Source organism: Copadichromis virginalis, linkage group LG19 (assembly GCF_057382275.1).
Source record: "Copadichromis virginalis isolate Kocher_CV1m ecotype Utaka linkage group LG19, C_Virginalis_male_GT1.1, whole genome shotgun sequence".
Lineage (NCBI taxonomy): Eukaryota > Metazoa > Chordata > Actinopteri > Cichliformes > Cichlidae > Copadichromis > Copadichromis virginalis.
In genome coordinates this window covers 5,189,384-5,261,472 of record NC_140636.1, presented here as the reverse complement: position 1 = coordinate 5,261,472, position 72,089 = coordinate 5,189,384, and positions in this window count along the sequence as shown.

The window sequence follows — 72,089 nt, the reverse complement described above, 5'->3', positions numbered from 1 at the left end:
TAACTTTTGATAGAAGACTCGGATACACATGTTTATGGCTTTATCTTATAGAGCTCAAGGTTCCCGTGCTGGGAAAACAGGTTTTGCAGCTGTTTGAGCTAAGATTTCCAAGTTATTCACATAATGAAAATCTATACTTTGTTTCGGTGGAGTTCCCCATTCAAATGCATGTAACAGTGAGAAACGCACTGTCTTGGCGAAAGAAAGCGTTTTTGTACAACTTCATATAAATAGCTGTAACTTTTGATAGAAGACTCAGACAAACATGTTTATGGCTTTATCTTATAGAACTCAAGGTTCCCGTGCTGGGAAAACAGGTTTTGCAGCTGTTTGAGCTAAGATTTCCAAGTTATTCACATAATGAAAACCTATACTTTGTTTCGGTCGAGTTCCCCATTCAAATGCATGTAACAGTGAGAAACGCACTGTCTTGGCGAAAGAAAGCGTTTTTGTACAACTTCATTTAAATAGCTGTAACTTTTGATAGAAGACTCGGATACACATGTTTATGGCTTTATCTTATAGAACTCAAGGTCTCCGTGCTGGGCAAACAGGTTTTGCAGCTGTTTGAGCTAAGATTTCCAAGTTATTCACATAATGAAAACCTATACTTTGTTTCGGTCGAGTTCCCCATTCAAATGCATGTAACAATGAGAAACGCACTGTCTTGGCGAAAGAAAGCGTTTTTGTACAACTTCATATGAATAGCTGTAACTTTTGATAGAAGACTCGGATACACATGTTTATGGCTTTATCTTATAGAGCTCAAGGTTCCCGTGCTGGGAAAACAGGTTTTGCAGCTGTTTGAGCTAAGATTTCCAAGTTATTCACATAATGAAAATCTATACTTTGTTTCGGTCGAGTTCCCCATTCAAATGCATGTAACAGTGAGAAACGCACTGTCTTGGCGAAAGAAAGCGTTTTTGTACAACTTCATATAAATAGCTGTAACTTTTGATAGAAGACTCAGACAAACATGTTTATGGCTTTATCTTATAGAACTCAAGGTTCCCGTGCTGGGAAAACAGGTTTTGCAGCTGTTTGAGCTAAGATTTCCAAGTTATTCACATAATGAAAACCTATACTTTGTTTCGGTCGAGTTCCCCATTCAAATGCATGTAACAGTGAGAAACGCACTGTCTTGGCGAAAGAAAGCGTTTTTGTACAACTTCATATGAATAGCTGTAACTTTTGATAGAAGACTCGGATACACATGTTTATGGCTTTATCTTATAGAGCTCAAGGTTCCCGTGCTGGGAAAACAGGTTTTGCAGCTGTTTGAGCTAAGATTTCCAAGTTATTCACATAATGAAAACCTATACTTTGTTTCGGTCGAGTTCCCCATTCAAATGCATGTAACAGTGAGAAACGCACTGTCTTGGCGAAAGAAAGCGTTTTTGTACAACTTCATATAAATAGCTGTAACTTTTGATAGAAGACTCAGACAAACATGTTTATGGCTTTATCTTATAGAACTCAAGGTTCCCGTGCTGGGAAAACAGGTTTTGCAGCTGTTTGAGCTAAGATTTCCAAGTTATTCACATAATGAAAACCTATACTTTGTTTAGGTCGAGTTCCCCATTCAAATGCATGTAACAGTGAGAAACGCACTGTCTTGGCGAAAGAAAGCGTTTTTGTACAACTTCATATGAATAGCTGTAACTTTTGATAGAAGACTCGGATACACATGTTTATGGCTTTATCTTATAGAGCTCAAGGTCTCCGTGCTGGGCAAACAGGTTTTGCAGCTGTTTGAGCTAAGATTTCCAAGTTATTCACATAATGAAAACCTATACTTTGTTTCGGTCGAGTTCCCCATTCAAATGCATGTAACAGTGAGAAACGCACTGTCTTGGCGAAAGAAAGCGTTTTTGTACAACTTCATATAAATAGCTGTAACTTTTGATAGAAGACTCAGACAAACATGTTTATGGCTTTATCTTATAGAACTCAAGGTTCCCGTGCTGGGAAAACAGGTTTTGCAGCTGTTTGAGCTAAGATTTCCAAGTTATTCACATAATGAAAACCTATACTTTGTTTCGGTCGAGTTCCCCATTCAAATGCATGTAACAGTGAGAAACGCACTGTCTTGGCGAAAGAAAGCGTTTTTGTACAACTTCATTTAAATAGCTGTAACTTTTGATAGAAGACTCGGATACACATGTTTATGGCTTTATCTTATAGAACTCAAGGTCTCCGTGCTGGGCAAACAGGTTTTGCAGCTGTTTGAGCTAAGATTTCCAAGTTATTCACATAATGAAAACCTATACTTTGTTTCGGTCGAGTTCCCCATTCAAATGCATGTAACAGTGAGAAACGCACTGTCTTGGCGAAAGAAAGCGTTTTTGTACAACTTCATATGAATAGCTGTAACTTTTGATAGAAGACTCGGATACACATGTTTATGGCTTTATCTTATAGAGCTCAAGGTTCCCGTGCTGGGCAAACAGGTTTTGCAGCTGTTTGAGCTAAGATTTCCAAGTTATTCACATAATGAAAACCTATACTTTGTTTCGGTCGAGTTCCCCATTCAAATGCATGTAACAGTGAGAAACGCACTGTCTTGGCGAAAGAAAGCGTTTTTGTACAACTTCATATAAATAGCTGTAACTTTTGATAGAAGACTCAGACAAACATGTTTATGGCTTTATCTTATAGAACTCAAGGTTCCCGTGCTGGGAAAACAGGTTTTGCAGCTGTTTGAGCTAAGATTTCCAAGTTATTCACATAATGAAAACCTATACTTTGTTTCGGTCGAGTTCCCCATTCAAATGCATGTAACAGTGAGAAACGCACTGTCTTGGCGAAAGAAAACGTTTTTGTACAACTTCATATAAATAGCTGTAACTTTTGATAGAAGACTCAGACAAACATGTTTATGGCTTTATCTTATAGAACTCAAGGTTCCCGTGCTGGGAAAACAGGTTTTGCAGCTGTTTGAGCTAAGATTTCCAAGTTATTCACATAATGAAAACCTATACTTTGTTTCGGTGGAGTTCCCCATTCAAATGCATGTAACAGTGAGAAACGCACTGTCTTGGCGAAAGAAAGCGTTTTTGTACAACTTCATATAAATAGCTGTAACTTTTGATAGAAGACTCAGACAAACATGTTTATGGCTTTATCTTATAGAACTCAAGGTTCCCGTGCTGGGAAAACAGGTTTTGCAGCTGTTTGAGCTAAGATTTCCAAGTTATTCACATAATGAAAACCTATACTTTGTTTCGGTCGAGTTCCCCATTCAAATGCATGTAACAGTGAGAAACGCACTGTCTTGGCGAAAGAAAGCGTTTTTGTACAACTTCATTTAAATAGCTGTAACTTTTGATAGAAGACTCGGATACACATGTTTATGGCTTTATCTTATAGAACTCAAGGTCTCCGTGCTGGGCAAACAGGTTTTGCAGCTGTTTGAGCTAAGATTTCCAAGTTATTCACATAATGAAAACCTATACTTTGTTTCGGTCGAGTTCCCCATTCAAATGCATGTAACAGTGAGAAACGCACTGTCTTGGCGAAAGAAAGCTATTTTGTACAACTTCATATAAATAGCTGTAACTTTTGATAGAAGACTCGGATACACATGTTTATGGCTATATCTTATAGAACTCAAGGTCTCCGTGCTGGGAAAACAGGTTTTGCAGCTGTTTGAGCTAAGATTTCCAAGTTATTCACATAATGAAAACCTATACTTTGTTTCGGTCGAGTTCCCCATTCAAATGCATGTAACAGTGAGAAACGCACTGTCTTGGCGAAAGAAAGCGTTTTTGTACAACTTCATATAAATAGCTGTAACTTTTGATAGAAGACTCAGACAAACATGTTTATGGCTTTATCTTATAGAACTCAAGGTTCCCGTGCTGGGCAAACAGGTTTTGCAGCTGTTTGAGCTAAGATTTCCAAGTTATTCACATAATGAAAACCTATACTTTGTTTCGGTCGAGTTCCCCATTCAAATGCATGTAACAGTGAGAAACGCACTGTCTTGGCGAAAGAAAGCTATTTTGTACAACTTCATATAAATAGCTGTAACTTTTGATAGAAGACTCGGATACACATGTTTATGGCTATATCTTATAGAACTCAAGGTCTCCGTGCTGGGCAAACAGGTTTTGCAGCTGTTTGAGCTAAGATTTCCAAGTTATTCACATAATGAAAACCTATACTTTGTTTCGGTGGAGTTCCCCATTCAAATGAATGTAACAGTGAGAAACGCACTGTCTTGGCGAAAGAAAGCGTTTTTGTACAACTTCATTTAAATAGCTGTAACTTTTGATAGAAGACTCGGATACACATGTTTATGGCTTTATCTTATAGAACTCAAGGTTCCCGTGCTGGGAAAACAGGTTTTGCAGCTGTTTGAGCTAAGATTTCCAAGTTATTCACATAATGAAAACCTATACTTTGTTTCGGTGGAGTTCCCCATTCAAATGAATGTAACAGTGAGAAACGCACTGTCTTGGCGAAAGAAAGCGTTTTTGTACAACTTCATATGAATAGCTGTAACTTTTGATAGAAGACTCGGATACACATGTTTATGGCTTTATCTTATAGAGCTCAAGGTTCCCGTGCTGGGAAAACAGGTTTTGCAGCTGTTTGAGCTAAGATTTCCAAGTTATTCACATAATGAAAACCTATACTTTGTTTCGGTCGAGTTCCCCATTCAAATGCATGTAACAGTGAGAAACGCACTGTCTTGGCGAAAGAAAGCGTTTTTGTACAACTTCATTTAAATAGCTGTAACTTTTGATAGAAGACTCGGATACACATGTTTATGGCTTTATCTTATAGAACTCAAGGTCTCCGTGCTGGGCAAACAGGTTTTGCAGCTGTTTGAGCTAAGATTTCCAAGTTATTCACATAATGAAAACCTATACTTTGTTTCGGTCGAGTTCCCCATTCAAATGCATGTAACAGTGAGAAACGCACTGTCTTGGCGAAAGAAAGCGTTTTTGTACAACTTCATATAAATAGCTGTAACTTTTGATAGAAGACTCGGATACACATGTTTATGGCTTTATCTTATAGAACTCAAGGTTCCCGTGCTGGGAAAACAGGTTTTGCAGCTGTTTGAGCTAAGATTTCCAAGTTATTCACATAATGAAAACCTATACTTTGTTTCGGTGGAGTTCCCCATTCAAATGCATGTAACAGTGAGAAACGCACTGTCTTGGCGAAAGAAAGCGTTTTTGTACAACTTCATATAAATAGCTGTAACTTTTGATAGAAGACTCAGACAAACATGTTTATGGCTTTATCTTATAGAACTCAAGGTTCCCGTGCTGGGCAAACAGGTTTTGCAGCTGTTTGAGCTAAGATTTCCAAGTTATTCACATAATGAAAACCTATACTTTGTTTCGGTCGAGTTCCCCATTCAAATGCATGTAACAGTGAGAAACGCACTGTCTTGGCGAAAGAAAGCGTTTTTGTACAACTTCATTTAAATAGCTGTAACTTTTGATAGAAGACTCGGATACACATGTTTATGGCTTTATCTTATAGAACTCAAGGTCTCCGTGCTGGGCAAACAGGTTTTGCAGCTGTTTGAGCTAAGATTTCCAAGTTATTCACATAATGAAAACCTATACTTTGTTTCGGTCGAGTTCCCCATTCAAATGCATGTAACAGTGAGAAACGCACTGTCTTGGCGAAAGAAAGCTATTTTGTACAACTTCATATAAATAGCTGTAACTTTTGATAGAAGACTCGGATACACATGTTTATGGCTTTATCTTATAGAACTCAAGGTCTCCGTGCTGGGCAAACAGGTTTTGCAGCTGTTTGAGCTAAGATTTCCAAGTTATTCACATAATGAAAACCTATACTTTGTTTCGGTCGAGTTCCCCATTCAAATGCATGTAACAGTGAGAAATGCACTGTCTTGGTGAAAGAAAGCGTTTTTGTACAACTTCATATAAATAGCTGTAACTTTTGATAGAAGACTCGGATACACATGTTTATGGCTTTATCTTATAGAACTCAAGGTTCCCGTGCTGGGAAAACAGGTTTTGCAGCTGTTTGAGCTAAGATTTCCAAGTTATTCACATAATGAAAACCTATACTTTGTTTCGGTGGAGTTCCCCATTCAAATGAATGTAACAGTGAGAAACGCACTGTCTTGGCGAAAGAAAGCGTTTTTGTACAACTTCATATAAATAGCTGTAACTTTTGATAGAAGACTCGGATACACATGTTTATGGCTTTATCTTATAGAACTCAAGGTTCCCGTGCTGGGAAAACAGGTTTTGCAGCTGTTTGAGCTAAGATTTCCAAGTTATTCACATAATGAAAACCTATACTTTGTTTCGGTGGAGTTCCCCATTCAAATGAATGTAACAGTGAGAAACGCACTGTCTTGGCGAAAGAAAGCGTTTTTGTACAACTTCATATGAATAGCTGTAACTTTTGATAGAAGACTCGGATACACATGTTTATGGCTTTATCTTATAGAGCTCAAGGTTCCCGTGCTGGGAAAACAGGTTTTGCAGCTGTTTGAGCTAAGATTTCCAAGTTATTCACATAATGAAAACCTATACTTTGTTTCGGTGGAGTTCCCCATTCAAATGCATGTAACAGTGAGAAACGCACTGTCTTGGCGAAAGAAAGCGTTTTTGTACAACTTCATTTAAATAGCTGTAACTTTTGATAGAAGACTCGGATACACATGTTTATGGCTTTATCTTATAGAGCTCAAGGTCTCTGTGCTGGGCAAACAGGTTTTGCAGCTGTTTGAGCTAAGATTTCCAAGTTATTCACATAATGAAAACCTATACTTTGTTTCGGTCGAGTTCCCCATTCAAATGCATGTAACAGTGAGAAACGCACTGTCTTGGCGAAAGAAAGCGTTTTTGTACAACTTCATATAAATAGCTGTAACTTTTGATAGAAGACTCGGATACACATGTTTATGGCTTTATCTTATAGAACTCAAGGTCTCCGTGCTGGGAAAACAGGTTTTGCAGCTGTTTGAGCTAAGATTTCCAAGTTATTCACATAATGAAAACCTATACTTTGTTTCGGTGGAGTTCCCCATTCAAATGCATGTAACAGTGAGAAACGCACTGTCTTGGCGAAAGAAAGCGTTTTTGTACAACTTCATATGAATAGCTGTAACTTTTGATAGAAGACTCGGATACACATGTTTATGGCTTTATCTTATAGAGCTCAAGGTTCCCGTGCTGGGAAAACAGGTTTTGCAGCTGTTTGAGCTAAGATTTCCAAGTTATTCACATAATGAAAACCTATACTTTGTTTCGGTCGAGTTCCCCATTCAAATGCATGTAACAGTGAGAAACGCACTGTCTTGGCGAAAGAAAGCGTTTTTGTACAACTTCATTTAAATAGCTGTAACTTTTGATAGAAGACTCGGATACACATGTTTATGGCTTTATCTTATAGAACTCAAGGTCTCCGTGCTGGGAAAACAGGTTTTGCAGCTGTTTGAGCTAAGATTTCCAAGTTATTCACATAATGAAAACCTATACTTTGTTTCGGTCGAGTTCCCCATTCAAATGCATGTAACAGTGAGAAACGCACTGTCTTGGCGAAAGAAAGCTATTTTGTACAACTTCATATAACTAGCTGTAACTTTTGATAGAAGACTCGGATACACATGTTTATGGCTTTATCTTATAGAACTCAAGGTCTCCGTGCTGGGAAAACAGGTTTTGCAGCTGTTTGAGCTAAGATTTCCAAGTTATTCACATAATGAAAACCTATACTTTGTTTCGGTCGAGTTCCCCATTCAAATGCATGTAACAGTGAGAAACGCACTGTCTTGGCGAAAGAAAGCGTTTTTGTACAACTTCATATAAATAGCTGTAACTTTTGATAGAAGACTCGGATACACATGTTTATGGCTTTATCTTATAGAACTCAAGGTCTCCGTGCTGGGAAAACAGGTTTTGCAGCTGTTTGAGCTAAGATTTCCAAGTTATTCACATAATGAAAACCTATACTTTGTTTTGGTGGAGTTCCCCATTCAAATGAATGTAACAGTGAGAAACACACTGTCTTGGCGAAAGAAAGCGTTTTTGTACAACTTCATATAAATAGCTGTAACTTTTGATAGAAGACTCAGACAAACATGTTTATGGCTTTATCTTATAGAACTCAAGGTCTCCGTGCTGGGAAAACAGGTTTTGCAGCTGTTTGAGCTAAGATTTCCAAGTTATTCACATAATGAAAACCTATACTTTGTTTCGGTGGAGTTCCCCATTCAAATGCATGTAACAGTGAGAAACGCACTGTCTTGGCGAAAGAAAGCTATTTTGTACAACTTCATTTAAATAGCTGTAACTTTTGATAGAAGACTCGGATACACATGTTTATGGCTTTATCTTATAGAACTCAAGGTCTCCGTGCTGGGAAAACAGGTTTTGCAGCTGTTTGAGCTAAGATTTCCAAGTTATTCACATAATGAAAACCTATACTTTGTTTCGGTCGAGTTCCCCATTCAAATGCATGTAACAGTAAGAAACGCACTGTCTTGGCGAAAGAAAGCGTTTTTGTACAACTTCATATAAATAGCTGTAACTTTTGATAGAAGACTCGGATACACATGTTTATGGCTTTATCTTGTAGAACTCAGGTCTCCGTGCTGGGAAAACAGGTTTTGCAGCTGTTTGAGCTAAGATTTCCAAGTTATTCACATAATGAAAACCTATACTTTGTTTCGGTGGAGTTCCCCATTCAAATGCATGTAACAGTGAGAAACGCACTGTCTTGGCGAAAGAAAGCGTTTTTGTACAACTTCATATGAATAGCTGTAACTTTTGATAGAAGACTCGGATACACATGTTTATGGCTTTATCTTATAGAGCTCAAGGTTCCCGTGCTGGGAGAACAGGTTTTGTAGCTGTTTGAGCTAAGATTTCCAAGTTATTCACATAATGAAAACCTATACTTTGTTTCGGTCGAGTTCCCCATTCAAATGCATGTAACAGTGAGAAACGCACTGTCTTGGCGAAAGAAAGCTATTTTGTACAACTTCATATAAATAGCTGTAACTTTTGATAGAAGACTCAGACAAACATGTTTATGGCTTTATCTTATAGAACTCAAGGTTCCCGTGCTGGGAAAACAGGTTTTGCAGCTGTTTGAGCTAAGATTTCCAAGTTATTCACATAATGAAAACCTATACTTTGTTTCGGTCGAGTTCCCCATTCAAATGCATGTAACAGTGAGAAACGCACTGTCTTGGCGAAAGAAAGCGTTTTTGTACAACTTCATTTAAATAGCTGTAACTTTTGATAGAAGACTCGGATACACATGTTTATGGCTTAATCTTATAGAACTCAAGGTCTCCGTGCTGGGCAAACAGGTTTTGCAGCTGTTTGAGCTAAGATTTCCAAGTTATTCACATAATGAAAACCTATACTTTGTTTCGGTGGAGTTCCCCATTCAAATGAATGTAACAGTGAGAAACGCACTGTCTTGGCGAAAGAAAGCGTTTTTGTACAACTTCATATGAATAGCTGTAACTTTTGATAGAAGACTCGGATACACATGTTTATGGCTTTATCTTATAGAGCTCAAGGTTCCCGTGCTGGGAAAACAGGTTTTGCAGCTGTTTGAGCTAAGATTTCCAAGTTATTCACATAATGAAAACCTATACTTTGTTTCGGTCGAGTTCCCCATTCAAATGCATGTAACAGTGAGAAACGCACTGTCTTGGCGAAAGAAAGCGTTTTTGTACAACTTCATATAAATAGCTGTAACTTTTGATAGAAGACTCAGACAAACATGTTTATGGCTTTATCTTATAGAACTCAAGGTCTCCGTGCTGGGAAAACAGGTTTTGCAGCTGTTTGAGCTAAGATTTCCAAGTTATTCACATAATGAAAACCTATACTTTGTTTCAGTCGAGTTCCCCATTCAAATGCATGTAACAGTGAGAAACGCACTGTCTTGGCGAAAGAAAGCGTTTTTGTACAACTTCATATAAATAGCTGTAACTTTTGATAGAAGACTCGGATACACATGTTTATGGCTTTATCTTATAGAACTCAAGGTCTCCGTGCTGGGAAAACAGGTTTTGCAGCTGTTTGAGCTAAGATTTCCAAGTTATTCACATAATGAAAACCTATACTTTGTTTCGGTCGAGTTCCCCATTCAAATGCATGTAACAATGAGAAACGCACTGTCTTGGCGAAAGAAAGCGTTTTTGTACAACTTCATATAAATAGCTGTAACTTTTGATAGAAGACTCGGATACACATGTTTATGGCTTTATCTTATAGAACTCAAGGTTCCCGTGCTGGGAAAACAGGTTTTGCAGCTGTTTGAGCTAAGATTTCCAAGTTATTCACATAATGAAAACCTATACTTTGTTTCGGTGGAGTTCCCCATTCAAATGAATGTAACAGTGAGAAACGCACTGTCTTGGCGAAAGAAAGCGTTTTTGTACAACTTCATATAAATAGCTGTAACTTTTGATAGAAGACTCAGACAAACATGTTTATGGCTTTATCTTATAGAACTCAGGTCTCCGTGCTGGGAAAACAGGTTTTGCAGCTGTTTGAGCTAAGATTTCCAAGTTATTCACATAATGAAAACCTATACTTTGTTTCGGTGGAGTTCCCCATTCAAATGCATGTAACAGTGAGAAACGCACTGTCTTGGCGAAAGAAAGCGTTTTTGTACAACTTCATATGAATAGCTGTAACTTTTGATAGAAGACTCGGATACACATGTTTATGGCTTTATCTTATAGAGCTCAAGGTTCCCGTGCTGGGAAAACAGGTTTTGCAGCTGTTTGAGCTAAGATTTCCAAGTTATTCACATAATGAAAACCTATACTTTGTTTCGGTCGAGTTCCCCATTCAAATGCATGTAACAGTGAGAAACGCACTGTCTTGGCGAAAGAAAGCGTTTTTGTACAACTTCATTTAAATAGCTGTAACTTTTGATAGAAGACTCGGATACACATGTTTATGGCTTTATCTTATAGAACTCAAGGTCTCCGTGCTGGGCAAACAGGTTTTGCAGCTGTTTGAGCTAAGATTTCCAAGTTATTCACATAATGAAAACCTATACTTTGTTTCGGTCGAGTTCCCCATTCAAATGCATGTAACAGTGAGAAACGCACTGTCTTGGCGAAAGAAAGCTATTTTGTACAACTTCATATAAATAGCTGTAACTTTTGATAGAAGACTCGGATACACATGTTTATGGCTTTATCTTATAGAACTCAAGGTTCCCGTGCTGGGAAAACAGGTTTTGCAGCTGTTTGAGCTAAGATTTCCAAGTTATTCACATAGTGAAAACCTATACTTTGTTTCGGTCAAGTTCCCCATTCAAATGCATGTAACAGTGAGAAACGCACTGTCTTGGCGAAAGAAAGCGTTTTTGTACAACTTCATATAAATAGCTGTAACTTTTGATAGAAGACTCAGACAAACATGTTTATGGCTTTATCTTATAGAACTCAAGGTTCCCGTGCTGGGCAAACAGGTTTTGCAGCTGTTTGAGCTAAGATTTCCAAGTTATTCACATAATGAAAACCTATACTTTGTTTCGGTCGAGTTCCCCATTCAAATGCATGTAACAGTGAGAAACGCACTGTCTTGGCGAAAGAAAGCTATTTTGTACAACTTCATATAAATAGCTGTAACTTTTGATAGAAGACTCGGATACACATGTTTATGGCTTTATCTTATAGAACTCAAGGTCTCCGTGCTGGGAAAACAGCTTTTGCAGCTGTTTGAGCTAAGATTTCCAAGTTATTCACATAATGAAAACCTATACTTTGTTTCGGTCGAGTTCCCCATTCAAATGCATGTAACAGTGAGAAACGCACTGTCTTGGCGAAAGAAAGCGTTTTTGTACAACTTCATATAAATAGCTGTAACTTTTGATAGAAGACTCGGATACACATGTTTATGGCTTTATCTTATAGAACTCAAGGTTCCCGTGCTGGGCAAACAGGTTTTGCAGCTGTTTGAGCTAAGATTTCCAAGTTATTCACATAGTGAAAACCTATACTTTGTTTCGGTCAAGTTCCCCATTCAAATGCATGTAACAGTGAGAAACGCACTGTCTTGGCGAAAGAAAGCGTTTTTGTACAACTTCATATAAATAGCTGTAACTTTTGATAGAAGACTCAGACAAACATGTTTATGGCTTTATCTTATAGAACTCAAGGTTCCCGTGCTGGGCAAACAGGTTTTGCAGCTGTTTGAGCTAAGATTTCCAAGTTATTCACATAATGAAAACCTATACTTTGTTTCGGTCGAGTTCCCCATTCAAATGCATGTAACAGTGAGAAACGCACTGTCTTGGCGAAAGAAAGCGTTTTTGTACAACTTCATATAAATAGCTGTAACTTTTGATAGAAGACTCGGATACACATGTTTATGGCTTTATCTTATAGAACTCAAGGTTCCCTTGCTGGGCAAACAGGTTTTGCAGCTGTTTGAGCTAAGATTTCCAAGTTATTCACATAATGAAAACCTATACTTTGTTTCGGTCGAGTTCCCCATTCAAATGAATGTAACAGTGAGAAACGCACTGTCTTGGCGAAAGAAAGCGTTTTTGTACAACTTCATATGAATAGCTGTAACTTTTGATAGAAGACTCGGATACACATGTTTATGGCTTTATCTTATAGAACTCAAGGTTCCCGTGCTGGGAAAACAGGTTTTGCAGCTGTTTGAGCTAAGATTTCCAAGTTATTCACATAATGAAAACCTATACTTTGTTTCGGTGGAGTTCCCCATTCAAATGCATGTAACAATGAGAAACGCACTGTCTTGGCGAAAGAAAGCGTTTTTGTACAACTTCATATAAATAGCTGTAACTTTTGATAGAAGACTCAGACAAACATGTTTATGGCTTTATCTTATAGAACTCAAGGTCTCCGTGCTGGGAAAACAGGTTTTGCAGCTGTTTGAGCTAAGATTTCCAAGTTATTCACATAATGAAAACCTATACTTTGTTTCGGTCGAGTTCCCCATTCAAATGCATGTAACAGTGAGAAACGCACTGTCTTGGCGAAAGAAAGCGTTTTTGTACAACTTCATATGAATAGCTGTAACTTTTGATAGAAGACTCGGATACACATGTTTATGGCTTTATCTTATAGAGCTCAAGGTTCCCGTGCTGGGAAAACAGGTTTTGCAGCTGTTTGAGCTAAGATTTCCAAGTTATTCACATAATGAAAACCTATACTTTGTTTCGGTCGAGTTCCCCATTCAAATGCATGTAACAGTGAGAAACGCACTGTCTTGGCGAAAGAAAGCGTTTTTGTACAACTTCATATAAATAGCTGTAACTTTTGATAGAAGACTCAGACAAACATGTTTATGGCTTTATCTTATAGAACTCAAGGTCTCCGTGCTGGGAAAACAGGTTTTGCAGCTGTTTGAGCTAAGATTTCCAAGTTATTCACATAATGAAAACCTATACTTTGTTTCGGTCGAGTTCCCCATTCAAATGCATGTAACAGTGAGAAACGCACTGTCTTGGCGAAAGAAAGCGTTTTTGTACAACTTCATATGAATAGCTGTAACTTTTGATAGAAGACTCGGATACACATGTTTATGGCTTTATCTTATAGAGCTCAAGGTTCCCGTGCTGGGAAAACAGGTTTTGCAGCTGTTTGAGCTAAGATTTCCAAGTTATTCACATAATGAAAACCTATACTTTGTTTCGGTCGAGTTCCCCATTCAAATGCATGTAACAGTGAGAAACGCACTGTCTTGGCGAAAGAAAGCGTTTTTGTACAACTTCATATAAATAGCTGTAACTTTTGATAGAAGACTCAGACAAACATGTTTATGGCTTTATCTTATAGAACTCAAGGTCTCCGTGCTGGGAAAACAGGTTTTGCAGCTGTTTGAGCTAAGATTTCCAAGTTATTCACATAATGAAAACCTATACTTTGTTTCGGTCGAGTTCCCCATTCAAATGCATGTAACAGTGAGAAACGCACTGTCTTGGCGAAAGAAAGCGTTTTTGTACAACTTCATATGAATAGCTGTAACTTTTGATAGAAGACTCGGATACACATGTTTATGGCTTTATCTTATAGAGCTCAAGGTTCCCGTGCTGGGAAAACAGGTTTTGCAGCTGTTTGAGCTAAGATTTCCAAGTTATTCACATAATGAAAACCTATACTTTGTTTCGGTCGAGTTCCCCATTCAAATGAATGTAACAGTGAGAAACGCACTGTCTTGGCGAAAGAAAGCGTTTTTGTACAACTTCATATAAATAGCTGTAACTTTTGATAGAAGACTCAGACAAACATGTTTATGGCTTTATCTTATAGAACTCAAGGTCTCCGTGCTGGGAAAACAGGTTTTGCAGCTGTTTGAGCTAAGATTTCCAAGTTATTCACATAATGAAAACCTATACTTTGTTTCGGTCGAGTTCCCCATTCAAATGCATGTAACAGTGAGAAACGCACTGTCTTGGCGAAAGAAAGCGTTTTTGTACAACTTCATTTAAATAGCTGTAACTTTTGATAGAAGACTCGGATACACATGTTTATGGCTTTATCTTATAGAACTCAAGGTTCCCGTGCTGGGAAACCAGGTTTTGCAGCTGTTTGAGCTAAGATTTCCAAGTTATTCACATAATGAAAACCTATACTTTGTTTCGGTCGAGTTCCCCATTCAAATGCATGTAACAGTGAGAAACGCACTGTCTTGGCGAAAGAAAACGTTTTTGTACAACTTCATATAAATAGCTGTAACTTTTGATAGAAGACTCAGACAAACATGTTTATGGCTTTATCTTATAGAACTCAAGGTTCCCGTGCTGGGAAAACAGGTTTTGCAGCTGTTTGAGCTAAGATTTCCAAGTTATTCACATAATGAAAACCTATACTTTGTTTCGGTGGAGTTCCCCATTCAAATGCATGTAACAGTGAGAAACGCACTGTCTTGGCGAAAGAAAGCTATTTTGTACAACTTCATATAAATAGCTGTAACTTTTGATAGAAGACTCGGATACACATGTTTATGGCTTTATCTTATAGAACTCAAGGTTCCCGTGCTGGGAAAACGGGTTTTGCAGCTGTTTGAGCTAAGATTTCCAAGTTATTCACATAGTGAAAACCTATACTTTGTTTCGGTCAAGTTCCCCATTCAAATGCATGTAACAGTGAGAAACGCACTGTCTTGGCGAAAGAAAGCGTTTTTGTACAACTTCATATAAATAGCTGTAACTTTTGATAGAAGACTCGGATACCCATGTTTATGGCTTTATCTTATAGAACTCAAGGTCTCCGTGCTGGGCAAACAGGTTTTGCAGCTGTTTGAGCTAAGATTTCCAAGTTATTCACATAATGAAAACCTATACTTTGTTTCGGTGGAGTTCCCCATTCAAATGCATGTAACAGTGAGAAACGCACTGTCTTGGCGAAAGAAAGCTATTTTGTACAACTTCATATAAATAGCTGTAACTTTTGATAGAAGACTCGGATACACATGTTTATGGCTTTATCTTATAGAACTCAAGGTTCCCGTGCTGGGAAAACAGGTTTTGCAGCTGTTTGAGCTAAGATTTCCAAGTTATTCACATAGTGAAAACCTATACTTTGTTTCGGTCAAGTTCCCCATTCAAATGCATGTAACAGTGAGAAACGCACTGTCTTGGCGAAAGAAAGCGTTTTTGTACAACTTCATATAAATAGCTGTAACTTTTGATAGAAGACTCAGACAAACATGTTTATGGCTTTATCTTATAGAACTCAAGGTTCCCGTGCTGGGCAAACAGGTTTTGCAGCTGTTTGAGCTAAGATTTCCAAGTTATTCACATAATGAAAACCTATACTTTGTTTCGGTGGAGTTCCCCATTCAAATGCATGTAACAGTGAGAAACGCACTGTCTTGGCGAAAGAAAGCGTTTTTGTACAACTTCATATAAATAGCTGTAACTTTTAATAGAAGACTCAGACAAACATGTTTATGGCTTTATCTTATAGAACTCAAGGTTCCCGTGCTGGGCAAACAGGTTTTGCAGCTGTTTGAGCTAAGATTTCCAAGTTATTCACATAATGAAAACCTATACTTTGTTTCGGTGGAGTTCCCCATTCAAATGAATGTAACAGTGAGAAACGCACTGTCTTGGCGAAAGAAAGCGTTTTTGTACAACTTCATATGAATAGCTGTAACTTTTGATAGAAGACTCGGATACACATGTTTATGGCTTTATCTTATAGAACTCAAGGTTCCCGTGCTGGGAAAACAGGTTTTGCAGCTGTTTGAGCTAAGATTTCCAAGTTATTCACATAATGAAAACCTATACTTTGTTACGGTCGAGTTCCCCATTCAAATGCATGTAACAGTGAGAAACGCACTGTCTTGGCGAAAGAAAGCTATTTTGTACAACTTCATATAAATAGCTGTAACTTTTGATAGAAGACTCAGACAAACATGTTTATGGCTTTATCTTATAGAACTCAAGGTTCCCGTGCTGGGCAAACAGGTTTTGCAGCTGTTTGAGCTAAGATTTCCAAGTTATTCACATAATGAAAACCTATACTTTGTTTCGGTCAAGTTCCCCATTCAAATGCATGTAACAGTGAGAAACGCACTGTCTTGGCGAAAGAAAGCGTTTTTGTACAACTTCATTTAAATAGCTGTAACTTTTGATAGAAGACTCGGATACACATGTTTATGGCTTTATCTTATAGAACTCAAGGTCTCCGTGCTGGGAAAACAGCTTTTGCAGCTGTTTGAGCTAAGATTTCCAAGTTATTCACATAATGAAAACCTATACTTTGTTTTGGTCGAGTTCCCCATTCAAATGCATGTAACAGTGAGAAACGCACTGTCTTGGCGAAAGAAAGCTATTTTGTACAACTTCATATAAATAGCTGTAACTTTTGATAGAAGACTCGGATACACATGTTTATGGCTTTATCTTATAGAACTCAAGGTCTCCGTGCTGGGAAAACAGGTTTTGCAGCTGTTTGAGCTAAGATTTCCAAGTTATTCACATAATGAAAACCTATACTTTGTTTTGGTCGAGTTCCCCATTCAAATGCATGTAACAGTGAGAAACGCACTGTCTTGGCGAAAGAAAGCGTTTTTGTACAACTTCATATAAATAGCTGTAACTTTTGATAGAAGACTCAGACAAACATGTTTATGGCTTTATCTTATAGAACTCAAGGTTCCCGTGCTGGGCAAACAGGTTTTGCAGCTGTTTGAGCTAAGATTTCCAAGTTATTCACATAATGAAAACCTATACTTTGTTTCGGTCAAGTTCCCCATTCAAATGCATGTAACAGTGAGAAACGCACTGTCTTGGCGAAAGAAAGCGTTTTTGTACAACTTCATTTAAATAGCTGTAACTTTTGATAGAAGACTCGGATACACATGTTTATGGCTTTATCTTATAGAACTCAAGGTCTCCGTGCTGGGAAAACAGCTTTTGCAGCTGTTTGAGCTAAGATTTCCAAGTTATTCACATAATGAAAACCTATACTTTGTTTCGGTCGAGTTCCCCATTCAAATGCATGTAACAGTGAGAAACGCATTGTCTTGGCGAAAGAAAGCGTTTTTGTACAACTTCATATAAATAGCTGTAACTTTTGATAGAAGACTCGGATACACATGTTTATGGCTTTATCTTATAGAACTCAAGGTTCCCGTGCTGGGAAAACAGGTTTTGCAGCTGTTTGAGCTAAGATTTCCAAGTTATTCACATAATGAAAACCTATACTTTGTTTCGGTGTAGTTCCCCATTCAAATGCATGTAACAGTGAGAAACGCACTGTCTTGGCGAAAGAAAGCGTTTTTGTACAACTTCATATGAATAGCTGTAACTTTTGATAGAAGACTCGGATACACATGTTTATGGCTTTATCTTATAGAGCTCAAGGTTCCCGTGCTGGGAAAACAGGTTTTGCAGCTGTTTGAGCTAAGATTTCCAAGTTATTCACATAATGAAAACGTATACTTTGTTTCGGTCGAGTTCCCCATTCAAATGCATGTAACAGTGAGAAACGCACTGTCTTGGCGAAAGAAAGCGTTTTTGTACATCTTCATATAAATAGCTGTAACTTTTGATAGAAGACTCGGATACACATGTTTATGGCTTTATCTTATAGAACTCAAGGTTCCCGTGCTGGGAAAACAGGTTTTGCAGCTGTTTGAGCTAAGATTTCCAAGTTATTCACATAATGAAAACCTATACTTTGTTTCGGTGGAGTTCCCCATTCAAATGCATGTAACAGTGAGAAACGCACTGTCTTGGCGAAAGAAAGCGTTTTTGTACAACTTCATATGAATAGCTGTAACTTTTGATAGAAGACTCGGATACACATGTTTATGGCTTTATCTTATAGAGCTCAAGGTTCCCGTGCTGGGAAAACAGGTTTTGCAGCTGTTTGAGCTAAGATTTCCAAGTTATTCACATAATGAAAACCTATACTTTGTTTCGGTCGAGTTCCCCATTCAAATGCATGTAACAGTGAGAAACGCACTGTCTTGGCGAAAGAAAGCGTTTTTGTACAACTTCATATAAATAGCTGTAACTTTTGATAGAAGACTCAGACAAACATGTTTATGGCTTTATCTTATAGAACTCAAGGTTCCCGTGCTGGGAAAACAGGTTTTGCAGCTGTTTGAGCTAAGATTTCCAAGTTATTCACATGATGAAAACCTATACTTTGTTTCGGTCGAGTTCCCCATTCAAATGCATGTAACAGTGAGAAACGCACTGTCTTGGCGAAAGAAAGCTATTTTGTACAACTTCATTTAAATAGCTGTAACTTTTGATAGAAGACTCGGATACACATGTTTATGGCTTTATCTTATAGAACTCAAGGTTCCCGTGCTGGGAAACCAGGTTTTGCAGCTGTTTGAGCTAAGATTTCCAAGTTATTCACATAATGAAAACCTATACTTTGTTTCGGTCGAGTTCCCCATTCAAATGCATGTAACAGTGAGAAACGCACTGTCTTGGCGAAAGAAAACGTTTTTGTACAACTTCATATAAATAGCTGTAACTTTTGATAGAAGACTCAGACAAACATGTTTATGGCTTTATCTTATAGAACTCAAGGTTCCCGTGCTGGGAAAACAGGTTTTGCAGCTGTTTGAGCTAAGATTTCCAAGTTATTCACATAATGAAAACCTATACTTTGTTTCGGTCGAGTTCCCCATTCAAATGCATGTAACAGTGAGAAACGCACTGTCTTGGCGAAAGAAAGCGTTTTTGTACAACTTCATTTAAATAGCTGTAACTTTTGATAGAAGACTCGGATACACATGTTTATGGCTTTATCTTATAGAACTCAAGGTCTCCGTGCTGGGCAAACAGGTTTTGCAGCTGTTTGAGCTAAGATTTCCAAGTTATTCACATAATGAAAACCTATACTTTGTTTCGGTGGAGTTCCCCATTCAAATGCATGTAACAGTGAGAAACGCACTGTCTTGGCGAAAGAAAGCTATTTTGTACAACTTTATATAAATAGCTGTAACTTTTGATAGAAGACTCGGATACACATGTTTATGGCTTTATCTTATAGAACTCAAGGTTCCCGTGCTGGGAAAACAGGTTTTGCAGCTGTTTGAGCTAAGATTTCCAAGTTATTCACATAGTGAAAACCTATACTTTGTTTCGGTCAAGTTCCCCATTCAAATGCATGTAACAGTGAGAAACGCACTGTCTTGGCGAAAGAAAGCGTTTTTGTACAACTTCATATAAATAGCTGTAACTTTTGATAGAAGACTCAGACAAACATGTTTATGGCTTTATCTTATAGAACTCAAGGTTCCCGTGCTGGGCAAACAGGTTTTGCAGCTGTTTGAGCTAAGATTTCCAAGTTATTCACATAATGAAAACCTATACTTTGTTTCGGTGGAGTTCCCCATTCAAATGCATGTAACAGTGAGAAACGCACTGTCTTGGCGAAAGAAAGCGTTTTTGTACAACTTCATTTAAATAGCTGTAACTTTTGATAGAAGACTCGGATACACATGTTTATGGCTTTATCTTATAGAACTCAAGGTCTCCGTGCTGGGCAAACAGGTTTTGCAGCTGTTTGAGCTAAGATTTCCAAGTTATTCACATAATGAAAACCTATACTTTGTTTCGGTGGAGTTCCCCATTCAAATGCATGTAACAGTGAGAAACGCACTGTCTTGGCGAAAGAAAGCTATTTTGTACAACTTCATTTAAATAGCTGTAACTTTTGATAGAAGACTCGGATACACATGTTTATGGCTTTATCTTATAGAGCTCAAGGTTCCCGTGCTGGGAAAACAGGTTTTGCAGCTGTTTGAGCTAAGATTTCCAAGTTATTCACATAATGAAAACCTATACTTTGTTTCGGTCGAGTTCCCCATTCAAAATGCATGTAACAGTGAGAAACGCACTGTCTTGGCGAAAGAAAACGTTTTTGTACAACTTCATAGAAATAGCTGTAACTTTTGATAGAAGACTCAGACAAACATGTTTATGGCCTTATCTTATAGAACTCAAGGTCCCCGTGCTGGGAAAACAGGTTTTGCAGCTGTTTGAGCTAAGATTTCCAAGTTATTCACATAATGAAAACCTATACTTTGTTTCGGTCGAGTTCCCCATTCAAATGCATGTAACAGTGAGAAACGCACTGTCTTGGCGAAAGAAAGCTATTTTGTACAACTTCATATAAATAGCTGTAACTTTTGATAGAAGACTCAGACAAACATGTTTATGGCTTTATCTTATAGAACTCAAGGTTCCCGTGCTGGGAAAACAGGTTTTGCAGCTGTTTGAACTAAGATTTCCAAGTTATTCACATAATGAAAACCTATACTTTGTTTCGGTCGAGTTCCCCATTCAAATGCATGTAACAGTGAGAAACGCACTGTCTTGGCGAAAGAAAGCGTTTTTGTACAACTTCATATGAATAGCTGTAACTTTTGATAGAAGACTCGGATACACATGTTTATGGCTTTATCTTATAGAACTCAAGGTTCCCGTGCTGGGAAAACAGGTTTTGCAGCTGTTTGAGCTAAGATTTCCAAGTTATTCACATAATGAAAACCTATACTTTGTTTTGGTGGAGTTCCCCATTCAAATGCATGTAACAGTGAGAAACGCACTGTCTTGGCGAAAGAAAGCGTTTTTGTACAACTTCATATAAATAGCTGTAACTTTTGATAGAAGACTCAGACAAACATGTTTATGGCTTTATCTTATAGAACTCAAAGTCTCCGTGCTGGGAAAACAGGTTTTGCAGCTGTTTGAGCTAAGATTTCCAAGTTATTCACATAATGAAAACCTATACTTTGTTTCGGTCGAGTTCCCCATTCAAATGCATGTAACAGTGAGAAACGCACTGTCTTGGCGAAAGAAAGCGTTTTTGTACAACTTCATATGAATAGCTGTAACTTTTGATAGAAGACTCGGATACACATGTTTATGGCTTTATCTTATAGAACTCAAGGTTCCCGTGCTGGGAAAACAGGTTTTGCAGCTGTTTGAGCTAAGATTTCCAAGTTATTCACATAATGAAAACCTATACTTTGTTTCGGTCGAGTTCCCCATTCAAAATGCATGTAACAGTGAGAAACGCACTGTCTTGGCGAAAGAAAACGTTTTTGTACAACTTCATAGAAATAGCTGTAACTTTTGATAGAAGACTCAGACAAACATGTTTATGGCCTTATCTTATAGAACTCAAGGTCCCCGTGCTGGGAAAACAGGTTTTGCAGCTGTTTGAGCTAAGATTTCCAAGTTATTCACATAATGAAAACCTATACTTTGTTTCGGTCGAGTTCCCCATTCAAATGCATGTAACAGTGAGAAACGCACTGTCTTGGCGAAAGAAAGCTATTTTGTACAACTTCATATAAATAGCTGTAACTTTTGATAGAAGACTCAGACAAACATGTTTATGGCTTTATCTTATAGAACTCAAGGTTCCCGTGCTGGGAAAACAGGTTTTGCAGCTGTTTGAACTAAGATTTCCAAGTTATTCACATAATGAAAACCTATACTTTGTTTCGGTCGAGTTCCCCATTCAAATGCATGTAACAGTGAGAAACGCACTGTCTTGGCGAAAGAAAGCGTTTTTGTACAACTTCATATGAATAGCTGTAACTTTTGATAGAAGACTCGGATACACATGTTTATGGCTTTATCTTATAGAACTCAAGGTTCCCGTGCTGGGAAAACAGGTTTTGCAGCTGTTTGAGCTAAGATTTCCAAGTTATTCACATAATGAAAACCTATACTTTGTTTTGGTGGAGTTCCCCATTCAAATGCATGTAACAGTGAGAAACGCACTGTCTTGGCGAAAGAAAGCGTTTTTGTACAACTTCATATAAATAGCTGTAACTTTTGATAGAAGACTCAGACAAACATGTTTATGGCTTTATCTTATAGAACTCAAAGTCTCCGTGCTGGGAAAACAGGTTTTGCAGCTGTTTGAGCTAAGATTTCCAAGTTATTCACATAATGAAAACCTATACTTTGTTTCGGTCGAGTTCCCCATTCAAATGCATGTAACAGTGAGAAACGCACTGTCTTGGCGAAAGAAAGCGTTTTTGTACAACTTCATATGAATAGCTGTAACTTTTGATAGAAGACTCGGATACACATGTTTATGGCTTTATCTTATAGAACTCAAGGTTCCCGTGCTGGGAAAACAGGTTTTGCAGCTGTTTGAGCTAAGATTTCCAAGTTATTCACATAATGAAAACCTATACTTTGTTTCGGTCGAGTTCCCCATTCAAAATGCATGTAACAGTGAGAAACGCACTGTCTTGGCGAAAGAAAACGTTTTTGTACAACTTCATAGAAATAGCTGTAACTTTTGATAGAAGACTCAGACAAACATGTTTATGGCCTTATCTTATAGAACTCAAGGTCCCCGTGCTGGGAAAACAGGTTTTGCAGCTGTTTGAGCTAAGATTTCCAAGTTATTCACATAATGAAAACCTATACTTTGTTTCGGTCGAGTTCCCCATTCAAATGCATGTAACAGTGAGAAACGCACTGTCTTGGCGAAAGAAAGCTATTTTGTACAACTTCATATAAATAGCTGTAACTTTTGATAGAAGACTCAGACAAACATGTTTATGGCTTTATCTTATAGAACTCAAGGTTCCCGTGCTGGGAAAACAGGTTTTGCAGCTGTTTGAACTAAGATTTCCAAGTTATTCACATAATGAAAACCTATACTTTGTTTCGGTCGAGTTCCCCATTCAAATGCATGTAACAGTGAGAAACGCACTGTCTTGGCGAAAGAAAGCGTTTTTGTACAACTTCATATGAATAGCTGTAACTTTTGATAGAAGACTCGGATACACATGTTTATGGCTTTATCTTATAGAACTCAAGGTTCCCGTGCTGGGAAAACAGGTTTTGCAGCTGTTTGAGCTAAGATTTCCAAGTTATTCACATAATGAAAACCTATACTTTGTTTTGGTGGAGTTCCCCATTCAAATGCATGTAACAGTGAGAAACGCACTGTCTTGGCGAAAGAAAGCGTTTTTGTACAACTTCATATAAATAGCTGTAACTTTTGATAGAAGACTCAGACAAACATGTTTATGGCTTTATCTTATAGAACTCAAAGTCTCCGTGCTGGGAAAACAGGTTTTGCAGCTGTTTGAGCTAAGATTTCCAAGTTATTCACATAATGAAAACCTATACTTTGTTTCGGTCGAGTTCCCCATTCAAATGCATGTAACAGTGAGAAACGCACTGTCTTGGCGAAAGAAAGCGTTTTTGTACAACTTCATATGAATAGCTGTAACTTTTGATAGAAGACTCGGATACACATGTTTATGGCTTTATCTTATAGAGCTCAAGGTACCCGTGCTGGGAAAACAGGTTTTGCAGCTGTTTGAGCTAAGATTTCCAAGTTATTCACATAATGAAAACCTATACTTTGTTTCGGTGGAGTTCCCCATTCAAATGCATGTAACAGTGAGAAACGCACTGTCTTGGCGAAAGAAAGCTATTTTGTACAACTTCATATAAATAGCTGTAACTTTTGATAGAAGACTCAGACAAACATGTTTATGGCTTTATCTTATAGAACTCAAGGTTCCCTTGCTGGGAAAACAGGTTTTGCAGCTGTTTGAGCTAAGATTTCCAAGTTATTCACATAATGAAAACCTATACTTTGTTTCGGTCGAGTTCCCCATTCAAATGCATGTAACAGTGAGAAACGCACTGTCTTGGCGAAAGAAAGCTATTTTGTACAACTTCATATAAATAGCTGTAACTTTTGATAGAAGACTCGGATACACATGTTTATGGCTTTATCTTATAGAACTCAAGGTTCCCGTGCTGGGAAAACAGGTTTTGCAGCTGTTTGAGCTAAGATTTCCAAGTTATTCACATAATGAAAACCTATACTTTGTTTCGGTCGAGTTCCCCATTCAAATGCATGTAACAGTGAGAAACGCACTGTCTTGGCGAAAGAAAGCTATTTTGTACAACTTCATATGAATAGCTGTAACTTTTGATAGAAGACTCGGATACACATGTTTATGGCTTTATCTTATAGAGCTCAAGGTTCCCGTGCTGGGCAAACAGGTTTTGCAGCTGTTTGAGCTAAGATTTCCAAGTTATTCACATAATGAAAACCTATACTTTGTTTCGGTCGAGTTCCCCATTCAAATGCATGTAACAGTGAGAAACGCACTGTCTTGGCGAAAGAAAGCGTCTTTGTACAACTTCATATAAATAGCTGTAACTTTTGATAGAAGACTCGGATACACATGTTTATGGCTTTATCTTATAGAACTCAAGGTCTCCGTGCTGGGAAAACAGCTTTTGCAGCTGTTTGAGCTAAGATTTCCAAGTTATTCACATAATGAAAACCTATACTTTGTTTCGGTGGAGTTCCCCATTCAAATGCATGTAACAGTGAGAAACGCACTGTCTTGGCGAAAGAAAGCGTTTTTGTACAACTTCATATAAATAGCTGTAACTTTTGATAGAAGACTCGGATACACATGTTTATGGCTTTATCTTATAGAACTCAAGGTCTCCGTGCTGGGAAAACAGGTTTTGCAGCTGTTTGAGCTAAGATTTCCAAGTTATTCACATAATGAAAACCTATACTTTGTTTCGGTCGAGTTCCCCATTCAAATGCATGTAACAGTGAGAAACGCACTGTCTTGGCGAAAGAAAGCGTTTTTGTACAACTTCATATAAATAGCTGTAACTTTTGATAGAAGACTCGGATACACATGTTTATGGCTTTATCTTATAGAACTCAAGGTCTCCGTGCTGGGAAAACAGGTTTTGCAGCTGTTTGAGCTAAGATTTCCAAGTTATTCACATAATGAAAACCTATACTTTGTTTCGGTGGAGTTCCCCATTCAAATGCATGTAACAGTGAGAAACGCACTGTCTTGGCGAAAGAAAGCGTTTTTGTACAACTTCATATAAATAGCTGTAACTTTTGATAGAAGACTCGGATACACATGTTTATGGCTTTATCTTATAGAACTCAAGGTTCCCGTGCTGGGAAAACAGGTTTTGCAGCTGTTTGAGCTAAGATTTCCAAGTTATTCACATAATGAAAACCTATACTTTGTTTCGGTGGAGTTCCCCATTCAAATGAATGTAACAGTGAGAAACGCACTGTCTTGGCGAAAGAAAGCGTTTTTGTACAACTTCATATGAATAGCTGTAACTTTTGATAGAAGACTCGGATACACATGTTTATGGCTTTATCTTATAGAGCTCAAGGTTCCCGTGCTGGGAAAACAGGTTTTGCAGCTGTTTGAGCTAAGATTTCCAAGTTATTCACATAATGAAAACCTATACTTTGTTTCGGTGGAGTTCCCCATTCAAATGCATGTAACAGTGAGAAACGCACTGTCTTGGCGAAAGAAAGCTATTTTGTACAACTTCATTTAAATAGCTGTAACTTTTGATAGAAGACTCGGATACACATGTTTATGGCTTTATCTTATAGAGCTCAAGGTTCCCGTGCTGGGAAAACAGGTTTTGCAGCTGTTTGAGCTAAGATTTCCAAGTTATTCACATAATGAAAACCTATACTTTGTTTTGGTGGAGTTCCCCATTCAAATGCATGTAACAGTGAGAAACGCACTGTCTTGGCGAAAGAAAGCGTTTTTGTACAACTTCATTTAAATAGCTGTAACTTTTGATAGAAGACTCGGATACACATGTTTATGGCTTTATCTTATAGAACTCAAGGTCCCCGTGCTGGGAAAACAGGTTTTGCAGCTGTTTGAGCTAAGATTTCCAAGTTATTCACATAATGAAAACCTATACTTTGTTTTGGTCGAGTTCCCCATTCAAATGCATGTAACAGTGAGAAACGCACTGTCTTGGCGAAAGAAAGCTATTTTGTACAACTTCATATAAATAGCTGTAACTTTTGATAGAAGACTCGGATACACATGTTTATGGCTTTATCTTATAGAACTCAAGGTCTCCGTGCTGGGAAAACAGGTTTTGCAGCTGTTTGAGCTAAGATTTCCAAGTTATTCACATAATGAAAACCTATACTTTGTTTTGGTCGAGTTCCCCATTCAAATGCATGTAACAGTGAGAAACGCACTGTCTTGGCGAAAGAAAGCGTTTTTGTACAACTTCATATAAATAGCTGTAACTTTTGATAGAAGACTCGGATACACATGTTTATGGCTTTATCTTATAGAACTCAAGGTCTCCGTGCTGGGAAAACAGGTTTTGCAGCTGTTTGAGCTAAGATTTCCAAGTTATTCACATAATGAAAACCTATACTTTGTTTCGGTGGAGTTCCCCATTCAAATGCATGTAACAGTGAGAAACGCACTGTCTTGGCGAAAGAAAGCGTTTTTGTACAACTTCATATAAATAGCTGTAACTTTTGATAGAAGACTCGGATACACATGTTTATGGCTTTATCTTATAGAACTCAAGGTTCCCGTGCTGGGAAAACAGGTTTTGCAGCTGTTTGAGCTAAGATTTCCAAGTTATTCACATAATGAAAACCTATACTTTGTTTCGGTGGAGTTCCCCATTCAAATGAATGTAACAGTGAGAAACGCACTGTCTTGGCGAAAGAAAGCGTTTTTGTACAACTTCATATGAATAGCTGTAACTTTTGATAGAAGACTCGGATACACATGTTTATGGCTTTATCTTATAGAGCTCAAGGTTCCCGTGCTGGGAAAACAGGTTTTGCAGCTGTTTGAGCTAAGATTTCCAAGTTATTCACATAATGAAAACCTATACTTTGTTTCGGTGGAGTTCCCCATTCAAATGCATGTAACAGTGAGAAACGCACTGTCTTGGCGAAAGAAAGCTATTTTGTACAACTTCATTTAAATAGCTGTAACTTTTGATAGAAGACTCGGATACACATGTTTATGGCTTTATCTTATAGAGCTCAAGGTTCCCGTGCTGGGAAAACAGGTTTTGCAGCTGTTTGAGCTAAGATTTCCAAGTTATTCACATAATGAAAACCTATACTTTGTTTCGGTCGAGTTCCCCATTCAAAATGCATGTAACAGTGAGAAACGCACTGTCTTGGCGAAAGAAAACGTTTTTGTACAACTTCATAGAAATAGCTGTAACTTTTGATAGAAGACTCAGACAAACATGTTTATGGCCTTATCTTATAGAACTCAAGGTCCCCGTGCTGGGAAAACAGGTTTTGCAGCTGTTTGAGCTAAGATTTCCAAGTTATTCACATAATGAAAACCTATACTTTGTTTCGGTGGAGTTCCCCATTCAAATGCATGTAACAGTGAGAAACGCACTGTCTTGGCGAAAGAAAGCTATTTTGTACAACTTCATATAAATAGCTGTAACTTTTGATAGAAGACTCAGACAAACATGTTTATGGCTTTATCTTATAGAACTCAAGGTTCCCGTGCTGGGAAAACAGGTTTTGCAGCTGTTTGAACTAAGATTTCCAAGTTATTCACATAATGAAAACCTATACTTTGTTTCGGTGGAGTTCCCCATTCAAATGCATGTAACAGTGAGAAACGCACTGTCTTGGCGAAAGAAAGCGTTTTTGTACAACTTCATATAAATAGCTGTAACTTTTGATAGAAGACTCGGATACACATGTTTATGGCTTTATCTTATAGAACTCAAGGTTCCCGTGCTGGGAAAACAGGTTTTGCAGCTGTTTGAGCTAAGATTTCCAAGTTATTCACATAATGAAAACCTATACTTTGTTTCGGTGGAGTTCCCCATTCAAATGAATGTAACAGTGAGAAACGCACTGTCTTGGCGAAAGAAAGCGTTTTTGTACAACTTCATATGAATAGCTGTAACTTTTGATAGAAGACTCGGATACACATGTTTATGGCTTTATCTTATAGAGCTCAAGGTTCCCGTGCTGGGAAAACAGGTTTTGCAGCTGTTTGAGCTAAGATTTCCAAGTTATTCACATAATGAAAACCTATACTTTGTTTCGGTGGAGTTCCCCATTCAAATGCATGTAACAGTGAGAAACGCACTGTCTTGGCGAAAGAAAGCTATTTTGTACAACTTCATTTAAATAGCTGTAACTTTTGATAGAAGACTCGGATACACATGTTTATGGCTTTATCTTATAGAGCTCAAGGTTCCCGTGCTGGGAAAACAGGTTTTGCAGCTGTTTGAGCTAAGATTTCCAAGTTATTCACATAATGAAAACCTATACTTTGTTTCGGTCGAGTTCCCCATTCAAAATGCATGTAACAGTGAGAAACGCACTGTCTTGGCGAAAGAAAGCTATTTTGTACAACTTCATATAAATAGCTGTAACTTTTGATAGAAGACTCAGACAAACATGTTTATGGCTTTATCTTATAGAACTCAAGGTTCCCGTGCTGGGAAAACAGGTTTTGCAGCTGTTTGAACTAAGATTTCCAAGTTATTCACATAATGAAAACCTATACTTTGTTTCGGTCGAGTTCCCCATTCAAATGCATGTAACAGTGAGAAACGCACTGTCTTGGCGAAAGAAAGCGTTTTTGTACAACTTCATATGAATAGCTGTAACTTTTGATAGAAGACTCGGATACACATGTTTATGGCTTTATCTTATAGAACTCAAGGTTCCCGTGCTGGGAAAACAGGTTTTGCAGCTGTTTGAGCTAAGATTTCCAAGTTATTCACATAATGAAAACCTATACTTTGTTTCGGTCGAGTTCCCCATTCAAATGCATGTAACAGTGAGAAACGCACTGTCTTGGCGAAAGAAAGCTATTTTGTACAACTTCATATAAATAGCTGTAACTTTTGATAGAAGACTCAGACAAACATGTTTATGGCTTTATCTTATAGAACTCAAGGTTCCCGTGCTGGGAAAACAGGTTTTGCAGCTGTTTGAACTAAGATTTCCAAGTTATTCACATAATGAAAACCTATACTTTGTTTCGGTGGAGTTCCCCATTCAAATGCATGTAACAGTGAGAAACGCACTGTCTTGGCGAAAGAAAGCGTTTTTGTACAACTTCATATGAATAGCTGTAACTTTTGATAGAAGACTCGGATACACATGTTTATGGCTTTATCTTATAGAGCTCAAGGTTCCCGTGCTGGGAAAACAGGTTTTGCAGCTGTTTGAGCTAAGATTTCCAAGTTATTCACATAATGAAAACCTATACTTTGTTTCGGTCAAGTTCCCCATTCAAATGCATGTAACAGTGAGAAACGCACTGTCTTGGCGAAAGAAAGCGTTTTTGTACAACTTCATATAAATAGCTGTAACTTTTGATAGAAGACTCAGACAAACATGTTTATGGCTTTATCTTATAGAACTCAAGGTTCCCGTGCTGGGAAAACAGGTTTTGCAGCTGTTTGAGCTAAGATTTCCAAGTTATTCACATAATGAAAACCTATACTTTGTTTCGGTCGAGTTCCCCATTCAAATGCATGTAACAGTGAGAAACGCACTGTCTTGGCGAAAGAAAGCGTTTTTGTACAACTTCATATAAATAGCTGTAACTTTTGATAGAAGACTCAGACAAACATGTTTATGGCTTTATCTTATAGAACTCAAGGTTCCCGTGCTGGGCAAACAGGTTTTGCAGCTGTTTGAGCTAAGATTTCCAAGTTATTCACATAATGAAAACCTATACTTTGTTTCGGTCGAGTTCCCCATTCAAATGCATGTAACAGTGAGAAACGCACTGTCTTGGCGAAAGAAAGCGTTTTTGTACAACTTCATTTAAATAGCTGTAACTTTTGATAGAAGACTCGGATACACATGTTTATGGCTTTATCTTATAGAACTCAAGGTCTCCGTGCTGGGCAAACAGGTTTTGCAGCTGTTTGAGCTAAGATTTCCAAGTTATTCACATAATGAAAACCTATACTTTGTTTCGGTCGAGTTCCCCATTCAAATGCATGTAACAGTGAGAAACGCACTGTCTTGGCGAAAGAAAGCTATTTTGTACAACTTCATATAAATAGCTGTAACTTTTGATAGAAGACTCGGATACACATGTTTATGGCTTTATCTTATAGAACTCAAGGTCTCCGTGCTGGGAAAACAGCTTTTGCAGCTGTTTGAGCTAAGATTTCCAAGTTATTCACATAATGAAAACCTATACTTTGTTTCGGTCGAGTTCCCCATTCAAATGCATGTAACAGTGAGAAACGCACTGTCTTGGCGAAAGAAAGCGTCTTTGTACAACTTCATATAAATAGCTGTAACTTTTGATAGAAGACTCGGATACACATGTTTATGGCTTTATCTTATAGAACTCAAGGTTCCCGTGCTGGGAAAACAGGTTTTGCAGCTGTTTGAGCTAAGATTTCCAAGTTATTCACATAATGAAAACCTATACTTTGTTTCGGTGGAGTTCCCCATTCAAATGCATGTAACAGTGAGAAACGCACTGTCTTGGCGAAAGAAAGCGTTTTTGTACAACTTCATATAAATAGCTGTAACTTTTGATAGAAGACTCGGATACACATGTTTATGGCTTTATCTTATAGAACTCAAGGTTCCCGTGCTGGGCAAACAGGTTTTGCAGCTGTTTGAGCTAAGATTTCCAAGTTATTCACATAATGAAAACCTATACTTTGTTTCGGTGGAGTTCCCCATTCAAATGAATGTAACAGTGAGAAACGCACTGTCTTGGCGAAAGAAAGCGTTTTTGTACAACTTCATATGAATAGCTGTAACTTTTGATAGAAGACTCGGATACACATGTTTATGGCTTTATCTTATAGAGCTCAAGGTTCCCGTGCTGGGCAAACAGGTTTTGCAGCTGTTTGAGCTAAGATTTCCAAGTTATTCACATAATGAAAACCTATACTTTGTTTCGGTGGAGTTCCCCATTCAAATGCATGTAACAGTGAGAAACGCACTGTCTTGGCGAAAGAAAGCGTTTTTGTACAACTTCATATGAATAGCTGTAACTTTTGATAGAAGACTCGGATACACATGTTTATGGCTTTATCTTATAGAACTCAAGGTCTCCGTGCTGGGAAAACAGCTTTTGCAGCTGTTTGAGCTAAGATTTCCAAGTTATTCACATAATGAAAACCTATACTTTGTTTCGGTGGAGTTCCCCATTCAAATGCATGTAACAGTGAGAAACGCACTGTCTTGGCGAAAGAAAGCATTTTTGTACAACTTCATATAAATAGCTGTAACTTTTGATAGAAGACTCGGATACACATGTTTATGGCTTTATCTTATAGAACTCAAGGTTCCCGTGCTGGGAAAACAGGTTTTGCAGCTGTTTGAGCTAAGATTTCCAAGTTATTCACATAATGAAAACCTATACTTTGTTTCGGTGGAGTTCCCCATTCAAATGAATGTAACAGTGAGAAACGCACTGTCTTGGCGAAAGAAAGCGTTTTTGTACAACTTCATATAAATAGCTGTAACTTTTGATAGAAGACTCGGATACACATGTTTATGGCTTTATCTTATAGAACTCAAGGTCTCCGTGCTGGGAAAACAGGTTTTGCAGCTGTTTGAGCTAAGATTTCCAAGTTATTCACATAATGAAAACCTATACTTTGTTTCGGTCGAGTTCCCCATTCAAATGCATGTAACAGTGAGAAACGCACTGTCTTGGCGAAAGAAAGCTATTTTGTACAACTTCATATAAATAGCTGTAAATTTTGATAGAAGACTCGGATACACATGTTTATGGCTTTATCTTATAGAACTCAAGGTCTCCGTGCTGGGAAAACAGGTTTTGCAGCTGTTTGAGCTAAGATTTCCAAGTTATTCACATAATGAAAACCTATACTTTGTTTCGGTCGAGTTCCCCATTCAAATGCATGTAACAGTGAGAAACGCACTGTCTTGGCGAAAGAAAGCTATTTTGTACAACTTCATTTAAATAGCTGTAACTTTTGATAGAAGACTCGGATACACATGTTTATGGCTTTATCTTATAGAGCTCAAGGTTCCCGTGCTGGGAAAACAGGTTTTGCAGCTGTTTGAGCTAAGATTTCCAAGTTATTCACATAATGAAAACCTATACTTTGTTTCGGTCGAGTTCCCCATTCAAAATGCATGTAACAGTGAGAAACGCACTGTCTTGGCGAAAGAAAACGTTTTTGTACAACTTCATAGAAATAGCTGTAACTTTTGATAGAAGACTCAGACAAACATGTTTATGGCCTTATCTTATAGAACTCAAGGTCCCCGTGCTGGGAAAACAGGTTTTGCAGCTGTTTGAGCTAAGATTTCCAAGTTATTCACATAATGAAAACCTATACTTTGTTTCGGTCGAGTTCCCCATTCAAATGCATGTAACAGTGAGAAACGCACTGTCTTGGCGAAAGAAAGCGTCTTTGTACAACTTCATATAAATAGCTGTAACTTTTGATAGAAGACTCGGATACACATGTTTATGGCTTTATCTTATAGAACTCAAGGTTCCCGTGCTGGGAAAACAGGTTTTGCAGCTGTTTGAGCTAAGATTTCCAAGTTATTCACATAATGAAAACCTATACTTTGTTTCGGTGGAGTTCCCCATTCAAATGCATGTAACAGTGAGAAACGCACTGTCTTGGCGAAAGAAAGCGTTTTTGTACAACTTCATATAAATAGCTGTAACTTTTGATAGAAGACTCGGATACACATGTTTATGGCTTTATCTTATAGAACTCAAGGTTCCCGTGCTGGGCAAACAGGTTTTGCAGCTGTTTGAGCTAAGATTTCCAAGTTATTCACATAATGAAAACCTATACTTTGTTTCGGTGGAGTTCCCCATTCAAATGAATGTAACAGTGAGAAACGCACTGTCTTGGCGAAAGAAAGCGTTTTTGTACAACTTCATATGAATAGCTGTAACTTTTGATAGAAGACTCGGATACACATGTTTATGGCTTTATCTTATAGAGCTCAAGGTTCCCGTGCTGGGCAAACAGGTTTTGCAGCTGTTTGAGCTAAGATTTCCAAGTTATTCACATAATGAAAACCTATACTTTGTTTCGGTGGAGTTCCCCATTCAAATGCATGTAACAGTGAGAAACGCACTGTCTTGGCGAAAGAAAGCGTTTTTGTACAACTTCATATGAATAGCTGTAACTTTTGATAGAAGACTCGGATACACATGTTTATGGCTTTATCTTATAGAACTCAAGGTCTCCGTGCTGGGAAAACAGCTTTTGCAGCTGTTTGAGCTAAGATTTCCAAGTTATTCACATAATGAAAACCTATACTTTGTTTCGGTGGAGTTCCCCATTCAAATGCATGTAACAGTGAGAAACGCACTGTCTTGGCGAAAGAAAGCATTTTTGTACAACTTCATATAAATAGCTGTAACTTTTGATAGAAGACTCGGATACACATGTTTATGGCTTTATCTTATAGAACTCAAGGTTCCCGTGCTGGGAAAACAGGTTTTGCAGCTGTTTGAGCTAAGATTTCCAAGTTATTCACATAATGAAAACCTATACTTTGTTTCGGTGGAGTTCCCCATTCAAATGAATGTAACAGTGAGAAACGCACTGTCTTGGCGAAAGAAAGCGTTTTTGTACAACTTCATATAAATAGCTGTAACTTTTGATAGAAGACTCGGATACACATGTTTATGGCTTTATCTTATAGAACTCAAGGTCTCCGTGCTGGGAAAACAGGTTTTGCAGCTGTTTGAGCTAAGATTTCCAAGTTATTCACATAATGAAAACCTATACTTTGTTTCGGTCGAGTTCCCCATTCAAATGCATGTAACAGTGAGAAACGCACTGTCTTGGCGAAAGAAAGCTATTTTGTACAACTTCATATAAATAGCTGTAAATTTTGATAGAAGACTCGGATACACATGTTTATGGCTTTATCTTATAGAACTCAAGGTCTCCGTGCTGGGAAAACAGGTTTTGCAGCTGTTTGAGCTAAGATTTCCAAGTTATTCACATAATGAAAACCTATACTTTGTTTCGGTCGAGTTCCCCATTCAAATGCATGTAACAGTGAGAAACGCACTGTCTTGGCGAAAGAAAGCTATTTTGTACAACTTCATTTAAATAGCTGTAACTTTTGATAGAAGACTCGGATACACATGTTTATGGCTTTATCTTATAGAGCTCAAGGTTCCCGTGCTGGGAAAACAGGTTTTGCAGCTGTTTGAGCTAAGATTTCCAAGTTATTCACATAATGAAAACCTATACTTTGTTTCGGTCGAGTTCCCCATTCAAAATGCATGTAACAGTGAGAAACGCACTGTCTTGGCGAAAGAAAACGTTTTTGTACAACTTCATAGAAATAGCTGTAACTTTTGATAGAAGACTCAGACAAACATGTTTATGGCCTTATCTTATAGAACTCAAGGTCCCCGTGCTGGGAAAACAGGTTTTGCAGCTGTTTGAGCTAAGATTTCCAAGTTATTCACATAATGAAAACCTATACTTTGTTTCGGTCGAGTTCCCCATTCAAATGCATGTAACAGTGAGAAACGCACTGTCTTGGCGAAAGAAAGCTATTTTGTACAACTTCATATAAATAGCTGTAACTTTTGATAGAAGACTCAGACAAACATGTTTATGGCTTTATCTTATAGAACTCAAGGTTCCCGTGCTGGGAAAACAGGTTTTGCAGCTGTTTGAACTAAGATTTCCAAGTTATTCACATAATGAAAACCTATACTTTGTTTCGGTCGAGTTCCCCATTCAAATGCATGTAACAGTGAGAAACGCACTGTCTTGGCGAAAGAAAGCGTTTTTGTACAACTTCATATGAATAGCTGTAACTTTTGATAGAAGACTCGGATACACATGTTTATGGCTTTATCTTATAGAGCTCAAGGTACCCGTGCTGGGAAAACAGGTTTTGCAGCTGTTTGAGCTAAGATTTCCAAGTTATTCACATAATGAAAACCTATACTTTGTTTCGGTGGAGTTCCCCATTCAAATGCATGTAACAGTGAGAAACGCACTGTCTTGGCGAAAGAAAGCGTTTTTGTACAACTTCATATAAATAGCTGTAACTTTTGATAGAAGACTCAGACAAACATGTTTATGGCTTTATCTTATAGAACTCAAAGTCTCCGTGCTGGGAAAACAGGTTTTGCAGCTGTTTGAGCTAAGATTTCCAAGTTATTCACATAATGAAAACCTATACTTTGTTTCGGTCGAGTTCCCCATTCAAATGCATGTAACAGTGAGAAACGCACTGTCTTGGCGAAAGAAAGCGTTTTTGTACAACTTCATATGAATAGCTGTAACTTTTGATAGAAGACTCGGATACACATGTTTATGGCTTTATCTTATAGAGCTCAAGGTACCCGTGCTGGGAAAACAGGTTTTGCAGCTGTTTGAGCTAAGATTTCCAAGTTATTCACATAATGAAAACCTATACTTTGTTTCGGTCAAGTTCCCCATTCAAATGCATGTAACAGTGAGAAACGCACTGTCTTGGCGAATGAAAGCGTTTTTGTACAACTTCATATAAATAGCTGTAACTTTTGATAGAAGACTCAGACAAACATGTTTATGGCTTTATCTTATAGAACTCAAGGTTCCCGTGCTGGGAAAACAGGTTTTGCAGCTGTTTGAGCTAAGATTTCCAAGTTATTCACATAATGAAAACCTATACTTTGTTTCGGTCGAGTTCCCCATTCAAATGCATGTAACAGTGAGAAACGCACTGTCTTGGCGAAAGAAAGCGTTTTTGTACAACTTCATATAAATAGCTGTAACTTTTGATAGAAGACTCAGACAAACATGTTTATGGCTTTATCTTATAGAACTCAAGGTTCCCGTGCTGGGCAAACAGGTTTTGCAGCTGTTTGAGCTAAGATTTCCAAGTTATTCACATAATGAAAACCTATACTTTGTTTCGGTCGAGTTCCCCATTCAAATGAATGTAACAGTGAGAAACGCACTGTCTTGGCGAAAGAAAGCGTTTTTGTACAACTTCATATGAATAGCTGTAACTTTTGATAGAAGACTCGGATACACATGTTTATGGCTTTATCTTATAGAGCTCAAGGTTCCCGTGCTGGGAAAACAGGTTTTGCAGCTGTTTGAGCTAAGATTTCCAAGTTATTCACATAATGAAAACCTATACTTTGTTTCGGTCGAGTTCCCCATTCAAATGCATGTAACAGTGAGAAACGCACTGTCTTGGCGAAAGAAAGCTATTTTGTACAATTTCATATTAATAGCTGTAACTTTTGATAGAAGACTCGGATACACATGTTTATGGCTTTATCTTATAGAACTCAAGGTCTCCGTGCTGGGAAAACAGGTTTTGCAGCTGTTTGAGCTAAGATTTCCAAGTTATTCACATAATGAAAACCTATACTTTGTTTCGGTGGAGTTCCCCATTCAAATGCATGTAACAGTGAGAAACGCACTGTCTTGGCGAAAGAAAGCGTTTTTGTACAACTTCATATAAATAGCTGTAACTTTTGATAGAAGACTCAGACAAACATGTTTATGGCTTTATCTTATAGAACTCAAGGTTCCCGTGCTGGGCAAACAGGTTTTGCAGCTGTTTGAGCTAAGATTTCCAAGTTATTCACATAATGAAAACCTATACTTTGTTTCGGTCGAGTTCCCCATTCAAATGCATGTAACAGTGAGAAACGCACTGTCTTGGCGAAAGAAAGCTATTTTGTACAACTTCATATAAATAGCTGTAACTTTTGATAGAAGACTCGGATACACATGTTTATGGCTTTATCTTATAGAACTCAAGGTCTCCGTGCTGGGAAAACAGCTTTTGCAGCTGTTTGAGCTAAGATTTCCAAGTTATTCACATAATGAAAACCTATACTTTGTTTCGGTCGAGTTCCCCATTCAAATGCATGTAACAGTGAGAAACGCACTGTCTTGGCGAAAGAAAGCGTTTTTGTACAACTTCATATAAATAGCTGTAACTTTTGATAGAAGACTCGGATACACATGTTTATGGCTTTATCTTATAGAACTCAAGGTTCCCGTGCTGGGCAAACAGGTTTTGCAGCTGTTTGAGCTAAGATTTCCAAGTTATTCACATAATGAAAACCTATACTTTGTTTCGGTGGAGTTCCCCATTCAAATGAATGTAACAGTGAGAAACGCACTGTCTTGGCGAAAGAAAGCGTTTTTGTACAACTTCATATGAATAGCTGTAACTTTTGATAGAAGACTCGGATACACATGTTTATGGCTTTATCTTATAGAGCTCAAGGTTCCCGTGCTGGGCAAACAGGTTTTGCAGCTGTTTGAGCTAAGATTTCCAAGTTATTCACATAATGAAAACCTATACTTTGTTTCGGTCGAGTTCCCCATTCAAATGCATGTAACAGTGAGAAACGCACTGTCTTGGCGAAAGAAAGCGTTTTTGTACAACTTCATATGAATAGCTGTAACTTTTGATAGAAGACTCGGATACACATGTTTATGGCTTTATCTTATAGAACTCAAGGTCTCCGTGCTGGGAAAACAGCTTTTGCAGCTGTTTGAGCTAAGATTTCCAAGTTATTCACATAATGAAAACCTATACTTTGTTTCGGTGGAGTTCCCCATTCAAATGCATGTAACAGTGAGAAACGCACTGTCTTGGCGAAAGAAAGCGTTTTTGTACAACTTCATATAAATAGCTGTAACTTTTGATAGAAGACTCGGATACACATGTTTATGGCTTTATCTTATAGAACTCAAGGTTCCCGTGCTGGGAAAACAGGTTTTGCAGCTGTTTGAGCTAAGATTTCCAAGTTATTCACATAATGAAAACCTATACTTTGTTTCGGTGGAGTTCCCCATTCAAATGAATGTAACAGTGAGAAACGCACTGTCTTGGCGAAAGAAAGCGTTTTTGTACAACTTCATATAAATAGCTGTAACTTTTGATAGAAGACTCGGATACACATGTTTATGGCTTTATCTTATAGAACTCAAGGTCTCCGTGCTGGGAAAACAGGTTTTGCAGCTGTTTGAGCTAAGATTTCCAAGTTATTCACATAATGAAAACCTATACTTTGTTTCGGTCGAGTTCCCCATTCAAATGCATGTAACAGTGAGAAACGCACTGTCTTGGCGAAAGAAAGCTATTTTGTACAACTTCATATAAATAGCTGTAAATTTTGATAGAAGACTCGGATACACATGTTTATGGCTTTATCTTATAGAACTCAAGGTCTCCGTGCTGGGAAAACAGGTTTTGCAGCTGTTTGACCTAAGATTTCCAAGTTATTCACATAATGAAAACCTATACTTTGTTTCGGTCGAGTTCCCCATTCAAATGCATGTAACAGTGAGAAACGCACTGTCTTGGCGAAAGAAAGCTATTTTGTACAACTTCATATAAATAGCTGTAACTTTTGATAGAAGACTCGGATACACATGTTTATGGCTTTATCTTATAGAACTCAAGGTCTCCGTGCTGGGAAAACAGGTTTTGCAGCTGTTTGAGCTAAGATTTCCAAGTTATTCACATAATGAAAACCTATACTTTGTTTCGGTGGAGTTCCCCATTCAAATGCATGTAACAGTGAGAAACGCACTGTCTTGGCGAAAGAAAGCTATTTTGTACAACTTCATTTAAATAGCTGTAACTTTTGATAGAAGACTCGGATACACATGTTTATGGCTTTATCTTATAGAGCTCAAGGTTCCCGTGCTGGGAAAACAGGTTTTGCAGCTGTTTGAGCTAAGATTTCCAAGTTATTCACATAATGAAAACCTATACTTTGTTTCGGTCGAGTTCCCCATTCAAAATGCATGTAACAGTGAGAAACGCACTGTCTTGGCGAAAGAAAACGTTTTTGTACAACTTCATAGAAATAGCTGTAACTTTTGATAGAAGACTCAGACAAACATGTTTATGGCCTTATCTTATAGAACTCAAGGTCCCCGTGCTGGGAAAACAGGTTTTGCAGCTGTTTGAGCTAAGATTTCCAAGTTATTCACATAATGAAAACCTATACTTTGTTTCGGTCGAGTTCCCCATTCAAATGCATGTAACAGTGAGAAACGCACTGTCTTGGCGAAAGAAAGCTATTTTGTACAACTTCATATAAATAGCTGTAACTTTTGATAGAAGACTCAGACAAACATGTTTATGGCTTTATCTTATAGAACTCAAGGTTCCCGTGCTGGGAAAACAGGTTTTGCAGCTGTTTGAACTAAGATTTCCAAGTTATTCACATAATGAAAACCTATACTTTGTTTCGGTCGAGTTCCCCATTCAAATGCATGTAACAGTGAGAAACGCACTGTCTTGGCGAAAGAAAGCGTTTTTGTACAACTTCATATGAATAGCTGTAACTTTTGATAGAAGACTCGGATACACATGTTTATGGCTTTATCTTATAGAACTCAAGGTTCCCGTGCTGGGAAAACAGGTTTTGCAGCTGTTTGAGCTAAGATTTCCAAGTTATTCACATAATGAAAACCTATACTTTGTTTTGGTGGAGTTCCCCATTCAAATGCATGTAACAGTGAGAAACGCACTGTCTTGGCGAAAGAAAGCGTTTTTGTACAACTTCATATAAATAGCTGTAACTTTTGATAGAAGACTCAGACAAACATGTTTATGGCTTTATCTTATAGAACTCAAAGTCTCCGTGCTGGGAAAACAGGTTTTGCAGCTGTTTGAGCTAAGATTTCCAAGTTATTCACATAATGAAAACCTATACTTTGTTTCGGTCGAGTTCCCCATTCAAATGCATGTAACAGTGAGAAACGCACTGTCTTGGCGAAAGAAAGCGTTTTTGTACAACTTCATATGAATAGCTGTAACTTTTGATAGAAGACTCGGATACACATGTTTATGGCTTTATCTTATAGAGCTCAAGGTACCCGTGCTGGGAAAACAGGTTTTGCAGCTGTTTGAGCTAAGATTTCCAAGTTATTCACATAATGAAAACCTATACTTTGTTTCGGTGGAGTTCCCCATTCAAATGCATGTAACAGTGAGAAACGCACTGTCTTGGCGAAAGAAAGCTATTTTGTACAACTTCATATAAATAGCTGTAACTTTTGATAGAAGACTCAGACAAACATGTTTATGGCTTTATCTTATAGAACTCAAGGTTCCCTTGCTGGGAAAACAGGTTTTGCAGCTGTTTGAGCTAAGATTTCCAAGTTATTCACATAATGAAAACCTATACTTTGTTTCGGTCGAGTTCCCCATTCAAATGCATGTAACAGTGAGAAACGCACTGTCTTGGCGAAAGAAAGCTATTTTGTACAACTTCATATAAATAGCTGTAACTTTTGATAGAAGACTCGGATACACATGTTTATGGCTTTATCTTATAGAACTCAAGGTTCCCGTGCTGGGAAAACAGGTTTTGCAGCTGTTTGAGCTAAGATTTCCAAGTTATTCACATAATGAAAACCTATACTTTGTTTCGGTCGAGTTCCCCATTCAAATGCATGTAACAGTGAGAAACGCACTGTCTTGGCGAAAGAAAGCTATTTTGTACAACTTCATATGAATAGCTGTAACTTTTGATAGAAGACTCGGATACACATGTTTATGGCTTTATCTTATAGAGCTCAAGGTTCCCGTGCTGGGCAAACAGGTTTTGCAGCTGTTTGAGCTAAGATTTCCAAGTTATTCACATAATGAAAACCTATACTTTGTTTCGGTCGAGTTCCCCATTCAAATGCATGTAACAGTGAGAAACGCACTGTCTTGGCGAAAGAAAGCGTTTTTGTACAACTTCATATGAATAGCTGTAACTTTTGATAGAAGACTCGGATACACATGTTTATGGCTTTATCTTATAGAACTCAAGGTCTCCGTGCTGGGCAAACAGGTTTTGCAGCTGTTTGAGCTAAGATTTCCAAGTTATTCACATAATGAAAACCTATACTTTGTTTCGGTGGAGTTCCCCATTCAAATGAATGTAACAGTGAGAAACGCACTGTCTTGGCGAAAGAAAGCGTTTTTGTACAACTTCATATGAATAGCTGTAACTTTTGATAGAAGACTCGGATACACATGTTTATGGCTTTATCTTATAGAACTCAAGGTTCCCGTGCTGGGAAAACAGGTTTTGCAGCTGTTTGAGCTAAGATTTCCAAGTTATTCACATAATGAAAACCTATACTTTGTTTCGGTCGAGTTCCCCATTCAAATGCATGTAACAGTGAGAAACGCACTGTCTTGGCGAAAGAAAGCGTCTTTGTACAACTTCATATAAATAGCTGTAACTTTTGATAGAAGACTCGGATACACATGTTTATGGCTTTATCTTATAGAACTCAAGGTCTCCGTGCTGGGAAAACAGCTTTTGCAGCTGTTTGAGCTAAGATTTCCAAGTTATTCACATAATGAAAACCTATACTTTGTTTCGGTGGAGTTCCCCATTCAAATGCATGTAACAGTGAGAAACGCACTGTCTTGGCGAAAGAAAGCGTTTTTGTACAACTTCATATAAATAGCTGTAACTTTTGATAGAAGACTCGGATACACATGTTTATGGCTTTATCTTATAGAACTCAAGGTTCCCGTGCTGGGAAAACAGGTTTTGCAGCTGTTTGAGCTAAGATTTCCAAGTTATTCACATAATGAAAACCTATACTTTGTTTCGGTGGAGTTCCCCATTCAAATGAATGTAACAGTGAGAAACGCACTGTCTTGGCGAAAGAAAGCGTTTTTGTACAACTTCATATAAATAGCTGTAACTTTTGATAGAAGACTCGGATACACATGTTTATGGCTTTATCTTATAGAACTCAAGGTCTCCGTGCTGGGAAAACAGGTTTTGCAGCTGTTTGAGCTAAGATTTCCAAGTTATTCACATAATGAAAACCTATACTTTGTTTCGGTGGAGTTCCCCATTCAAATGCATGTAACAGTGAGAAACGCACTGTCTTGGCGAAAGAAAGCGTTTTTGTACAACTTCATATAAATAGCTGTAACTTTTGATAGAAGACTCGGATACACATGTTTATGGCTTTATCTTATAGAACTCAAGGTTCCCGTGCTGGGAAAACAGGTTTTGCAGCTGTTTGAGCTAAGATTTCCAAGTTATTCACATAATGAAAACCTATACTTTGTTTCGGTGGAGTTCCCCATTCAAATGAATGTAACAGTGAGAAACGCACTGTCTTGGCGAAAGAAAGCGTTTTTGTACAACTTCATATGAATAGCTGTAACTTTTGATAGAAGACTCGGATACACATGTTTATGGCTTTATCTTATAGAGCTCAAGGTTCCCGTGCTGGGAAAACAGGTTTTGCAGCTGTTTGAGCTAAGATTTCCAAGTTATTCACATAATGAAAACCTATACTTTGTTTCGGTGGAGTTCCCCATTCAAATGCATGTAACAGTGAGAAACGCACTGTCTTGGCGAAAGAAAGCTATTTTGTACAACTTCATTTAAATAGCTGTAACTTTTGATAGAAGACTCGGATACACATGTTTATGGCTTTATCTTATAGAGCTCAAGGTTCCCGTGCTGGGAAAACAGGTTTTGCAGCTGTTTGAGCTAAGATTTCCAAGTTATTCACATAATGAAAACCTATACTTTGTTTCGGTCGAGTTCCCCATTCAAAATGCATGTAACAGTGAGAAACGCACTGTCTTGGCGAAAGAAAACGTTTTTGTACAACTTCATAGAAATAGCTGTAACTTTTGATAGAAGACTCAGACAAACATGTTTATGGCCTTATCTTATAGAACTCAAGGTCCCCGTGCTGGGAAAACAGGTTTTGCAGCTGTTTGAGCTAAGATTTCCAAGTTATTCACATAATGAAAACCTATACTTTGTTTCGGTCGAGTTCCCCATTCAAATGCATGTAACAGTGAGAAACGCACTGTCTTGGCGAAAGAAAGCGTTTTTGTACAACTTCATATAAATAGCTGTAACTTTTGATAGAAGACTCGGATACACATGTTTATGGCTTTATCTTATAGAACTCAAGGTCTCCGTGCTGGGAAAACAGGTTTTGCAGCTGTTTGAGCTAAGATTTCCAAGTTATTCACATAATGAAAACCTATACTTTGTTTCGGTCGAGTTCCCCATTCAAATGCATGTAACAGTGAGAAACGCACTGTCTTGGCGAAAGAAAGCTATTTTGTACAACTTCATATAAATAGCTGTAACTTTTGATAGAAGACTCGGATACACATGTTTATGGCTTTATCTTATAGAACTCAAGGTTCCCGTGCTGGGAAAACAGGTTTTGCAGCTGTTTGAGCTAAGATTTCCAAGTTATTCACATAATGAAAACCTATACTTTGTTTCGGTGGAGTTCCCCATTCAAATGCATGTAACAGTGAGAAACGCACTGTCTTGGCGAAAGAAAGCGTTTTTGTACAACTTCATTTAAATAGCTGTAACTTTTGATAGAAGACTCGGATACACATGTTTATGGCTTTATCTTATAGAGCTCAAGGTTCCCGTGCTGGGAAAACAGGTTTTGCAGCTGTTTGAGCTAAGATTTCCAAGTTATTCACATAATGAAAACCTATACTTTGTTTCGGTCGAGTTCCCCATTCAAAATGCATGTAACAGTGAGAAACGCACTGTCTTGGCGAAAGAAAACGTTTTTGTACAACTTCATATAAATAGCTGTAACTTTTGATAGAAGACTCAGACAAACATGTTTATGGCCTTATCTTATAGAACTCAAGGTACCCGTGCTGGGAAAACAGGTTTTGCAGCTGTTTGAGCTAAGATTTCCAAGTTATTCACATAATGAAAACCTATACTTTGTTTCGGTGGAGTTCCCCATTCAAATGCATGTAACAGTGAGAAACGCACTGTCTTGGCGAAAGAAAGCTATTTTGTACAACTTCATATAAATAGCTGTAACTTTTGATAGAAGACTCAGACAAACATGTTTATGGCTTTATCTTATAGAACTCAAGGTTCCCTTGCTGGGAAAACAGGTTTTGCAGCTGTTTGAGCTAAGATTTCCAAGTTATTCACATAATGAAAACCTATACTTTGTTTCGGTCGAGTTCCCCATTCAAATGCATGTAACAGTGAGAAACGCACTGTCTTGGCGAAAGAAAGCTATTTTGTACAACTTCATATAAATAGCTGTAACTTTTGATAGAAGACTCGGATACACATGTTTATGGCTTTATCTTATAGAACTCAAGGTTCCCGTGCTGGGAAAACAGGTTTTGCAGCTGTTTGAGCTAAGATTTCCAAGTTATTCACATAATGAAAACCTATACTTTGTTTCGGTGGAGTTCCCCATTCAAATGCATGTAACAGTGAGAAACGCACTGTCTTGGCGAAAGAAAGCGTTTTTGTACAACTTCATATAAATAGCTGTAACTTTTGATAGAAGACTCAGACAAACATGTTTATGGCTTTATCTTATAGAACTCAAAGTCTCCGTGCTGGGAAAACAGGTTTTGCAGCTGTTTGAGCTAAGATTTCCAAGTTATTCACATAATGAAAACCTATACTTTGTTTCGGTCGAGTTCCCCATTCAAATGCATGTAACAGTGAGAAACGCACTGTCTTGGCGAAAGAAAGCGTTTTTGTACAACTTCATATGAATAGCTGTAACTTTTGATAGAAGACTCGGATACACATGTTTATGGCTTTATCTTATAGAGCTCAAGGTACCCGTGCTGGGAAAACAGGTTTTGCAGCTGTTTGAGCTAAGATTTCCAAGTTATTCACATAATGAAAACCTATACTTTGTTTCGGTGGAGTTCCCCATTCAAATGCATGTAACAGTGAGAAACGCACTGTCTTGGCGAAAGAAAGCTATTTTGTACAACTTCATATAAATAGCTGTAACTTTTGATAGAAGACTCAGACAAACATGTTTATGGCTTTATCTTATAGAACTCAAGGTTCCCTTGCTGGGAAAACAGGTTTTGCAGCTGTTTGAGCTAAGATTTCCAAGTTATTCACATAATGAAAACCTATACTTTGTTTCGGTCGAGTTCCCCATTCAAATGCATGTAACAGTGAGAAACGCACTGTCTTGGCGAAAGAAAGCTATTTTGTACAACTTCATATAAATAGCTGTAACTTTTGATAGAAGACTCGGATACACATGTTTATGGCTTTATCTTATAGAACTCAAGGTTCCCGTGCTGGGAAAACAGGTTTTGCAGCTGTTTGAGCTAAGATTTCCAAGTTATTCACATAATGAAAACCTATACTTTGTTTCGGTGGAGTTCCCCATTCAAATGAATGTAACAGTGAGAAACGCACTGTCTTGGCGAAAGAAAGCGTTTTTGTACAACTTCATATAAATAGCTGTAACTTTTGATAGAAGACTCAGACAAACATGTTTATGGCTTTATCTTATAGAACTCAAGGTTCCCGTGCTGGGAAAACAGGTTTTGCAGCTGTTTGAGCTAAGATTTCCAAGTTATTCACATAATGAAAACCTATACTTTGTTTCGGTGGAGTTCCCCATTCAAATGCATGTAACAGTGAGAAACGCACTGTCTTGGCGAAAGAAAGCGTTTTTGTACAACTTCATAGAAATAGCTGTAACTTTTGATAGAAGACTCAGACAAACATGTTTATGGCTTTATCTTATAGAACTCAAGGTTCCCGTGCTGGGAAAACAGGTTTTGCAGCTGTTTGAGCTAAGATTTCCAAGTTATTCACATAGTGAAAACCTATACTTTGTTTCGGTCAAGTTCCCCATTCAAATGCATGTAACAGTGAGAAACGCACTATCTTGGCGAAAGAAAGCGTTTTTGTACAACTTCATATAAATAGCTGTAACTTTTGATAGAAGACTCAGACAAACATGTTTATGGCTTTATCTTATAGAACTCAAGGTCTCCGTGCTGGGAAAACAGGTTTTGCAGCTGTTTGAGCTAAGATTTCCAAGTTATTCACATAATGAAAACCTATACTTTGTTTCGGTCGAGTTCCCCATTCAAATGCATGTAACAGTGAGAAACGCACTGTCTTGGCGAAAGAAAGCGTTTTTGTACAACTTCATATGAATAGCTGTAACTTTTGATAGAAGACTCGGATACACATGTTTATGGCTTTATCTTATAGAACTCAAGGTCTCCGTGCTGGGCAAACAGGTTTTGCAGCTGTTTGAGCTAAGATTTCCAAGTTATTCACATAATGAAAACCTATACTTTGTTTCGGTCGAGTTCCCCATTCAAATGCATGTAACAGTGAGAAACGCACTGTCTTGGCGAAAGAAAGCGTTTTTGTACAACTTCATATGAATAGCTGTAACTTTTGATAGAAGACTCGGATACACATGTTTATGGCTTTATCTTATAGAGCTCAAGGTTCCCGTGCTGGGAAAACAGGTTTTGCAGCTGTTTGAGCTAAGATTTCCAAGTTATTCACATAATGAAAACCTATACTTTGTTTTGGTGGAGTTCCCCATTCAAATGCATGTAACAGTGAGAAACGCACTGTCTTGGCGAAAGAAAGTGTTTTTGTACAACTTCATATAAATAGCTGTAACTTTTGATAGAAGACTCGGATACACATGTTTATGGCTTTATCTTATAGAACTCAAGGTCTCCGTGCTGGGCAAACAGGTTTTGCAGCTGTTTGAGCTAAGATTTCCAAGTTATTCACATAATGAAAACCTATACTTTGTTTCGGTGGAGTTCCCCATTCAAATGAATGTAACAGTGAGAAACGCACTGTCTTGGCGAAAGAAAGCGTTTTTGTACAACTTCATAGAAATAGCTGTAACTTTTGATAGAAGACTCAGACAAACATGTTTATGGCTTTATCTTATAGAACTCAAGGTTCCCGTGCTGGGAAAACAGGTTTTGCAGCTGTTTGAGCTAAGATTTCCAAGTTATTCACATAATGAAAACCTATACTTTGTTTCGGTGGAGTTCCCCATTCAAATGCATGTAACAGTGAGAAACGCACTGTCTTGGCGAAAGAAAGCGTTTTTGTACAACTTCATAGAAATAGCTGTAACTTTTGATAGAAGACTCAGACAAACATGTTTATGGCTTTATCTTATAGAACTCAAGGTTCCCGTGCTGGGAAAACAGGTTTTGCAGCTGTTTGAGCTAAGATTTCCAAGTTATTCACATAGTGAAAACCTATACTTTGTTTCGGTCAAGTTCCCCATTCAAATGCATGTAACAGTGAGAAACGCACTATCTTGGCGAAAGAAAGCGTTTTTGTACAACTTCATATAAATAGCTGTAACTTTTGATAGAAGACTCAGACAAACATGTTTATGGCTTTATCTTATAGAACTCAAGGTCTCCGTGCTGGGAAAACAGGTTTTGCAGCTGTTTGAGCTAAGATTTCCAAGTTATTCACATAATGAAAACCTATACTTTGTTTCGGTCGAGTTCCCCATTCAAATGCATGTAACAGTGAGAAACGCACTGTCTTGGCGAAAGAAAGCGTTTTTGTACAACTTCATATGAATAGCTGTAACTTTTGATAGAAGACTCGGATACACATGTTTATGGCTTTATCTTATAGAACTCAAGGTCTCCGTGCTGGGCAAACAGGTTTTGCAGCTGTTTGAGCTAAGATTTCCAAGTTATTCACATAATGAAAACCTATACTTTGTTTTGGTGGAGTTCCCCATTCAAATGCATGTAACAGTGAGAAACGCACTGTCTTGGCGAAAGAAAGCGTTTTTGTACAACTTCATATAAATAGCTGTAACTTTTGATAGAAGACTCGGATACACATGTTTATGGCTTTATCTTATAGAACTCAAGGTCTCCGTGCTGGGCAAACAGGTTTTGCAGCTGTTTGAGCTAAGATTTCCAAGTTATTCACATAATGAAAACCTATACTTTGTTTCGGTGGAGTTCCCCATTCAAATGCATGTAACAGTGAGAAACGCACTGTCTTGGCGAAAGAAAGCGTTTTTGTACAACTTCATAGAAATAGCTGTAACTTTTGATAGAAGACTCAGACAAACATGTTTATGGCTTTATCTTATAGAACTCAAGGTTCCCGTGCTGGGAAAACAGGTTTTGCAGCTGTTTGAGCTAAGATTTCCAAGTTATTCACATAGTGAAAACCTATACTTTGTTTCGGTCAAGTTCCCCATTCAAATGCATGTAACAGTGAGAAACGCACTGTCTTGGCGAAAGAAAGCGTTTTTGTACAACTTCATATAAATAGCTGTAACTTTTGATAGAAGACTCAGACAAACATGTTTATGGCTTTATCTTATAGAACTCAAGGTCTCCGTGCTGGGAAAACAGGTTTTGCAGCTGTTTGAGCTAAGATTTCCAAGTTATTCACATAATGAAAACCTATACTTTGTTTCGGTCGAGTTCCCCATTCAAATGCATGTAACAGTGAGAAACGCACTGTCTTGGCGAAAGAAAGCGTTTTTGTACAACTTCATATGAATAGCTGTAACTTTTGATAGAAGACTCGGATACACATGTTTATGGCTTTATCTTATAGAACTCAAGGTCTCCGTGCTGGGCAAACAGGTTTTGCAGCTGTTTGAGCTAAGATTTCCAAGTTATTCACATAATGAAAACCTATACTTTGTTTCGGTCGAGTTCCCCATTCAAATGCATGTAACAGTGAGAAACGCACTGTCTTGGCGAAAGAAAGCGTTTTTGTACAACTTCATATGAATAGCTGTAACTTTTGATAGAAGACTCGGATACACATGTTTATGGCTTTATCTTATAGAGCTCAAGGTTCCCGTGCTGGGAAAACAGGTTTTGCAGCTGTTTGAGCTAAGATTTCCAAGTTATTCACATAATGAAAACCTATACTTTGTTTCGGTCGAGTTCCCCATTCAAATGCATGTAACAGTGAGAAACGCACTGTCTTGGCGAAAGAAAGCGTTTTTGTACAACTTCATATAAATAGCTGTAACTTTTGATAGAAGACTCGGATACACATGTTTATGGCTTTATCTTATAGAACTCAAGGTCTCCGTGCTGGGCAAACAGGTTTTGCAGCTGTTTGAGCTAAGATTTCCAAGTTATTCACATAATGAAAACCTATACTTTGTTTCGGTGGAGTTCCCCATTCAAATGCATGTAACAGTGAGAAACGCACTGTCTTGGCGAAAGAAAGCGTTTTTGTACAACTTCATATGAATAGCTGTAACTTTTGATAGAAGACTCGGATACACATGTTTATGGCTTTATCTTATAGAGCTCAAGGTTCCCGTGCTGGGAAAACAGGTTTTGCAGCTGTTTGAGCTAAGATTTCCAAGTTATTCACATAATGAAAACCTATACTTTGTTTTGGTGGAGTTCCCCATTCAAATGCATGTAACAGTGAGAAACGCACTGTCTTGGCGAAAGAAAGCGTTTTTGTACAACTTCATATAAATAGCTGTAACTTTTGATAGAAGACTCGGATACACATGTTTATGGCTTTATCTTATAGAACTCAAGGTCTCCGTGCTGGGCAAACAGGTTTTGCAGCTGTTTGAGCTAAGATTTCCAAGTTATTCACATAATGAAAACCTATACTTTGTTTCGGTCGAGTTCCCCATTCAAATGCATGTAACAGTGAGAAACGCACTGTCTTGGCGAAAGAAAGCGTTTTTGTACAACTTCATATAAATAGCTGTAACTTTTGATAGAAGACTCAGACAAACATGTTTATGGCTTTATCTTATAGAACTCAAGGTCTCTGTGCTCGGCAAACAGGTTTTGCAGCTGTTTGAGCTAAGATTTCCAAGTTATTCACATAATGAAAACCTATACTTTGTTTCGGTCGAGTTCCCCATTCAAATGCATGTAACAGTGAGAAACGCACTGTCTTGGCGAAAGAAAGCGTTTTTGTACAACTTCATATAAATAGCTGTAACTTTTGATAGAAGACTCGGATACACATGTTTATGGCTTTATCTTATAGAACTCAAGGTCTCCGTGCTGGGAAAACAGCTTTTGCAGCTGTTTGAGCTAAGATTTCCAAGTTATTCACATAATGAAAACCTATACTTTGTTTCGGTGGAGTTCCCCATTCAAATGCATGTAACAGTGAGAAACGCACTGTCTTGGCGAAAGAAAGCGTTTTTGTACAACTTCATATAAATAGCTGTAACTTTTGATAGAAGACTCGGATACACATGTTTATGGCTTTATCTTATAGAACTCAAGGTTCCCGTGCTGGGAAAACAGGTTTTGCAGCTGTTTGAGCTAAGATTTCCAAGTTATTCACATAATGAAAACCTATACTTTGTTTCGGTGGAGTTCCCCATTCAAATGAATGTAACAGTGAGAAACGCACTGTCTTGGCGAAAGAAAGCGTTTTTGTACAACTTCATATAAATAGCTGTAACTTTTGATAGAAGACTCAGACAAACATGTTTATGGCTTTATCTTATAGAACTCAAGGTTCCCGTGCTGGGAAAACAGGTTTTGCAGCTGTTTGAGCTAAGATTTCCAAGTTATTCACATAATGAAAACCTATACTTTGTTTCGGTGGAGTTCCCCATTCAAATGAATGTAACAGTGAGAAACGCACTGTCTTGGCGAAAGAAAGCGTTTTTGTACAACTTCATATAAATAGCTGTAACTTTTGATAGAAGACTCAGACAAACATGTTTATGGCTTTATCTTATAGAACTCAAGGTTCCCGTGCTGGGAAAACAGGTTTTGCAGCTGTTTGAGCTAAGATTTCCAAGTTATTCACATAATGAAAACCTATACTTTGTTTCGGTGGAGTTCCCCATTCAAATGCATGTAACAGTGAGAAACGCACTGTCTTGGCGAAAGAAAGCGTTTTTGTACAACTTCATAGAAATAGCTGTAACTTTTGATAGAAGACTCAGACAAACATGTTTATGGCTTTATCTTATAGAACTCAAGGTTCCCGTGCTGGGAAAACAGGTTTTGCAGCTGTTTGAGCTAAGATTTCCAAGTTATTCACATAGTGAAAACCTATACTTTGTTTCGGTCAAGTTCCCCATTCAAATGCATGTAACAGTGAGAAACGCACTATCTTGGCGAAAGAAAGCGTTTTTGTACAACTTCATATAAATAGCTGTAACTTTTGATAGAAGACTCAGACAAACATGTTTATGGCTTTATCTTATAGAACTCAAGGTCTCCGTGCTGGGAAAACAGGTTTTGCAGCTGTTTGAGCTAAGATTTCCAAGTTATTCACATAATGAAAACCTATACTTTGTTTCGGTCGAGTTCCCCATTCAAATGCATGTAACAGTGAGAAACGCACTGTCTTGGCGAAAGAAAGCGTTTTTGTACAACTTCATATGAATAGCTGTAACTTTTGATAGAAGACTCGGATACACATGTTTATGGCTTTATCTTATAGAACTCAAGGTCTCCGTGCTGGGCAAACAGGTTTTGCAGCTGTTTGAGCTAAGATTTCCAAGTTATTCACATAATGAAAACCTATACTTTGTTTCGGTCGAGTTCCCCATTCAAATGCATGTAACAGTGAGAAACGCACTGTCTTGGCGAAAGAAAGCGTTTTTGTACAACTTCATATGAATAGCTGTAACTTTTGATAGAAGACTCGGATACACATGTTTATGGCTTTATCTTATAGAGCTCAAGGTTCCCGTGCTGGGAAAACAGGTTTTGCAGCTGTTTGAGCTAAGATTTCCAAGTTATTCACATAATGAAAACCTATACTTTGTTTTGGTGGAGTTCCCCATTCAAATGCATGTAACAGTGAGAAACGCACTGTCTTGGCGAAAGAAAGTGTTTTTGTACAACTTCATATAAATAGCTGTAACTTTTGATAGAAGACTCGGATACACATGTTTATGGCTTTATCTTATAGAACTCAAGGTCTCCGTGCTCGGCAAACAGGTTTTGCAGCTGTTTGAGCTAAGATTTCCAAGTTATTCACATAATGAAAACCTATACTTTGTTTCGGTGGAGTTCCCCATTCAAATGAATGTAACAGTGAGAAACGCACTGTCTTGGCGAAAGAAAGCGTTTTTGTACAACTTCATAGAAATAGCTGTAACTTTTGATAGAAGACTCAGACAAACATGTTTATGGCTTTATCTTATAGAACTCAAGGTTCCCGTGCTGGGAAAACAGGTTTTGCAGCTGTTTGAGCTAAGATTTCCAAGTTATTCACATAATGAAAACCTATACTTTGTTTCGGTGGAGTTCCCCATTCAAATGCATGTAACAGTGAGAAACGCACTGTCTTGGCGAAAGAAAGCGTTTTTGTACAACTTCATAGAAATAGCTGTAACTTTTGATAGAAGACTCAGACAAACATGTTTATGGCTTTATCTTATAGAACTCAAGGTTCCCGTGCTGGGAAAACAGGTTTTGCAGCTGTTTGAGCTAAGATTTCCAAGTTATTCACATAGTGAAAACCTATACTTTGTTTCGGTCAAGTTCCCCATTCAAATGCATGTAACAGTGAGAAACGCACTATCTTGGCGAAAGAAAGCGTTTTTGTACAACTTCATATAAATAGCTGTAACTTTTGATAGAAGACTCAGACAAACATGTTTATGGCTTTATCTTATAGAACTCAAGGTCTCCGTGCTGGGAAAACAGGTTTTGCAGCTGTTTGAGCTAAGATTTCCAAGTTATTCACATAATGAAAACCTATACTTTGTTTCGGTCGAGTTCCCCATTCAAATGCATGTAACAGTGAGAAACGCACTGTCTTGGCGAAAGAAAGCGTTTTTGTACAACTTCATATGAATAGCTGTAACTTTTGATAGAAGACTCGGATACACATGTTTATGGCTTTATCTTATAGAACTCAAGGTCTCCGTGCTGGGCAAACAGGTTTTGCAGCTGTTTGAGCTAAGATTTCCAAGTTATTCACATAATGAAAACCTATACTTTGTTTTGGTGGAGTTCCCCATTCAAATGCATGTAACAGTGAGAAACGCACTGTCTTGGCGAAAGAAAGCGTTTTTGTACAACTTCATATAAATAGCTGTAACTTTTGATAGAAGACTCGGATACACATGTTTATGGCTTTATCTTATAGAACTCAAGGTCTCCGTGCTGGGCAAACAGGTTTTGCAGCTGTTTGAGCTAAGATTTCCAAGTTATTCACATAATGAAAACCTATACTTTGTTTCGGTGGAGTTCCCCATTCAAATGCATGTAACAGTGAGAAACGCACTGTCTTGGCGAAAGAAAGCGTTTTTGTACAACTTCATAGAAATAGCTGTAACTTTTGATAGAAGACTCAGACAAACATGTTTATGGCTTTATCTTATAGAACTCAAGGTTCCCGTGCTGGGAAAACAGGTTTTGCAGCTGTTTGAGCTAAGATTTCCAAGTTATTCACATAGTGAAAACCTATACTTTGTTTCGGTCAAGTTCCCCATTCAAATGCATGTAACAGTGAGAAACGCACTGTCTTGGCGAAAGAAAGCGTTTTTGTACAACTTCATATAAATAGCTGTAACTTTTGATAGAAGACTCAGACAAACATGTTTATGGCTTTATCTTATAGAACTCAAGGTCTCCGTGCTGGGAAAACAGGTTTTGCAGCTGTTTGAGCTAAGATTTCCAAGTTATTCACATAATGAAAACCTATACTTTGTTTCGGTCGAGTTCCCCATTCAAATGCATGTAACAGTGAGAAACGCACTGTCTTGGCGAAAGAAAGCGTTTTTGTACAACTTCATATGAATAGCTGTAACTTTTGATAGAAGACTCGGATACACATGTTTATGGCTTTATCTTATAGAACTCAAGGTCTCCGTGCTGGGCAAACAGGTTTTGCAGCTGTTTGAGCTAAGATTTCCAAGTTATTCACATAATGAAAACCTATACTTTGTTTCGGTCGAGTTCCCCATTCAAATGCATGTAACAGTGAGAAACGCACTGTCTTGGCGAAAGAAAGCGTTTTTGTACAACTTCATATGAATAGCTGTAACTTTTGATAGAAGACTCGGATACACATGTTTATGGCTTTATCTTATAGAGCTCAAGGTTCCCGTGCTGGGAAAACAGGTTTTGCAGCTGTTTGAGCTAAGATTTCCAAGTTATTCACATAATGAAAACCTATACTTTGTTTCGGTCGAGTTCCCCATTCAAATGCATGTAACAGTGAGAAACGCACTGTCTTGGCGAAAGAAAGCGTTTTTGTACAACTTCATATAAATAGCTGTAACTTTTGATAGAAGACTCGGATACACATGTTTATGGCTTTATCTTATAGAACTCAAGGTCTCCGTGCTGGGCAAACAGGTTTTGCAGCTGTTTGAGCTAAGATTTCCAAGTTATTCACATAATGAAAACCTATACTTTGTTTCGGTGGAGTTCCCCATTCAAATGCATGTAACAGTGAGAAACGCACTGTCTTGGCGAAAGAAAGCGTTTTTGTACAACTTCATATGAATAGCTGTAACTTTTGATAGAAGACTCGGATACACATGTTTATGGCTTTATCTTATAGAGCTCAAGGTTCCCGTGCTGGGAAAACAGGTTTTGCAGCTGTTTGAGCTAAGATTTCCAAGTTATTCACATAATGAAAACCTATACTTTGTTTCGGTGGAGTTCCCCATTCAAATGCATGTAACAGTGAGAAACGCACTGTCTTGGCGAAAGAAAGCTATTTTGTACAACTTCATATAAATAGCTGTAACTTTTGATAGAAGACTCGAATACACATGTTTATGGCTTTATCTTATAGAACTCAAGGTCTCCGTGCTGGGAAAACAGGTTTTGCAGCTGTTTGAGCTAAGATTTCCAAGTTATTCACATAATGAAAACCTATACTTTGTTTCGGTCGAGTTCCCCATTCAAATGCATGTAACAGTGAGAAACGCACTGTCTTGGCGAAAGAAAGCGTTTTTGTACAACTTCATATAAATAGCTGTAACTTTTGATAGAAGACTCGGATACACATGTTTATGGCTTTATCTTATAGAACTCAAGGTCTCCGTGCTGGGAAAACAGGTTTTGCAGCTGTTTGAGCTAAGATTTCCAAGTTATTCACATAATGAAAACCTATACTTTGTTTCGGTCGAGTTCCCCATTCAAATGCATGTAACAGTGAGAAACGCACTGTCTTGGCGAAAGAAAGCGTTTTTGTACAACTTCATATGAATAGCTGTAACTTTTGATAGAAGACTCGGATACACATGTTTATGGCTTTATCTTATAGAACTCAAGGTTCCCGTGCTGGGAAAACAGGTTTTGCAGCTGTTTGAGCTAAGATTTCCAAGTTATTCACATAATGAAAACCTATACTTTGTTTCGGTGGAGTTCCCCATTCAAATGAAGGTAAAAGTGAGAAACGCACTGTCTTGGCGAAAGAAAGCGTTTTTGTACAACTTCATATGAATAGCTGTAACTTTTGATAGAAGACTCGGATACACATGTTTATGGCTTTATCTTATAGAGCTCAAGGTTCCCGTGCTGGGAAAACAGGTTTTGCAGCTGTTTGAGCTAAGATTTCCAAGTTATTCACATAATGAAAACCTATACTTTGTTTCGGTCGAGTTCCCCATTCAAATGCATGTAACAGTGAGAAACGCACTGTCTTGGCGAAAGAAAGCTATTTTGTACAACTTCATATAAATAGCTGTAACTTTTGATAGAAGACTCGGATACACATGTTTATGGCTTTATCTTATAGAACTCAAGGTCTCCGTGCTGGGAAAACAGCTTTTGCAGCTGTTTGAGCTAAGATTTCCAAGTTATTCACATAATGAAAACCTATACTTTGTTTCGGTGGAGTTCCCCATTCAAATGCATGTAACAGTGAGAAACGCACTGTCTTGGCGAAAGAAAGCGTTTTTGTACAACTTCATATAAATAGCTGTAACTTTTGATAGAAGACTCAGACAAACATGTTTATGGCTTTATCTTATAGAACTCAAGGTCTCTGTGCTCGGCAAACAGGTTTTGCAGCTGTTTGAGCTAAGATTTCCAAGTTATTCACATAATGAAAACCTATACTTTGTTTCGGTCGAGTTCCCCATTCAAATGCATGTAACAGTGAGAAACGCACTGTCTTGGCGAAAGAAAGCTATTTTGTACAACTTCATATAAATAGCTGTAACTTTTGATAGAAGACTCGGATACACATGTTTATGGCTTTATCTTATAGAACTCAAGGTCTCCGTGCTGGGAAAACAGGTTTTGCAGCTGTTTGAGCTAAGATTTCCAAGTTATTCACATAATGAAAACCTATACTTTGTTTCGGTGGAGTTCCCCATTCAAATGCATGTAACAGTGAGAAACGCACTGTCTTGGCGAAAGAAAGCGTTTTTGTACAACTTCATATAAATAGCTGTAACTTTTGATAGAAGACTCGGATACACATGTTTATGGCTTTATCTTATAGAACTCAAGGTTCCCGTGCTGGGAAAACAGGTTTTGCAGCTGTTTGAGCTAAGATTTCCAAGTTATTCACATAATGAAAACCTATACTTTGTTTCGGTGGAGTTCCCCATTCAAATGAATGTAACAGTGAGAAACGCACTGTCTTGGCGAAAGAAAGCGTTTTTGTACAACTTCATATAAATAGCTGTAACTTTTGATAGAAGACTCAGACAAACATGTTTATGGCTTTATCTTATAGAACTCAAGGTTCCCGTGCTGGGAAAACAGGTTTTGCAGCTGTTTGAGCTAAGATTTCCAAGTTATTCACATAATGAAAACCTATACTTTGTTTCGGTGGAGTTCCCCATTCAAATGCATGTAACAGTGAGAAACGCACTGTCTTGGCGAAAGAAAGCGTTTTTGTACAACTTCATATGAATAGCTGTAACTTTTGATAGAAGACTCGGATACACATGTTTATGGCTTTATCTTATAGAGCTCAAGGTTCCCGTGCTGGGAAAACAGGTTTTGCAGCTGTTTGAGCTAAGATTTCCAAGTTATTCACATAATGAAAACCTATACTTTGTTTCGGTCGAGTTCCCCATTCAAATGCATGTAACAGTGAGAAACGCACTGTCTTGGCGAAAGAAAGCGTTTTTGTACAACTTCATTTAAATAGCTGTAACTTTTGATAGAAGACTCGGATACACATGTTTATGGCTTTATCTTAGAGAACTCAAGGTCTCCGTGCTGGGCAAACAGGTTTTGCAGCTGTGTGAGCTAAGATTTCCAAGTTATTCACATAATGAAAACCTATACTTTGTTTCGGTGGAGTTCCCCATTCAAATGCATGTAACAGTGAGAAACGCACTGTCTTGGCGAAAGAAAGCTATTTTGTACAACTTCATATAAATAGCTGTAACTTTTGATAGAAGACTCGAATACACATGTTTATGGCTTTATCTTATAGAACTCAAGGTCTCCGTGCTGGGAAAACAGCTTTTGCAGCTGTTTGAGCTAAGATTTCCAAGTTATTCACATAATGAAAACCTATACTTTGTTTCGGTGGAGTTCCCCATTCAAATGAATGTAACAGTGAGAAACGCACTGTCTTGGCGAAAGAAAGCGTTTTTGTACAACTTCATATGAATAGCTGTAACTTTTGATAGAAGACTCGGATACACATGTTTATGGCTTTATCTTATAGAGCTCAAGGTTCCCGTGCTGGGAAAACAGGTTTTGCAGCTGTTTGAGCTAAGATTTCCAAGTTATTCACATAATGAAAACCTATACTTTGTTTCGGTCGAGTTCCCCATTCAAATGCATGTAACAGTGAGAAACGCACTGTCTTGGCGAAAGAAAGCTATTTTGTACAACTTCATTTAAATAGCTGTAACTTTTGATAGAAGACTCGGATACACATGTTTATGGCTTTATCTTATAGAACTCAAGGTCTCCGTGCTGGGAAAACAGGTTTTGCAGCTGTTTGAACTAAGATTTCCAAGTTATTCACATAATGAAAACCTATACTTTGTTTCGGTCGAGTTCCCCATTCAAATGCATGTAACAGTGAGAAACGCACTGTCTTGGCGAAAGAAAGCGTTTTTGTACAACTTCATATGAATAGCTGTAACTTTTGATAGAAGACTCGGATACACATGTTTATGGCTTTATCTTATAGAACTCAAGGTCTCCGTGCTGGGCAAACAGGTTTTGCAGCTGTTTGAGCTAAGATTTCCAAGTTATTCACATAATGAAAACCTATACTTTGTTTCGGTGGAGTTCCCCATTCAAATGAATGTAACAGTGAGAAACGCACTGTCTTGGCGAAAGAAAGCGTTTTTGTACAACTTCATTTAAATAGCTGTAACTTTTGATAGAAGACTCGGATACACATGTTTATGGCTTTATCTTATAGAACTCAAGGTCTCCGTGCTGGGCAAACAGGTTTTGCAGCTGTTTGAGCTAAGATTTCCAAGTTATTCACATAATGAAAACCTATACTTTGTTTCGGTGGAGTTCCCCATTCAAATGAATGTAACAGTGAGAAACGCACTGTCTTGGCGAAAGAAAGCGTTTTTGTACAACTTCATTTAAATAGCTGTAACTTTTGATAGAAGACTCGGATACACATGTTTATGGCTTTATCTTATAGAACTCAAGGTCTCCGTGCTGGGCAAACAGGTTTTGCAGCTGTTTGAGCTAAGATTTCCAAGTTATTCACATAATGAAAACCTATACTTTGTTTCGGTCGAGTTCCCCATTCAAATGCATGTAACAGTGAGAAACGCACTGTCTTGGCGAAAGAAAGCTATTTTGTACAACTTCATATAAATAGCTGTAACTTTTGATAGAAGACTCGGATACACATGTTTATGGCTTTATCTTATAGAACTCAAGGTTCCCGTGCTGGGAAAACAGGTTTTGCAGCTGTTTGAGCTAAGATTTCCAAGTTATTCACATAATGAAAACCTATACTTTGTTTCGGTGGAGTTCCCCATTCAAATGAATGTAACAGTGAGAAACGCACTGTCTTGGCGAAAGAAAGCGTTTTTGTACAACTTCATATAAATAGCTGTAACTTTTGATAGAAGACTCAGACAAACATGTTTATGGCTTTATCTTATAGAACTCAAGGTCTCCGTGCTGGGAAAACAGGTTTTGCAGCTGTTTGAGCTAAGATTTCCAAGTTATTCACATAATGAAAACCTATACTTTGTTTCGGTGGAGTTCCCCATTCAAATGCATGTAACAGTGAGAAACGCACTGTCTTGGCGAAAGAAAGCGTTTTTGTACAACTTCATATGAATAGCTGTAACTTTTGATAGAAGACTCGGATACACATGTTTATGGCTTTATCTTATAGAGCTCAAGGTTCCCGTGCTGGGAAAACAGGTTTTGCAGCTGTTTGAGCTAAGATTTCCAAGTTATTCACATAATGAAAACCTATACTTTGTTTCGGTGGAGTTCCCCATTCAAATGCATGTAACAGTGAGAAACGCACTGTCTTGGCGAAAGAAAGCTATTTTGTACAACTTCATTTAAATAGCTGTAACTTTTGATAGAAGACTCGGATACACATGTTTATGGCTTTATCTTATAGAACTCAAGGTCTCCGTGCTGGGAAAACAGGTTTTGCAGCTGTTTGAGCTAAGATTTCCAAGTTATTCACATAATGAAAACCTATACTTTGTTTCGGTGGAGTTCCCCATTCAAATGCATGTAACAGTGAGAAACGCACTGTCTTGGCGAAAGAAAGCGTTTTTGTACAACTTCATATAAATAGCTGTAACTTTTGATAGAAGACTCGGATACACATGTTTATGGCTTTATCTTATAGAACTCAAGGTTCCCGTGCTGGGAAAACAGGTTTTGCAGCTGTTTGAGCTAAGATTTCCAAGTTATTCACATAATGAAAACCTATACTTTGTTTCGGTGGAGTTCCCCATTCAAATGCATGTAACAGTGAGAAACGCACTGTCTTGGCGAAAGAAAGCTATTTTGTACAACTTCATATAAATAGCTGTAACTTTTGATAGAAGACTCGGATACACATGTTTATGGCTTTATCTTATAGAACTCAAGGTCTCCGTGCTGGGAAAACAGCTTTTGCAGCTGTTTGAGCTAAGATTTCCAAGTTATTCACATAATGAAAACCTATACTTTGTTTCGGTCGAGTTCCCCATTCAAATGCATGTAACAGTGAGAAACGCACTGTCTTGGCGAAAGAAAGCTATTTTGTACAACTTCATATAAATAGCTGTAACTTTTGATAGAAGACTCGGATACACATGTTTATGGCTTTATCTTATAGAACTCAAGGTCTCCGTGCTGGGAAAACAGCTTTTGCAGCTGTTTGAGCTAAGATTTCCAAGTTATTCACATAATGAAAACCTATACTTTGTTTCGGTCGAGTTCCCCATTCAAATGCATGTAACAGTGAGAAACGCACTGTCTTGGCGAAAGAAAGCGTTTTTGTACAACTTCATATAAATAGCTGTAACTTTTGATAGAAGACTCGGATACACATGTTTATGGCTTTATCTTATAGAACTCAAGGTTCCCGTGCTGGGAAAACAGGTTTTGCAGCTGTTTGAGCTAAGATTTCCAAGTTATTCACATAATGAAAACCTATACTTTGTTTCGGTGGAGTTCCCCATTCAAATGCATGTAACAGTGAGAAACGCACTGTCTTGGCGAAAGAAAGCTATTTTGTACAACTTCATATAAATAGCTGTAACTTTTGATAGAAGACTCGGATACACATGTTTATGGCTTTATCTTATAGAACTCAAGGTCTCCGTGCTGGGAAAACAGCTTTTGCAGCTGTTTGAGCTAAGATTTCCAAGTTATTCACATAATGAAAACCTATACTTTGTTTCGGTCGAGTTCCCCATTCAAATGCATGTAACAGTGAGAAACGCACTGTCTTGGCGAAAGAAAGCGTTTTTGTACAACTTCATATAAATAGCTGTAACTTTTGATAGAAGACTCGGATACACATGTTTATGGCTTTATCTTATAGAACTCAAGGTTCCCGTGCTGGGCAAACAGGTTTTGCAGCTGTTTGAGCTAAGATTTCCAAGTTATTCACATAATGAAAACCTATACTTTGTTTCGGTGGAGTTCCCCATTCAAATGCATGTAACAGTGAGAAACGCACTGTCTTGGCGAAAGAAAGCGTTTTTGTACAACTTCATATAAATAGCTGTAACTTTTGATAGAAGACTCGGATACACATGTTTATGGCTTTATCTTATAGAACTCAAGGTTCCCGTGCTGGGAAAACAGGTTTTGCAGCTGTTTGAGCTAAGATTTCCAAGTTATTCACATAATGAAAACCTATACTTTGTTTCGGTGGAGTTCCCCATTCAAATGAATGTAACAGTGAGAAACGCACTGTCTTGGCGAAAGAAAGCGTTTTTGTACAACTTCATATAAATAGCTGTAACTTTTGATAGAAGACTCAGACAAACATGTTTATGGCTTTATCTTATAGAACTCAAGGTCTCCGTGCTGGGAAAACAGGTTTTGCAGCTGTTTGAGCTAAGATTTCCAAGTTATTCACATAATGAAAACCTATACTTTGTTTCGGTGGAGTTCCCCATTCAAATGCATGTAACAGTGAGAAACGCACTGTCTTGGCGAAAGAAAGCGTTTTTGTACAACTTCATATGAATAGCTGTAACTTTTGATAGAAGACTCGGATACACATGTTTATGGCTTTATCTTATAGAGCTCAAGGTTCCCGTGCTGGGAAAACAGGTTTTGCAGCTGTTTGAGCTAAGATTTCCAAGTTATTCACATAATGAAAACCTATACTTTGTTTCGGTGGAGTTCCCCATTCAAATGCATGTAACAGTGAGAAACGCACTGTCTTGGCGAAAGAAAGCTATTTTGTACAACTTCATTTAAATAGCTGTAACTTTTGATAGAAGACTCGGATACACATGTTTATGGCTTTATCTTATAGAACTCAAGGTCTCCGTGCTGGGAAAACAGGTTTTGCAGCTGTTTGAGCTAAGATTTCCAAGTTATTCACATAATGAAAACCTATACTTTGTTTCGGTGGAGTTCCCCATTCAAATGCATGTAACAGTGAGAAACGCACTGTCTTGGCGAAAGAAAGCGTTTTTGTACAACTTCATATAAATAGCTGTAACTTTTGATAGAAGACTCAGACAAACATGTTTATGGCTTTATCTTATAGAACTCAAGGTCTCCGTGCTGGGAAAACAGGTTTTGCAGCTGTTTGAGCTAAGATTTCCAAGTTATTCACATAATGAAAACCTATACTTTGTTTCGGTGGAGTTCCCCATTCAAATGCATGTAACAGTGAGAAACGCACTGTCTTGGCGAAAGAAAGCGTTTTTGTACAACTTCATTTAAATAGCTGTAACTTTTGATAGAAGACTCGGATACACATGTTTATGGCTTTATCTTAGAGAACTCAAGGTCTCCGTGCTGGGCAAACAGGTTTTGCAGCTGTTTGAGCTAAGATTTCCAAGTTATTCACATAATGAAAACCTATACTTTGTTTCGGTGGAGTTCCCCATTCAAATGCATGTAACAGTGAGAAACGCACTGTCTTGGCGAAAGAAAGCTATTTTGTACAACTTCATATAAATAGCTGTAACTTTTGATAGAAGACTCGAATACACATGTTTATGGCTTTATCTTATAGAACTCAAGGTCTCCGTGCTGGGAAAACAGGTTTTGCAGCTGTTTGAGCTAAGATTTCCAAGTTATTCACATAATGAAAACCTATACTTTGTTTCGGTCGAGTTCCCCATTCAAATGCATGTAACAGTGAGAAACGCACTGTCTTGGCGAAAGAAAGCGTTTTTGTACAACTTCATATAAATAGCTGTAACTTTTGATAGAAGACTCGGATACACATGTTTATGGCTTTATCTTATAGAACTCAAGGTCTCCGTGCTGGGAAAACAGCTTTTGCAGCTGTTTGAGCTAAGATTTCCAAGTTATTCACATAATGAAAACCTATACTTTGTTTCGGTGGAGTTCCCCATTCAAATGCATGTAACAGTGAGAAACGCACTGTCTTGGCGAAAGAAAGCGTTTTTGTACAACTTCATATAAATAGCTGTAACTTTTGATAGAAGACTCGGATACACATGTTTATGGCTTTATCTTATAGAACTCAAGGTTCCCGTGCTGGGAAAACAGGTTTTGCAGCTGTTTGAGCTAAGATTTCCAAGTTATTCACATAATGAAAACCTATACTTTGTTTCGGTGGAGTTACCCATTCAAATGAATGTAACAGTGAGAAACGCACTGTCTTGGCGAAAGAAAGCGTTTTTGTACAACTTCATATAAATAGCTGTAACTTTTGATAGAAGACTCAGACAAACATGTTTATGGCTTTATCTTATAGAACTCAAGGTCTCCGTGCTGGGAAAACAGGTTTTGCAGCTGTTTGAGCTAAGATTTCCAAGTTATTCACATAATGAAAACCTATACTTTGTTTCGGTGGAGTTCCCCATTCAAATGCATGTAACAGTGAGAAACGCACTGTCTTGGCGAAAGAAAGCGTTTTTGTACAACTTCATATGAATAGCTGTAACTTTTGATAGAAGACTCGGATACACATGTTTATGGCTTTATCTTATAGAGCTCAAGGTTCCCGTGCTGGGAAAACAGGTTTTGCAGCTGTTTGAGCTAAGATTTCCAAGTTATTCACATAATGAAAACCTATACTTTGTTTCGGTGGAGTTCCCCATTCAAATGCATGTAACAGTGAGAAACGCACTGTCTTGGCGAAAGAAAGCTATTTTGTACAACTTCATTTAAATAGCTGTAACTTTTGATAGAAGACTCGGATACACATGTTTATGGCTTTATCTTATAGAACTCAAGGTCTCCGTGCTGGGAAAACAGGTTTTGCAGCTGTTTGAGCTAAGATTTCCAAGTTATTCACATAATGAAAACCTATACTTTGTTTCGGTGGAGTTCCCCATTCAAATGCATGTAACAGTGAGAAACGCACTGTCTTGGCGAAAGAAAGCGTTTTTGTACAACTTCATATAAATAGCTGTAACTTTTGATAGAAGACTCGGATACACATGTTTATGGCTTTATCTTATAGAACTCAAGGTTCCCGTGCTGGGAAAACAGGTTTTGCAGCTGTTTGAGCTAAGATTTCCAAGTTATTCACATAATGAAAACCTATACTTTGTTTCGGTGGAGTTCCCCATTCAAATGCATGTAACAGTGAGAAACGCACTGTCTTGGCGAAAGAAAGCTATTTTGTACAACTTCATATAAATAGCTGTAACTTTTGATAGAAGACTCGGATACACATGTTTATGGCTTTATCTTATAGAACTCAAGGTCTCCGTGCTGGGAAAACAGCTTTTGCAGCTGTTTGAGCTAAGATTTCCAAGTTATTCACATAATGAAAACCTATACTTTGTTTCGGTGGAGTTCCCCATTCAAATGCATGTAACAGTGAGAAACGCACTGTCTTGGCGAAAGAAAGCGTTTTTGTACAACTTCATATAAATAGCTGTAACTTTTGATAGAAGACTCAGACAAACATGTTTATGGCTTTATCTTATAGAACTCAAGGTCTCCGTGCTGGGAAAACAGGTTTTGCAGCTGTTTGAGCTAAGATTTCCAAGTTATTCACATAATGAAAACCTATACTTTGTTTCGGTGGAGTTCCCCATTCAAATGCATGTAACAGTGAGAAACGCACTGTCTTGGCGAAAGAAAGCGTTTTTGTACAACTTCATATGAATAGCTGTAACTTTTGATAGAAGACTCGGATACACATGTTTATGGCTTTATCTTATAGAGCTCAAGGTTCCCGTGCTGGGAAAACAGGTTTTGCAGCTGTTTGAGCTAAGATTTCCAAGTTATTCACATAATGAAAACCTATACTTTGTTTCGGTCGAGTTCCCCATTCAAATGCATGTAACAGTGAGAAACGCACTGTCTTGGCGAAAGAAAGCGTTTTTGTACAACTTCATTTAAATAGCTGTAACTTTTGATAGAAGACTCGGATACACATGTTTATGGCTTTATCTTATAGAACTCAAGGTCTCCGTGCTGGGCAAACAGGTTTTGCAGCTGTTTGAGCTAAGATTTCCAAGTTATTCACATAATGAAAACCTATACTTTGTTTCGGTCGAGTTCCCCATTCAAATGCATGTAACAGTGAGAAACGCACTGTCTTGGCGAAAGAAAGCTATTTTGTACAACTTCATATAAATAGCTGTAACTTTTGATAGAAGACTCGGATACACATGTTTATGGCTTTATCTTATAGAACTCAAGGTCTCCGTGCTGGGAAAACAGGTTTTGCAGCTGTTTGAGCTAAGATTTCCAAGTTATTCACATAATGAAAACCTATACTTTGTTTCGGTCGAGTTCCCCATTCAAATGCATGTAACAGTGAGAAACGCACTGTCTTGGCGAAAGAAAGCGTTTTTGTACAACTTCATATGAATAGCTGTAACTTTTGATAGAAGACTCGGATACACATGTTTATGGCTTTATCTTATAGAGCTCAAGGTTCCCGTGCTGGGAAAACAGGTTTTGCAGCTGTTTGAGCTAAGATTTCCAAGTTATTCACATAATGAAAACCTATACTTTGTTTCGGTCGAGTTCCCCATTCAAATGCATGTAACAGTGAGAAACGCACTGTCTTGGCGAAAGAAAGCGTTTTTGTACAACTTCATTTAAATAGCTGTAACTTTTGATAGAAGACTCGGATACACATGTTTATGGCTTTATCTTATAGAACTCAAGGTCTCCGTGCTGGGCAAACAGGTTTTGCAGCTGTTTGAGCTAAGATTTCCAAGTTATTCACATAATGAAAACCTATACTTTGTTTCGGTCGAGTTCCCCATTCAAATGCATGTAACAGTGAGAAACGCACTGTCTTGGCGAAAGAAAGCGTTTTTGTACAACTTCATATAAATAGCTGTAACATTTGATAGAAGACTCGGATACACATGTTTATGGCTTTATCTTATAGAACTCAAGGTCTCCGTGCTGGGAAAACAGGTTTTGCAGCTGTTTGAGCTAAGATTTCCAAGTTATTCACATAATGAAAACCTATACTTTGTTTCGGTCGAGTTCCCCATTCAAATGCATGTAACAGTGAGAAACGCACTGTCTTGGCGAAAGAAAGCGTTTTTGTACAACTTCATATAAATAGCTGTAACTTTTGATAGAAGACTCGGATACACATGTTTATGGCTTTATCTTATAGAACTCAAGGTCTCCGTGCTGGGAAAACAGGTTTTGCAGCTGTTTGAGCTAAGATTTCCAAGTTATTCACATAATGAAAACCTATACTTTGTTTCGGTGGAGTTCCCCATTCAAATGCATGTAACAGTGAGAAACGCACTGTCTTGGCGAAAGAAAGCGTTTTTGTACAACTTCATATAAATAGCTGTAACTTTTGATAGAAGACTCAGACAAACATGTTTATGGCTTTATCTTATAGAACTCAAGGTCTCCGTGCTGGGAAAACAGGTTTTGCAGCTGTTTGAGCTAAGATTTCCAAGTTATTCACATAATGAAAACCTATACTTTGTTTCGGTGGAGTTCCCCATTCAAATGCATGTAACAGTGAGAAACGCACTGTCTTGGCGAAAGAAAGCGTTTTTGTACAACTTCATATGAATAGCTGTAACTTTTGATAGAAGACTCGGATACACATGTTTATGGCTTTATCTTATAGAGCTCAAGGTTCCCGTGCTGGGAAAACAGGTTTTGCAGCTGTTTGAGCTAAGATTTCCAAGTTATTCACATAATGAAAACCTATACTTTGTTTCGGTCGAGTTCCCCATTCAAATGCATGTAACAGTGAGAAACGCACTGTCTTGGCGAAAGAAAGCTATTTTGTACAACTTCATTTAAATAGCTGTAACTTTTGATAGAAGACTCGGATACACATGTTTATGGCTTTATCTTATAGAACTCAAGGTCTCCGTGCTGGGAAAACAGGTTTTGCAGCTGTTTGAGCTAAGATTTCCAAGTTATTCACATAATGAAAACCTATACTTTGTTTCGGTGGAGTTCCCCATTCAAATGCATGTAACAGTGAGAAACGCACTGTCTTGGCGAAAGAAAGCGTTTTTGTACAACTTCATATGAATAGCTGTAACTTTTGATAGAAGACTCGGATACACATGTTTATGGCTTTATCTTATAGAGCTCAAGGTTCCCGTGCTGGGAAAACAGGTTTTGCAGCTGTTTGAGCTAAGATTTCCAAGTTATTCACATAATGAAAACCTATACTTTGTTTCGGTGGAGTTCCCCATTCAAATGCATGTAACAGTGAGAAACGCACTGTCTTGGCGAAAGAAAGCGTTTTTGTACAACTTCATATGAATAGCTGTAACTTTTGATAGAAGACTCGGATACACATGTTTATGGCTTTATCTTATAGAACTCAAGGTCTCCGTGCTGGGCAAACAGGTTTTGCGGCTGTTTGAGCTAAGATTTCCAAGTTATTCACATAATGAAAACCTATACTTTGTTTCGGTCGAGTTCCCCATTCAAATGCATGTAACAGTGAGAAACGCACTGTCTTGGCGAAAGAAAGCGTTTTTGTACAACTTCATATGAATAGCTGTAACTTTTGATAGAAGACTCGGATACACATGTTTATGGCTTTATCTTATAGAGCTCAAGGTTCCCGTGCTGGGAAAACAGGTTTTGCAGCTGTTTGAGCTAAGATTTCCAAGTTATTCACATAATGAAAACCTATACTTTGTTTCGGTGGAGTTCCCCATTCAAATGCATGTAACAGTGAGAAACGCACTGTCTTGGCGAAAGAAAGCGTTTTTGTACAACTTCATATAAATAGCTGTAACTTTTGATAGAAGACTCGGATACACATGTTTATGGCTTTATCTTATAGAACTCAAGGTCTCCGTGCTGGGCAAACAGGTTTTGCAGCTGTTTGAGCTAAGATTTCCAAGTTATTCACATAATGAAAACCTATACTTTGTTTCGGTGGAGTTCCCCATTCAAATGCATGTAACAGTGAGAAACGCACTGTCTTGGCGAAAGAAAGCGTTTTTGTACAACTTCATATGAATAGCTGTAACTTTTGATAGAAGACTCGGATACACATGTTTATGGCTTTATCTTATAGAGCTCAAGGTTCCCGTGCTGGGAAAACAGGTTTTGCAGCTGTTTGAGCTAAGATTTCCAAGTTATTCACATAATGAAAACCTATACTTTGTTTTGGTGGAGTTCCCCATTCAAATGCATGTAACAGTGAGAAACGCACTGTCTTGGCGAAAGAAAGCGTTTTTGTACAACTTCATATAAATAGCTGTAACTTTTGATAGAAGACTCGGATACCCATGTTTATGGCTTTATCTTATAGAACTCAAGGTCTCCGTGCTGGGCAAACAGGTTTTGCAGCTGTTTGAGCTAAGATTTCCAAGTTATTCACATAATGAAAACCTATACTTTGTTTCGGTCGAGTTCCCCATTCAAATGCATGTAACAGTGAGAAACGCACTGTCTTGGCGAAAGAAAGCTATTTTGTACAACTTCATATAAATAGCTGTAACTTTTGATAGAAGACTCAGACAAACATGTTTATGGCTTTATCTTATAGAACTCAAGGTTCCCGTGCTGGGAAAACAGGTTTTGCAGCTGTTTGAGCTAAGATTTCCAAGTTATTCACATAATGAAAACCTATACTTTGTTTCGGTCGAGTTCCCCATTCAAATGCATGTAACAGTGAGAAACGCACTGTCTTGGCGAAAGAAAGCGTTTTTGTACAACTTCATTTAAATAGCTGTAACTTTTGATAGAAGACTCGGATACACATGTTTATGGCTTTATCTTATAGAACTCAAGGTCTCCGTGCTGGGCAAACAGGTTTTGCAGCTGTTTGAGCTAAGATTTCCAAGTTATTCACATAATGAAAACCTATACTTTGTTTCGGTCGAGTTCCCCATTCAAATGCATGTAACAGTGAGAAACGCACTGTCTTGGCGAAAGAAAGCGTTTTTGTACAACTTCATATAAATAGCTGTAACATTTGATAGAAGACTCGGATACACATGTTTATGGCTTTATCTTATAGAACTCAAGGTCTCCGTGCTGGGAAAACAGGTTTTGCAGCTGTTTGAGCTAAGATTTCCAAGTTATTCACATAATGAAAACCTATACTTTGTTTCGGTCGAGTTCCCCATTCAAATGCATGTAACAGTGAGAAACGCACTGTCTTGGCGAAAGAAAGCGTTTTTGTACAACTTCATATAAATAGCTGTAACTTTTGATAGAAGACTCGGATACACATGTTTATGGCTTTATCTTATAGAACTCAAGGTCTCCGTGCTGGGAAAACAGCTTTTGCAGCTGTTTGAGCTAAGATTTCCAAGTTATTCACATAATGAAAACCTATACTTTGTTTCGGTGGAGTTCCCCATTCAAATGCATGTAACAGTGAGAAACGCACTGTCTTGGCGAAAGAAAGCGTTTTTGTACAACTTCATATAAATAGCTGTAACTTTTGATAGAAGACTCAGACAAACATGTTTATGGCTTTATCTTATAGAACTCAAGGTCTCCGTGCTGGGAAAACAGGTTTTGCAGCTGTTTGAGCTAAGATTTCCAAGTTATTCACATAATGAAAACCTATACTTTGTTTCGGTGGAGTTCCCCATTCAAATGCATGTAACAGTGAGAAACGCACTGTCTTGGCGAAAGAAAGCGTTTTTGTACAACTTCATATGAATAGCTGTAACTTTTGATAGAAGACTCGGATACACATGTTTATGGCTTTATCTTATAGAGCTCAAGGTTCCCGTGCTGGGAAAACAGGTTTTGCAGCTGTTTGAGCTAAGATTTCCAAGTTATTCACATAATGAAAACCTATACTTTGTTTCGGTCGAGTTCCCCATTCAAATGCATGTAACAGTGAGAAACGCACTGTCTTGGCGAAAGAAAGCGTTTTTGTACAACTTCATTTAAATAGCTGTAACTTTTGATAGAAGACTCGGATACACATGTTTATGGCTTTATCTTATAGAACTCAAGGTCTCCGTGCTGGGCAAACAGGTTTTGCAGCTGTTTGAGCTAAGATTTCCAAGTTATTCACATAATGAAAACCTATACTTTGTTTCGGTCGAGTTCCCCATTCAAATGCATGTAACAGTGAGAAACGCACTGTCTTGGCGAAAGAAAGCTATTTTGTACAACTTCATATAAATAGCTGTAACTTTTGATAGAAGACTCGGATACACATGTTTATGGCTTTATCTTATAGAACTCAAGGTCTCCGTGCTGGGAAAACAGGTTTTGCAGCTGTTTGAGCTAAGATTTCCAAGTTATTCACATAATGAAAACCTATACTTTGTTTCGGTGGAGTTCCCCATTCAAATGCATGTAACAGTGAGAAACGCACTGTCTTGGCGAAAGAAAGCGTTTTTGTACAACTTCATATGAATAGCTGTAACTTTTGATAGAAGACTCGGATACACATGTTTATGGCTTTATCTTATAGAGCTCAAGGTTCCCGTGCTGGGAAAACAGGTTTTGCAGCTGTTTGAGCTAAGATTTCCAAGTTATTCACATAATGAAAACCTATACTTTGTTTCGGTCGAGTTCCCCATTCAAATGCATGTAACAGTGAGAAACGCACTGTCTTGGCGAAAGAAAGCGTTTTTGTACAACTTCATTTAAATAGCTGTAACTTTTGATAGAAGACTCGGATACACATGTTTATGGCTTTATCTTATAGAACTCAAGGTCTCCGTGCTGGGCAAACAGGTTTTGCAGCTGTTTGAGCTAAGATTTCCAAGTTATTCACATAATGAAAACCTATACTTTGTTTCGGTCGAGTTCCCCATTCAAATGCATGTAACAGTGAGAAACGCACTGTCTTGGCGAAAGAAAGCGTTTTTGTACAACTTCATATAAATAGCTGTAACATTTGATAGAAGACTCGGATACACATGTTTATGGCTTTATCTTATAGAACTCAAGGTCTCCGTGCTGGGAAAACAGGTTTTGCAGCTGTTTGAGCTAAGATTTCCAAGTTATTCACATAATGAAAACCTATACTTTGTTTCGGTCGAGTTCCCCATTCAAATGCATGTAACAGTGAGAAACGCACTGTCTTGGCGAAAGAAAGCGTTTTTGTACAACTTCATATAAATAGCTGTAACTTTTGATAGAAGACTCGGATACACATGTTTATGGCTTTATCTTATAGAACTCAAGGTCTCCGTGCTGGGAAAACAGGTTTTGCAGCTGTTTGAGCTAAGATTTCCAAGTTATTCACATAATGAAAACCTATACTTTGTTTCGGTGGAGTTCCCCATTCAAATGCATGTAACAGTGAGAAACGCACTGTCTTGGCGAAAGAAAGCGTTTTTGTACAACTTCATATAAATAGCTGTAACTTTTGATAGAAGACTCAGACAAACATGTTTATGGCTTTATCTTATAGAACTCAAGGTCTCCGTGCTGGGAAAACAGGTTTTGCAGCTGTTTGAGCTAAGATTTCCAAGTTATTCACATAATGAAAACCTATACTTTGTTTCGGTGGAGTTCCCCATTCAAATGCATGTAACAGTGAGAAACGCACTGTCTTGGCGAAAGAAAGCGTTTTTGTACAACTTCATATGAATAGCTGTAACTTTTGATAGAAGACTCGGATACACATGTTTATGGCTTTATCTTATAGAGCTCAAGGTTCCCGTGCTGGGAAAACAGGTTTTGCAGCTGTTTGAGCTAAGATTTCCAAGTTATTCACATAATGAAAACCTATACTTTGTTTCGGTCGAGTTCCCCATTCAAATGCATGTAACAGTGAGAAACGCACTGTCTTGGCGAAAGAAAGCTATTTTGTACAACTTCATTTAAATAGCTGTAACTTTTGATAGAAGACTCGGATACACATGTTTATGGCTTTATCTTATAGAACTCAAGGTCTCCGTGCTGGGAAAACAGGTTTTGCAGCTGTTTGAGCTAAGATTTCCAAGTTATTCACATAATGAAAACCTATACTTTGTTTCGGTGGAGTTCCCCATTCAAATGCATGTAACAGTGAGAAACGCACTGTCTTGGCGAAAGAAAGCGTTTTTGTACAACTTCATATGAATAGCTGTAACTTTTGATAGAAGACTCGGATACACATGTT